We start from the raw sequence: 71,926 nt of genomic DNA, 5'->3' as shown, positions 1-71,926 counted from the left end.
CCCCTCTGAGAAAAACCAAAGTCCGAGGAAGTTGAGAGGGTTGGGGAGGTGAGGAAACTTGGAGGCAGCCCGCACACAGGCAGGGAGACCTGGTAGGAGACAGAGTTCAAGGGAAGCTGTTGTCCCTGAGACTGGGGTGACACTGCTGGGACATCCTGGAGGCAGATCCACATGGACTTTCCTGCGCCAGGGCAGGTGGACCCCGGAGCCAGCCAACCAGTAGGACCAGGAGAGACCGGCAGAGACGGCACAGCCCCAACGCCGTCACCAGGGGTCCTTCTTGAGCCACTCGGAAAGCTTGTCAGAGTGCCCTCAGCCCATTCCTCACACAAGACCACCCCGGCACTTTCAACCAACAGTCAGATCCTAAAAGGGCCGGTAACCAAATGCCAACGTCAGGTTTTGCTACGTTCACCGATGCCACGCGTCCTGGAAAAACCCACAGTCCAAATCCAAACCCTTCCTAGGGCCCCATGTTGGGGAGTCGCATTCCAGGGAGAACCTTCTTTAGAATATTCCCTGACTGGACAAAACGGGCTGCATTAAGGGCACGTCCATGAAACTGTTGGCACTGGGTTTCCTTTTTCAAAACCCACACCACCAAAAATAATCAAAGACGTAAGCATGACCCGAGGCTGGAGCCCAGCTGCTCTCTTCAGGCCTGAGCTGTTGCCAAGTTCACACAAATTCATCAACTGTCAAAGCAGAACTAGACTCTATCTCCACCGCCCCAGGAAGAACCAAGGCTATCATCACACCCCTGATCATAAGATCTCAAATCAGAAACCCTAGCCACATTATCTCCACTCGCATCTATCTGGAAATAACCCCAGCAAGGAACCTAGATTCTAACAGTCCTAGTTCGGGATGACCTTTCCGAGTCATGAATGCCAGGAGATCTCCACAAGATCTCAGACTTGGTACCCCTCTTCTGGGAGGAGGGCATAAGGCAAGGAGGCTGGAAAAAGTGAAAGGCAGAAAGGAAGTAAGATTAATATTGAACCTCATTCTGAGTCACTAGAGCAAATGTCACTAGTAGGAAAAGCACTGACACATACATCCCTGTGACAACTGGGCACAGAGTCTCCCTGGGCCTCGAGGACACTCAGCCTCTGGAGCACCCGGGATTCTCTGCCCCTAAATGCTTGAATCTGTGCCTGTCGCTGTGCCCGGCCTTCCACGGCTGGAGTTTCTCATCTCCTGCAGTACACATGGAGGACACCCAGAATCAGCCTCAGGGGACAGAAATAAGACACTCGTCACAAGTGACAGCACAAACACTGCAATGGAATACTATGCAGCTGTAGAAAGAGAAAGAGACTCTATCTCTGAGACATTGTTGGGGAGACCGATCAAGGTGCAGAATCCATTATTATTCAGCTGTTAAAGAAGAAGAAGAAGAAGAAGAAGAAGAAGAAGGAAATCCTGCCTTTTGTGACAACACAGTCAGACCTTGAGGGCATTATGCTAAATAAATCCGAGAAAAAAACAGATGCTGTTATGATCTACTTAGGCGGGGGATCTAAAAACAAACAAAAATGAAAAACAAGAACTGAGTTCATAGATACAGAGAACAGATCGATGGTTGCCAGAGGTAGGGGGTAAGGGGTGGACAAAAATAGGCCAAGGGGGTCAAAAGGTACAATTTTCCTGTTATAACATAAGTCCTAGGTAGTACCGTATAGCGCGGTCACTGTAGTTCATCACATGGTATTGTAGATTTGAAAGTTGCTAAGAGAGTAGGTCGTAAAAGTTCTCATTACAGCAAACAAATTCTGTAACTACGTGTGGTGATAAGTCATTTTGCAAGCTACATACATATCAAACCATTCTGTTGTACACCTGAAACTAACATAATGTTATATGTCAGTTAGACTTCAATAAAAAAGGAGGGGGAAAATAATAGATAAACATTAAAAAGAAAGAGGGGGAGAATTTGTATGCCTATATGCTTGTATGGGAAAGCCGTCTCTAGAAGAATTCCCAGGGAACCACAAACACTGGCTGGCGAGTCTGGGATAGGGTCGATAGAAGCAAGGGACTTTCCCTGTGTGCGCTTTTGTACCTTTTGGATCTTAAATAACATGAATGTATTATCTTTTAAGACATATTTAGGTTTAAAGGAAGGAAATAGAAATGATCTATACGTAAAGACCTGGAGAAGATATACAAGATCTTCAAATGATTAATAGCTGCTAACAGGGGTCTAGTGTGAGTCAATCTGTGTTTTTTGCTTTTGGTTTGTTTGTTTGTTTTTTTTTTTTTAATAAAAAGGAACATTCGCATATAGACTTGTAAATATGTAGAAAAGGACTAGAGGGTTACACCAGAAAACAGAGGCTCCCTTGGGGAGTCTGGAAAAACAAGTGTTATACTTCCCATTGTGTCTGTCCCCTTCTGTCCTGTTTGATCTTTTTAACTAAACATGGATGACTGTTCTAATAATAGTAATAGTAATAATGCGCTGGTCGAGGCAAAAGGAAAGGTACGTGGATGCAACATGGTCCTGAGTCGGTCCTGGTCCCGCTGTCCCAGCAGCACGATGGTAGCAATGTCACTCAGCAGTGGGCCACCCGGACAGACCTCCAGGACTGCGGAAAAGCTCAAACAAGGAGCCCAGCGCTGGGAAGTTCTCCGTCTTTACGAGCCCATCATGAAAATCCGTGCATGCAAGGCCAACCGGAGGAAAACTGTGAATCCCTGATCGGCTGAATACAGATTTCCATTTTTATTCGTTTTTTTAAGATTTTATTTATTTATTTGAGAGAGAGAGGATGAGAGAGAGAGACCATGAGATGGGGGAGGGTCCGAGGGAGAAGCAGACTTCCCACTGAGCGGGGAGCCTGATTCGGGACTCCATCCTGGGACTCCGGGGTCATGACCTAAGCCAAAGGCAGTCGCTTAACCAGGTGCCCTCACATTTCTCTTTTCACAAGGGCACATGCGTCTTGCAGCTTCATAAACTTAGCCTTGATTGGGAGAGATTTTGAGCGTCAAGAGTGCATGGGGTTAAGGAAACGGGCACCTGCAAGACAAAAGAGGACAATCAGGGCTTCGCCACCCTTGTGATGTGCGCTATGTCCTCCAAGGGGACCCCAAAGGAGCCATGGAGGGGCCTTCTTTGCACAGGGAGTCAGGACTGAGAAGCAGGCCTCCGCGCAGGGAGGCCCAGTCCAGCAGAACGGAGGGTAGAGGGAAAGGAGGCTCCTGCCAAGGAGTTCTTTGTCCACTCCCTTGGATGGGGACAGAAATTTTATGGTCTCCCACCCAGGAGGCAGGCCCAGCTCGAGCCGCAGTCAGTGCCTTCAGACAAGTGGCTCCTGCTCTCAGAACCTCGGTCTCCTTGCCTGTCCAAAGGGGTCTGCGCTGGGACCTTGGCCATGGGCTGGGGGTTAACCCAATGTGGGGCTGAATGTCCTAACAGTGTCTGGCATGTGGTGGGTGCTCAGGAAATCTGCTTGCCTTCTCCACAGAAAAGTGATGGAGCAGAGTTCTGTAGTCTTTGGGAGGTATCCCTCACCTAGTCCTGGAGCCCCTTCCCTTCTGGCAGGAATCACACCCAGAAAGACAAAACTGTGCTCACTGAAAAACACCACCAGCACATCCTCTCACAAGAGAAGCTTTGTTGTCAGTCCTCCAGAGTACTGGCCAGCCCACTGTGAACACCAGGGCTAGTGAAGACTGGCCTCTGCCTCCTTCCAGCTGTGTGACCCCAGGCAAGGCCCTTAACCCGTCTGTGTCTCAGTTTCCTCATCTGTAAGCTGGGACCAAGAACCCCCAAGACAATTAAATGAAGATGATATGGATGGAAGGGGCTTACATTTGCTATTATCAGTCCCTTTGGTTAAAGAACTAGTATCTGGTCCACTTGCTGCCACCTGAGGACGTGGACCGACATCCCAATGGATTAGAGATGAAGGGGTGGTCTTGGGTGGACAGGGGGGACACTGTGAGTGCTGGGCACATGTCACATGGAGGGAGGCCAGGAAGGCCTCTCTGTGACCTCATCCAACACACCATGTGCCCTGTTCAACCTCAGCAGCATTTCAAACACCCCCGAGCCAGCGGGTAAACACTGAAGGATGCTGACATTCTGTTTCCACTTCTGAAGGCCTTTAGACTGTTGCCCTTCCTGTGGTGGAAACATGGCTCTTCGTATCCATATCTCTATCAAAAATTGGAAAATGGAAAGTAAATCAAAGGGCTGTGAGTTTTACTTGATGGAGTTGAAGAATATTCATACAGAGTCGGTCTGCAGACACGTGTCCTGTTCACTCATGTGCGTGACCAGCTGTACCACAACTGCCTCGTACCGTGGTCCAGGGTGTGCACTGCTCATCTCCAGGCACGGCACGGGGCAGGGGGGCATCGGGTCATAATCTGTGACCTGCATGGTCCGACACAGCAGGAGGCTTGGTGTTGGCCAACTCAGGTGGCAGGGCCCTGGCTCCCTTGTCCCCAGCCCTATAGTCACCTCATTCTCCTGTGTACTCTATAGTCCCCCTCTGTGGTGTGCATCTTTCTCTCACGAGAAAGCCCCCAGGACAGGGCCGAGGCTGGGTCTGGGTCATACTCTCCCAGGACCTTGAACTTCCTCAAAGTGCTTTAGATAATGCAGTGAAGATGACCATCAGCGGTAATGACACCCAGGACCTCGGCACTTCCCATAAGCCTCTGAAAAGTGATCTAAGATCCATCTTCCGATCTGCAAAACCCCATGGTTAGCCTCCACAAACAGGAATTCCCTTGTTTAAGGCCGGGTCTCACACCATAGCTGCCATGAACCATTAAAAAAAAAAAAACCTTATCTCTCCTGCCCCATTCCTCTATTTCTGGAAATCTAGCCTCAGTAAGTCATAAAATAAAAGAAAGAGAGGGAAAGAGGGATGAGGGAGAAAAGGAAGGAAGGAAGGAAAGACGAGGAGAGGAAAAGTTACATCTGTGAAAATGTTCGCGTGGCAAAAACACACCAAGATGGTCACAGTGAGTATGCAGTTTTGTGGGGAAAGGTTTTGTTTGCTCGTTCTGTTTTTGTTATTTTGAAAACTTCGCGCAATGTTATCTTAGTTTCATAGTTCAAAGGAAATCAATGGAACCTTAAAACTGGAGGCATCTCAAGGACTCTCGGCTACCCCTGCAGAACCCCATCACCACGCAGCTGGGGGTCCAAAGCAGACCCTGGAGCGAGAATGCGCAGGTTCCTAGCCAGGCCCCCTCCAGTCCCCTGCTGAGGGTCGCTGGCAAGCTCCTTGACCTCTCTTTGGCCCCATTTCCTTATTTTTAAAATGGGCACAATAGTAGTATCTATCTTGTAAGGTTGTTGCAAAGACCAGATGAGTTAGGAAATGTACAAGTGCATAGAACAATACCTAGCTCTTAATAACTCCTTCTAAGTTATTAGTAGTGATAACAGTGGGTTGTGCAATCGTTTCTGACTCACCAGCTCACCCCAAACCCTCACCATTCTCTAGGATCACCTTGCCCCCTCCCACCCTCAAACACATACCAAGCCAAGCTCTGCCCCGAACTGCCCACAGCATTCACCTCCAGCTCCTGGGGACGGGTGAAGGAGGAAAGACTGGGTGCTGAGGGCCACCCGCATAGCCACCCTGCACCCCAGCTGCCTCCTGCCAGACCCTCTGGCCCTCATCCCCTTCAGCTTCCCTAGGCTCTGCCTCCGACGAGCTCTCTGTCCTCAGAGCCATCTCTTCTCATCCTGTCCCCACCTTTATGACCATCGTTCCTCAGTAAAACTCCGATCCAAAGTTAAACAGCAGAAGGACACTCTAATAAATTTCATTTTGTATGCTGACATATTTCAAAATCACAGATCTCATGTCACCCCAGCCCCATGGGCTCCAGGACATGTCTTGAAAAAAAAAAAAAAAAACAACATCTTTTCATCCATATCTGAAATCTACTCTCATTAACCAAATAGTATTTCCCTGATGCTGTCTGACAGTTCAGAGGCAAATTCAGAGGCATCATTCTAAATTTGTAATGTTTCTGTTCATCTTTTTTTTTTTTTTTAAACTTTGTCAGACATCATTGATGGGGACCGGCAGAGGTATTAAAATGTGTGAAGGGGCGCCTGGGTGGCTCAGTCGGTTAAGCGTCTGCCTTCAGCTCAGGTCATGATCCAGGGTCCTGGGATCGAGTCCCACATTCGGCTCCCGGCTCAAGAGGGAGTCTGCTTCTCCTTCTCCCTTTGCCACTCCCCCCTGCTCGTTCTCTCTCTCTCTCTCAAATAAATAAATAAAAATAAAATAAAATAAAACATGCAAAGACCCTGTGGGGCAAGTCTGGGGGGCAGCGACACACCCTACCTTCCCAGGGTGGGGGGAAACTAGAGAGTGATACGGCCATGGCCAACGACTATCACAGGCAGGGTCTTCTGATCCTGCAAAACTACTCCAAGGAGTTTATTTTATGGGTGTTTTTCCTGTCGACCAAAGATGCATCCATGAGGCCAGCGGAGCCCAAGACAGGCACACTTGAAATATCCATCACGCAGAACTGTTCATTCAGTCACGATGGTGACGTGATCTGGAGGCTTTAACCAGTCCCGGGGAAAGTAAACGTGGTCCATGACCCTCAACTGGGTCTGTCTGAGGGGGAAGCACTCAACAAGGGACATGATGGGGTCAAGTGGCAGGACAAGGTGACAGTAGACTGGAGATAAGTACGGTCTCGAGACTAAAACTGTTGTGTTTACGGAAAAGACTATCACCCTTCTTAGGAAATGCACATGGACGTCTCTAAAGACTACTTACGCAACTTATTCTCCAATGGCTTCCAAAAATGTGTATTATATATGAGTAATATACATACTACTGTGTGCTTACGTATACCTAGAGAGGGAGAGAGGGAGAGAAGAGGGGAGAGAAATAATAATGTAAAATGCAAACAACGGATGAGTTGGGGTAAAGGGTATACAGGTGACTTTGATAGTACTCTCAGTCTTAACTTCTTTTGATGTTTGAATTTATTCCCCAGGGGAAAGTTTAAGCACAAAAATAAGAGAACAAGGCAGATAGCTATAACCAATATTCACAATCTCCCACAGAAAGGGAAGAAGGAGGTGCAACAGGCCATGTGGGTCCCCTCTGTTGCTGCTAACAGAAGGATAGGAAGGACCTGAGCGGGCAGGTGTGCCGACTCCCTAGGGAAGTGCTCAGGAGGACAGTAGTGGGGGTGGGAGGCCATCTTCATTCAAAGGACAAGAAAAAGAAATGGGTGTGGGACCTCAGGATTCCTGGGTTTGTTGGGACCATCCTGACTCCAAAGGCTCCCTCCATCACTCTTGGTAGTGCCCTCAGACAGAGCCAGCTGTCTGGGAGTCCCCAGGTGGGACTTGTAAACTGGGAAGCCATAGTTTGGGCCTGTAGCCAGATGGCCCCCTCCAGCTCTATCCTCTCCTCCGCCCTGAACAGGAAGGCAGGGCTGGACTTAGGCGCTCGGGACCTGGAGCCCCTTTCTTCATGGGCTGGGCTGCCACTGAGCTTGGCCACAATGGCTTCACAGCCACCCCCCATCCAACTGCTGACCCCCCCAACCCCCACTCAGGGTGCTCAGGCCTCGCCTGGACAATGTGGCCTGGGAGCATCATGCTGAGCAGAGGCCCCAAATCCCAGACCCTTGTGGGAAGGATATCCTATGCCACCAAGGCCAGGCTCCACTATCACGTCCCACCCAGGGCTGGGGCCTCCTCACTCGTGGTCGGCAGGAAGCCCACAGAGGAGAAGATGTGATTGGCTCTTGCAATCCCTGCCCTACTCAGGCCCTCCAGCAAGGCAGCTTCCTAGAGGAAGGATCAAAACATTTCAGAGGATTTTGGGGAGCAGGAAGCAGAGTGGGGATCCCTTGCCCTGCCAGTCTACACCACTCCCATCAGCTGGGGCCAGAATAAGAAAGAAGCTTCATCTCATGTGCCTACCCTGGTCAGCTGAGTGCTGTCTGGGCTCTGTGATGAGGGTTCCAAGACACAGTCAAAGTGTGAAGGAGAAAGAGTGTTGGCCATGTCTGCATGGTGTGGAATGGGGGACTGGCAGGGTGCAGACCATGAATTTGCCATCCCTGAGGTAAGGTCTTGCCTGCCCCCAACTTGTAAGCATAACCTCCAGGAGAGAGAGATGGGGAGAGGTTAGCAGCAGACTACCCTACTGTTACTCTCCCAGATAACAGTTCTCAAGCACGTCCTCTTGGCCAGGCTCTTTGGATGCTGTCCCCATAACAATCCTAAAAGCAAGGAGAAAATTAGGAAGTGGTGCCTGAGTGGCTCAGTTGGTTAAGGCACTGCCTTCGGCTCAGGTCACGATCCTGGGGTCCTGGGATCAAGCCCCACATTGGGCTCTCTGCTCAGCGGGGAGTTGGCTTCTCCCTTTCACTTTCCCTCTGTGCTCTCTCTCTCTCTCTCAAATAATTAAGTAAAATCTTTAAAAAGAAAGGGAGAGAGAAAAAAGAAAGAAAGAAAGAGAGAGAGAGAAAGAAAGAAGGAAAGAAAGAAAGAGGACAAAAGGAAGGAAGGGAAGAAAGGAAGGGGAAAATTAGGAGGGGTTGGAATCTCACTGATGTCTGACTCTGTGTTGAACTGAGAGGTAGGCATCATAACCCCATTTTACAGCAGAAGCAACTGAGGCTTATTAAGTACTCGCCAAGGTCCCACTGCTAGGAGGTGGAAGAGTGGGAATGGACCCCAAATCTAGCCACTCTTGACACCCCCCTTTTGCTTTTCCCCTATCCACCTTTCCTACCCCAGGGCCTGGCCTCCTGCCACCTTTCCTAAACCTACCCCCTGAGTCCCCTGCAGATGCGGGGGAGGGGGGGGGTCTGCCTGCACAGCTCTGGGTGCTCCTTGGAGGGGCAGCAAGGTGGGCAGGGACTCACCACCCCCGCAGGCAGTGGACGCGGACCTCCCGGCATCCGTTACTTGCCCCCAGCCCGGGCTCTGCCCACCACACAGCCGTGATAGATAGTTTGTGAAATACCCTGAGCTTGCGGTTGACCAGAATTCTGAAATAATTCCATTGAGACCGGAATTCATGCAATGTTCTGTATCCTGATGTGGTAAAGAAGGCAGCCCGTGGGAGGGGCGAGGGGATGTGAAGGCCCAAGGATGGTGAGGCAGCCTCCAGGCCCTGCAGCAGGGGCTCCTGCCACCGCCCCCCCCTCGCCCACGGGCTCCGGAAGGCCCATCTGACAGGAGCGGAACCCTGATAAGCACCACCTGACCAGGAGGCCCCAGACAGAGAGATTAATGCCCAAATTGTCAACAACCTCCCCACGATGCACCCCTACAGGGGGAGCAGGGGCAGATGGGGGCGCGCACTGGGAAAGGAAGGGCAGAGAGGCCTCCAGCAGAGATAGGCAACAGGACAGCTCTGCTTGCCCTACTCCCTCAGCATCAGCCTCACTCCGCAACCTGCAGCACCCAACCCTGGCCACCCTGAGCGGGAAGAGGCCGAGGCGTAGGGCCCAGCGAGCATCACGGCGGCCCAGTCACTCTTAATCTGGCCCCCGGGGCCTGAGCAGACCCTTGCCATGCAGAGTTGCCTCTGGAGCTCTCCCTTGGCCTGGAAGCTTCCCACAGGTGTGATGAGTCTTGAGCCTCCGTGCCCATGACTGGAACCTTGGGGCCTGGGGAGCTCGCCCCAGCCCTGCTGGCCTCATGGCCAATGGGCTAGATGGAGACGTGGGCTTCTTCTTAACGGATGCCTCCTCACTGTGCTGCAAAGCCTCCCTCCACTCCTGCAGGGGGACAGAGACTCCAGGCCCAGGCTCAGCAGGAGGAAGACAGACCCAGGGGTGGCTGTGGGGGGTCACCACAGTTCTGGGTCTCCTTCACACAGCTCAATAGGTTTAGGCCAAGGACATTTCCTCCCCTTGCCTGGAAACCCAAATCCTGAGGGTCCCCTCAGGGGTTTTCCCTCAAGAAAAATGCATCCACTGGAAGGGCTGGTTGCCCGGGACACGGAGATGATGAGAGCCCCACTGTTTAGGGGAACGAAACAAAGTGAAACCTTTCCCCTGAAGGAAAGGATGGTACTCGTCAATCCGTCATGGTGACACCAAGGCCCACCAGCGTTTGCCGCGTGGGTAACTAGGCTTCTACCTTTACATGTTCAATTAAGGCCATTCCTCAAGGTTATCTTTCCGGCTTTGTTTCAGAAGCTCAGAACCACGAGCCTCCCCTGCACCCCAGGCCCCAGCTCTCTCCCACCCCCTCCCTCCCCTGCCCTTCCCAGCAGTGCACATGACTTAGACTGGTTCCTTATGATTCGCATCTGGGGCTCTGTAGACTTAGCCACGCTGCAGGGCTGCCCCACAGCATGTCGACCCGTCCCCGGCCCATGTGTCCCCAGCCAGCCCAAGCCCCATGCCTTGCCCTGGAATGCCTCCCTTGTGTGTCTGAATCCCTCCATGGGCGAGGTGCGCTGGAGGCCACCTGTCCAGGGTTACTGGCACCCACAGCAGACAGGCTGAAGGGGCCACGCTGGGCACGGGAGGAGATTTCTGCCTAAGGAAGAGCAAGGATCCAGAGGATAAAACCCAGGGCTGGCCTAGGAGCTACCAATCTGGAAGAGTGATCCTGGAGGGCCGGGCGGTGGGGGGCTGGCAGGCCACAGACTCAGGGGCCTCGGGCCAGGTGAGGGGTGCTCACAGTGTGTGGATGGCAGTCAGTGCTGAGAGCACCATCGGCTGTGCAGGCTGGGGACACAGAAGCCGCTGCTGTTCTAGCCTGGGGCCAGCAGGTAGCCTGATCATTTTTTCAAGAGACGTAAAACAAAAAAAAATGCCCATTTTTAGAGAATATCTCCTGGTTTTTAAGTTGAAATTTAATTCAGTATTTCATGATGATAATAACATTCCACAGGCAAAGAAAATACAGCTGTAGGCCAGCTGGTACAAAGAAAACGTCTGTCAGCAAAAGGCAGATGCCCCAGGTCCCACATGACATAGGGACCAGTGTCGTGAAAACGCAAAAGCAGCCGGGCAACCTTCTGTGGGCATGTGTTCTGGGCAGAGCCCAGGGCTGGCACTGAGCAGACACCTAAGTCAGATCCTATCCCAGGCCTCAGGGAGGCAGACAGAGTGGTGGGAGTGGTGGACAGAGACAGGTCATCAAGGTGCAGAGAAACGGGATGCACGTTCTCCCACAGGCATGGGGAGTTTTCTGGGAGGTCACGAGCTGCCAGCCAAGTGTTCCTCTGGGAGAGCTGTTGGCAACTGCGGGCATGTAGGAAGGTAGAGGCATCTACTTTTCTCCTCTGATCTGCTTCAATGTTTGCCTCGAGCATGTATTACTTTCACAACTTTTAAAACATGGGACACATGTTGAATGAATCTGTAAGCCAATGCAGGGACACAACGAGGACACTGTAACTCAGATCCGAGGGTGCCCAGCCGGGCAGTGACTGTCCTCATCCAGGAGAGAGGATGGTGCCATTAAGCCCTCCCAGGGGTGATGCTGGCGGCTGGGCTTTGGAGAACGAATAGGCGTTTCTCCCAGGCAGACCAAGGAAACAGGTGGCTATCGGGTTCTCTAGGGAAGGTTTTCTGGACCAGGGCTTGAAGATAGATGGGCTTGGGATGGCGGAAAGGATTAAGGTGTGCCACACGCATGGACATGGACAGAGAAACAACCTGGCGTGTGTCAGGGGTTTGGAGTTGAGCAGGAAGCACAAGGTGGTTCCAGAGCAGGGACAGGAGTCTGAGAAGGTCCCTGTGTCCTCTTAGGACCTGGCCCAAAGCTGGCCTGGAGCTATCTCTCAGAGGTCCAGGAGGTCCTCAGTCCATCACTAGAGGACAAATGACTGCCTCGGGCACCCTGCCCATATGGTGTCTGTGCGGGTTCCCATAGGGAACCTGTGGAGCCAGGGCCTACTCATGGGTAGTTACAAAGACCAGAGCAGTATAGCTTTACTAGCCCCGAACTGGGAGCTGGGCACCAGGTCTGAATCTCACCAGGAACATTCCTCACCACAGTGGGAACTTTGGCTCTCTGTCCCTTAGCTCTGATCTCCTGAACAAAACCTCCAGCTGTGGGGTAATTATGAGGAACCAAGGATAGGAGGACGCCAAGTTCCCACCACAGGTCCTAATAGTCGCTGACATTTATCTGATGCCTACTTTTCGAAGAGCTCTAATGCCATCAATCTGTTTGGTCTGCACAAGCGCCCTGTGTGGCAGTTCCAGTGCTAATCCACAGGACAGATGAAGAAACTGAGGCAGGCAGGGGTCTACACAGCCAGTGAGCGTGGGAGCTGGGATCTGAACCCTGACCAGCTGGCTCCAGCATCCGGGCTGCCACCATACCCTTCATGCCGGTTTCACGTGTCTTCATCATTCCAAAGTTGAATTTGGCCACCCTCAATAGAGCCGCTCTGTGCCAGAGCTGGCAAAAGCAAGCCCCAGCCAGCATGAAACACCAGGATGCCTCGGAGCCTGGAATGGTGTGAATTTCCTGGGCGGGGGCGCCCTCTGCTGGCCAAGGGCTCAGAGTCCCCGCTGGCCTTGGAGGGTCTTCAGAGCAAGGTGAAGTGGGTCCAACTCTGACCTGAACTTGGCTCCCACTCAGCTGCTCCACTTGGCCAAGGGGAAACCAAGGCCCTGAAAATGGAGCAGCAGCTTTGTCCAGGGCCACAGAACAGTCCATGGAAGAACTGCAGGAAGAAGCCAGACTTGTGTCTTGCAGCTGGCCTGCGGGATGAAGTGGGACACCAGCATTCACTGAGCGCCTGCCGTGTTATCTGTGCACCTGTGGTCTCCCGTGGTCTCCCATGACCCCTATTATAGAAAAAATTATTCCTGGCACTCACTAAAGACAGTGGGAAAGACTTTAGGCAGGGGGACAATGCAGCGAGGTCTTGTAGCGGGGGAGTGATGGGCTCAACCCTGAATACAACCAAGAAAGGGGAATTTATGGGGCGGGAGATGTCAGTGGATGGAAATGAGGAAGGGGAAATATCAGGCCAAGGCGGGGGGTGGGGGATTCTTGCTGAAGGCAGGCATGGTGATCGGACATTGCCTGGGCCTTGCTGGGGGTGAGGAGCCTGATCAGACACGCAGGTTGGAGGATTCTAGCTAAAACTGGATGTTGCACAGGCCCTGGGAAGGAGTCTGTGGGGCATGTGACTCTTGATTTCAGAGCTGAGTTCGAGCCCCATGTTGGGTGTAGAGATTACTTAAAAATTAAAAAAAAAAATCTTAAAAAATAAAAATAATAAAATAGAATGTCGCAGAGGAACACAGAAGCCACAGAGTCAGGGCCTAGCTGAGAAGAGACTTTGGAGGAGTTGGTTTGGTCAGGGAGAATCTTCATCATGCCAATGGCAATCCCAGGATGATCTCATTCTACAGAAGAGACCCAAGGCTCAATGCCAGGTTGATTCCAAAGCCACCCTGCAGGCCAGCCTCCCAGGGAACTACATCTTAATGGCCCCTGTGTTCCACAGGGTCCAGTGGAGGGTGGCATAAGGCAAAAGGGATTCTATTTGTCCTCTGAAATAGGAGCTGAATTAGATGGGTGTTTGCCAGCATTCAAGCCCCACCTTCACACCCTGTGCCAGAGGCTCTGGTCTCATAATCTGTGTTCCCACAGTAACAACGGACCCCACCTCACGCCCACTGTGGCTCAGCGCCCAGCCCCTGCCAGTTCATTTGAGCCTAGCAACAACAGCTCTCGGAATTAGAAATTAATATTGCCCCATTTTACGGGAAATCGAGACCAGAGCACTTGAGTACCTTGCCCAGTCCCATTGCTCAGAGTGGTGAGGCTAGCAGCCCACTCCAGGGGCCTGCCAGAAGGCCACCTCCTCCCCTCAACTGGTCTCATAGTCTCACTTGGTTGATTTTGTTTAAGGTTTTATTTGACAAAGAGAAAGAAAGTACAAGCAGGGGGAGCAGCAGGCAGAGGGAGAAGCAGATTTCCTGCTGAGCAAGGAGCCAATGCAGGGCTCGATCCCAGGACCCAGGATCATGACCTGAGCCGAAGGCAGCCACATAACCAACTGAGCCACGCAGGCGCCCCTAGTCTCGCTTATTTTTTTTTAATTATTTTATTTATTTATTTATTTGACAGAGAGAGACACAGCAAGAGAGACAACACAGCAGAGGGAGTGGGAGAGGGAGAAGCAGGCTCCCCGTGTTGCAGAGAACCCAATGCAGGGCTCAATCCCAGGACCCTGGGATCATGACCTGAGCTGAAGGCAGATGCTTAATGACTTAGTCTCACTTAGTTTTTTTTTTGTTTGTTTTTGTTTTTTTAAAGATTTTATTTATTTATTTGACAGAGAGAGATCACAAGTAGACGGAGAGGCAGGCAGAGAGAGAGAGAGAGAGAGAGAGGGAAGCAGGCTCCCTGCTGAGCAGAGAGCCCGATGCGGGACTCGATCCCAGGACCCTGAGATCATGACCTGAGCCAAAGGCAGTGGCTTAACCCACTGAGCCACCCAGGCGCCTGTCTCACTTAGTTTTAATGAAACTTTGTAATCTACCATTTCATTGGCCTAAATAAAAGGTACTGTGAAAAACAAATAGAATGTAAATCAAATGAAGGAATTCCATTCGGCCACACAGAGTGGTGAGTGGCAAGCATGGCGTTTGGAAGCAGCTCTGTCTTTATGAGGAGATTACACATTCGGGGCTGTGAGACCCAGAGCTGCTCCACTGGGGTCTCCCCCCGACCCCTCTGGCCCCCAACGTACCTCCTGAGTCAGCTTGTTCCACCTTGCCCAGGGAACTGCGCTCCCTGGTTTCTCCAACAGTGGGCGTGCTGCTCTCTGGGGACACTGATACCTCAGAGCAGACTGGAGCGCTACCTAGGAGCTACCAGACTCGCCCAGTGGTCATGCGGCCCTGGGAAAGTCCCTGGTCTCTGGCTTTCAGGCCTCATGGTAAATAGAAATGAATCACACCCACCTGCCAGGTTTGCTGTAGGGACTAAACAGAACCCTGAACAAAGTATCAAAACAGGGAGACACCATGTGCACCCCAATGTTGATAACAGCAATGCCACAATAGCCAAACTATGGAGAGAGCCCAGATGTCCATCGACAGATGAATGGATAAAGATGTGGTGTGTGTATGACGGAATATGACTCGGCCATCAGAAAGGATGAATACTCACCATTTACATTGACATGGATGGAACTGGAGGGGATTGTGCTGTGAAATAAGTCAGTCAGAGAAAGACAAGTATCATATGATTTTACCCATCTGTGGAATTTAAGAAACAAAACAGAAGAACATAATAGAAGGGAAGGAAAAATAAAATAAGACAGAAACAGAGAGGGAGACAAACCATAAGAAATTCTTAACTCTAGGAAAAAAAACTGAGCATTGCTGGAGGGGAGGGGCATCTTAGGATGGGAGGGGCATCTTAATACCCATCATTGGGTGATGGGTATTAAGAGGGACACTTGATGGAATGAGCACTGCATGTTATATGCAACTGGTGAATCACTAAACTTTACCTCTGAAATAAACCAAAAAAACCACAGGGTGACACCAATGGTGGGCAGGGTGGACACACACTGGTCTCCTTGCAGAGCCTGTGACCTGCCAGTCCTCCCACCCCAGCTCCTTTGGCCAGTCCTACTCCCTGCAGCCTGCTTTGGGATATTTGGGAAGATGGGACATGTGGGTGTCCATCAGTGGGAATGAGGGGTAGGACATGAGGGAACGGCAGGTGTGGGCACCCAACACTGAGGCTGGAGGGTTGAGGACACACACTGAAATAATCTGGGATAGAACACTGTGGATATACACACAGCAACATGGGCAGACCCCCAAAATTGAGCCAAAGGAGATCAAAGAGAATCAGCATGATCTAGAGCCGGTGGACACACCTGCAGGAAAATACGCCACACCCTTTACAGAGACACAGACACATCTGGGGACTGCACTCCACACAGTGGGGTTGTCCGCAGGGACAGGGGTTGGGAAGAGGGGTCAGGATGAAGATACTGCAAGGACGGTGGTCTTGTGTCCTCGTCTCAGAAAAAGATCCAAGTAGAAAAGATTAATCATAGAACACCTAGCATGGAAGCCAGCCTATCAGGCCCTGTTGAAGGCCTAAGCACGTGTGTCCATGTCTATCAGATGGGAGCCTGTCCTGTGCTGAGTCCCCAGCATGTGACTGTGGGTCCTAGGTAACAGGTGGCAGCGCCCCTAGAATCATAGGACAGCCACGCTAGGACGGGCCTCGAGACCAGCTCCACCAGCACCCGCAATCCACAAGCCCTCAAGGGCCCTCAAATCCTCCCCGTGACACACACAACACAATGAATCACAACAGTTAGGTGTGAAGCACACACATTCTTCGCGCTGGGACAGTTACTTATGTTTCATCCTCATAACACAGGTATCACGGAGCCCTCTGTTTGGGTGGAAACAGAAGTAATTGCAGAACTAAGAACCAGTTCTGGGTAGGTCTGATTCCACCTTTTTCCAGCTGCCCCAGGGCTGCCTCCCACCACCACACACACATAAACAGGAATACACACACACACACAGGAACACACACACACACACACACACACACGTCACAGCCTGACAGAACACCTTCCTGGAGCTGTCTCTTCCCCTCCCATGCCTCGGGGGGTGCACAGACATCCCATCCCAGACGTCACACCCCAAGTCGCCCTCTCTAGCTCTGCCAAGTTCAAACAGGTCCTCCTCAGGACCCAGTGTCCATCCCTAACAACATACCCACCCCACCCCCATGTTCCAGGAATCCCTCACCTGGGTTTCCAGGAGCCCACCTGGTCTCCTCTGCCCAGCTCCCGGCTCTGAGCAACCTGTTCCAGGGATGGGGCTCAGAAGCAGGAAATCCTGGGCTTTCTGCAAGAGCTCTGGGAGCCGGTGGGTGACAGGCGGTGGCTTCATGTTCCTGCCACACTCCCTCCCTGCGCGCACAGAACGACCTTTCCTGCAGGCCTTGTGCTGCACAAAACCCAGGGCCTGCCCTGGCTTCAGCCTGGTGGACCGGGTGTTAAGGCCTGGGGGCTTCTGTGACAGGCCCTAAGGGGCATGGGTCAGAACCAGAGGCGTGGGGCCGAGACTGAGGACACAGACGGGTGCCCTCCGGAGAGAAGCCCATGTGAGCCGGGACAGAGGAGGGGTGGCATAGCTGTGTGATGGGATGAGACGCTTGAGGGCCCCACGCATAAGGCCTGAGGGTGCAAACAAGTTTCTGCTTATGAGGGGGCCCGTGGAGTGGCCTTTCTGGCCTGAAGGAGGTAGTCTGAGGGTGAGAAGACAAAGCCCAGAGGGCAAGAACGCCAGCTCTGGGCACAGAATGCCAGGCCTGCCTGCTGTGTGCCTTCTCTGCCCCCCATGAGGGTACACAAGAGACAGAGACAGACAGAAAGCCTCCAGCCCGCTCGTGCAGGTCATGTGGGCGCAGGAAAGATCTGCTCCGCTCACAGCGCCTCCAGAGCTCCGTGACAAGGCAAACAAGGAACCAAGCCCGGCACTGGGAAGAAGCCAGAAGAGGGTTGGAGGGGGTGCGGGGTGGGTAGCCCTGTGCCTTCCTCAACTAAGGCTCCTCCCTGCCTGACAGGCCCCAGCACCCTCAAGTGTCCATGCTAGAATGGCCCTTGGACATCTGTCATTGTGCAAGAAGACGTGAATCCCAGAGGGGAAAGGGACTTGCCTGAGATGGCCCAGGGGCTGGCTGCAGATCTGGGACCTGGCCTCCACACCCAGGGCCTCAACCCAGTGCCCTTGGGGACCCCCGTGTGCACCCAAACCATGAGTAATGGGCACTTATAAAGGCACTTTGTAAACAGCTTAGCTCTTCAGACGAAAGGCTTATGCTACTCATTCTAGTATACATAGAGGAAAGAGACTCCGTTCCTTGAGCCACTGCTGCAAAAGGGTGTCACTGTACCGTGTCACTTGGTCCTTCCAGACCTCCCATCAGTCGAGCAAGGTGAGGCTGGCGAACAAGCCGAGTCTCAAGCGAGTCACAGGCAGCTGTCAGGAGCCTGGCCTGGGTAGCGACCCCACCCTGATGCAAAGGGCAGAGGAAGACGAGGGTCTGTGCCTCCAGGAGAGGGAGCCAGCAGCTGAGGGTGTGGGCTGCTTTGGGGGTTAGGGGTGCCATGTCAGGAGGGGCTGCAGTCCCCAGAGCCAGGCCGGGACAAAATGGGGTGGGCGGAGAGAGACAGCGGGGCTTACGCATTCACTAGGCCTTGCAGCCCACCTGTGCCGTACCACCCCCAGAGCTCCCGGCTTCCTCAGGTCCCCAGTTCGGCTGTCTCCTCCCCAGGAACCCTCCAAGCCCTTCAGACTGAATCCGTTTATCACATTCCTAGCATCCATCACTACGTGCAAACATTCATTTTCTAAGTCTCCTTCTAAAAGCCACACACGACTGTGCCCTGCTTACTGTCCCCAGTGCCTTTTAGGCGGTGTCGGACACATAGTAAAGATGTTTGTTAAGTGAATCATAGGCAATGACGTGGTGCCTTTTCTACTCTGCTCAGAGGGAGCTCCCAGTCTAGGGAGGCAAGCAGTCCACTGCACCTCAGAGTGCCTCCACTGCCAAATTCCCAGGGGGAGTAAGGAAGGCCGCCCAGGAGGCGAAGTTTGAAAGGGCCTCTGCCTGTTCCTCAGAAGTGCTGGTGAGAGGCACGGCCAAGCGCTCCAAGATCTCCCTGGTCTCTCCCTTCAGCCCTCAGTCCCATCCAGTCCTGCTCTCCAGGCTCCCTCTCTCCTGGGTCTGTAACCTTTCCCTCCCTGTGACCTCATTCCTCCCCCTCAGCATTTAAATGGGCTCTTGTCTTATGGGCTCTTGTCTTTCTCATCTTCACATGACTCTTTCTGGATTTCATCTCCTGCATGGAAGTCAAAACTGGGGGCTAGAATCTGGGTTCCTCCTCTCCATCACCTCCCACATGCCAGTCCTTCAGGCCCTGTTATTACTCCTCTTAACTATGTCCCCGTTCTGTCTGCTTCTTCCGGGGCCCGGTGCTACTACTGTTTTGTTCACTTCTGCCTCCCCTGCATTTCCTTCTGGGCCTGTCACAGAAAACACAGAACCGGTGACCTGATGGAGGCTGGGAATTTAGACGGCTGGGTCGGAGGCATGATGGAAGGATCAGCTATAGTAGGGGAGAGGCTCTGGGTTGGGTCTAGCCCAGTCTGAAGGTCCCCTCTTCCCTCCCAGTCATCTCCCAAGCCTGTCTGGACAGGTGACAGACAAGTCCCCAGATCCCAGGCCAAAGTCCCAGAGTCTAGCCCAGCTTCAAAATGGCACCAGGGCCTGGTTCAAGGCAGCAGGCCTGTGTGGAGGCCATGGGCCCTGGGGTACGCTTGGGGGCGTTTCCTGTCTGGGCCTACGGCCCCCAACCGCTGGCAGCGCGGTTTCCGGCAGGGCTGCGGCCGGGGCCTGCACTATCAGCTCGGCACCAGACGCCCGGTCAGGATACTTGTGGTGAAACTGTGAGGGTGCACTTGGTCCTTTGGGGTTTTCTCCTGTGTCAGCCTCCAAGACAAATGAAGGAGAGAAAGTGACATCCAGTCCTTCTTCAGCCATGTTTACCCCCTTCTGAGCCAGGGGCCAGGCTGTGGGCAGCAGCTGCCCGGGGCTGGGGGCCCGCCACCCAACCACCTATGTCTGTAAGGGCCAGCTCAAAACTGCAGCAGTGGAGGAGGCCAGGGCCAGGCCACTGTGGTCAAGAATCTTGGCTAGGACTGGACAAAGGGGATTGGCCTGGGGTCTGAACAAGGGTGGGAAGCTCCTGGTGAGCACTCCTCTTCACCTGCTAAGAGGGCCTCGGAGTGGGCAGGCTGGGCCTGAGACCAAATGAGAGCTATCAGTGTCTGAGGCATCTCACCCTACATGGGAGTCGGGGGGTACCACGCCTGAACCAGAGCTCCACCCTCAGGACCCCACCTCACTGCACTCTGGGACTTACCAGGAGGAAACTGAAGCCCTGTCTGACACGGAAATCAAGGACCAGAGAGACAGAGCGCTGTCCATGGACTAAGATGCTATGCCCCAGTGGTAGGAATACGAGGAGCAGGGGGAAGCAGAGTGTGGGGATACCTGCCCTGTGGTCCCCAGTTCTGATGCTGGGAGAGCCATGGGCTCTGGCCAGCCCAGCTGGCCCCCAAACCCTACAGGACATCTAGGGGCCCAAGTCCTCATTGCCCTTTGGCAGCAGCACAGCCCGCCTTGCCCACCGACCCCAGACCCGGTTCTAGCCCAGGCCAGGGCTGTGGTTCCCAACTCAGACCCCTAGATGGCGCCACAGCCAGAGTGTTGGCATTAGAGAATGTCAGAGTGGCCCTGCCCTTAGAGTGGCTGCAGCTCCGCACATGCGCGGCTCTTCTAGCCCAGCTGGCCCTCTGCGCCTGTGCATTCGGCCTTACTTCCTGGCGCCCGCAGTGACGTGTCCACAAGTTTCACAGCGATACCAGGGCGCAAGCGCAGCTAACTCCCCAGGCCTGCGAGCAGCCCACCAGCCCAGAAGAGGGAGCCTGGCAACACAAACTCTAGGTTCCTGCCAAGTTTTTTCCTGCTCCAAAACTGAGAAAACATTTAACCAAATGCAAAAGTGTGGGGAAGGCTGAGGAAGAAACTGGCCAAACGGTCTGAGATGGTATATACCCAGGTAACCAGGTCCCTGCCCTGAGCCACGCAGCTGCCCCTGGGCTTCCTGAGAGAAGCAGGGCCAGCGCTGGGAGGCAAAGGAGAGGGGTGGCCACTGCAGGGCTGCTGGGCGAGCAACAGGCAATTCCAAAGGAGTGAGGGGAGGCCCAGCTCAGCACCCCCTAAGGGCACCAGAGGCTGGGTACGTGTGGAGCCAGGCCAACAGCCATCCCACGAGGCCAGAACACCCCGAGGACACACCCACAGGTTTCATAGGGACACCACGGCACAGGCACAAGCACAGCAACCTTCCCAGGCCTCTCACTGCCAGAAGCACTGATTGGCAAAATGGAAAAAGATTAAGGGATGTAAAAGAACCAACAGTTAATGCTTAATGAGCACCCGCCCTATGACCCTTCACATCTGTGACTCATGTGATCCAGCCTATGAAGCAGATAACTGAGCCCTGCTCCCTTTCACAAACGAGGAAACGGCGTCCCCAAAGACTCATCTGAGGTCACAGTGAGTGGCCTTTCTATGCAGTCCGTCTGACTGCGTGCCCAAGTCTTGAGCCAACTTTCTCCTCCATATCCAAGTCCTCTCCTTCCTTTGGACCCTGGATCTTCCCACTGCCTAAGAAACCTCACCCTGCCCACCTTTTCTTATGTTCAGCCTCGTTTTCCACCAAACCCAACCCACTGGCATTGAATACACTCGAAGTCTCCCCTCTACCAGCGTTCACAGCTGCACGCCCTGTGGCGCCCCCCAGCCTTCTCTCTCATGGCCTGTCTCTGATGCACACCTCCCACACTGGTAGGAAGCCTCCCTTGGGTCCCACTCCCTTTTCCACTGCTCCACCCACACCGTGCTCAAGCCCCTGAAGGACCACTTCGGTTACCTGCTCCCAGCACAGGCTGACCTTGCCCAGACTTCCTCTTGCAGGACAACTCCGCAGCAGGTGCTGCTGCTCCTCCTAAAATCCCCTCTTCCCTGAGTCCCCAGGACCCCACACACCCCTGCTCTCTTACTTCAGGGGCTGCTCCACAACCTGTGTGCAGGGGACGGGGTGCTCCAAGTGGCCACTGCACTCTGGATACCCATACTACCCTCACCTGCCACAACCTCGACCATTTCCACAGCCATTCCACAGCGTGTCAAACGACACCCACGTTTATCATTTCCACACCATGCCCCTTCTTTGAACTCCAAACCTGAATATCCAACTGCCCCGACATTCCCATTTGGAAATCACCAGCACAGCCACCTCACTGTGTCTGAAACAGAACCCATCATCACCAGCCTCAAAACTGGTTGGTCTTTATAGAGCTCTTCACAGACCTCTCCATAATGGATGGTAAACCATCCCTCAACCCCACCCGCCAGTATGTCACACACAGTGTGTCACATGCCAATCTAAGTATCTAGTGGACACCATAAGGGGACCTTATCGATGGGACAAAACCCCTGCCCCATCACAGCTAGTTCCTGTAATTACACACATCCCAACTGCGTTATGATGTGGAGACAGAGTGCAACAAGATGGCCTGACTCACCTGAAGGGTGAGCAGGAATTACCTTAAGTGAAACAAGGCATGGACCTCAGGGAGAAAGTAGAGGGGGAGAAAGCACGGCACTCATTTCGCACTCCATTCCCCCACCTAAATCTCAGCTGCGTCCATGTGGGCACATGGCCATCCTTGCCCAAAGTTTTCTCCCATCCCTGTTTATGGCCTTCAGCAGTTTGCTTTCAGCCAAAATACCAATCTAAGCATGTCTCACACAGTGATCAGTCTCGCCTTGATTTTAGGATAAAGCCAAAAGCCTTGTCAGACCTACAAAACCTGATCTCATTGGGGCTCTTCCCACCTCTGACCTCTGCCCTACACTCTCACCTCACTCTCTGGATTCCCTCCTGGTCCTCTATGTAACTCCTACAGAGCCCAACTCCAAAGACTTCTTTCGGGAAACTCGATACTCTCAAACAAATACTGTCAGGAGAACCCTGTCCCTTTTCCTCATGGGCCTGTCACAATTTGTGATTATGAATTTGTATCTGATCGTCTATCTGTCCTCCATAAGAACTAGTGCTCTTTTTCATCCGTCATTGTATCCTTAAAGCCTAACACAGCATGGGATGCAGAACAGATAAAAAATGGAAGAACAAAGCCCTTGCTCCACTTGCTCCTCTCCTCTGTTCGGCGACCTGACGTAGCCCACTTTAACTCAGTGGCCTCAGTGTCCTAACGTGTAAAACAGAGGCAATGCCTGCTATGCAAACTTGCTCTAAGAAGCAAATCCACTATTTAATTAATAAAAAGCACTTGATAAAAGTAGACCTCCAAGTTTTTATGTGATTGTTACCAGAACAAACAAATGTTCAGTCCCCGCTTTATTTTCATTTGGCCGCACATGTTTTTAAAAAACAAAAAACAAAAAACAAACATACACTCGTAAAATACCCAAACATCAGGAACCAGAAAGGCAAAAAACAAGGGGCTTAAGGACTGAAAGGATATCATAGGCTTCTTCAGAGCAAAACAAAACCAATCACCTACTGAAAATCTCTTTGTTCAAAACACAAAGATATTTTGTTTTTAATGGGATTTTTTTTTTTTAAACGAACCCTTTAAAGACAAAAACGAAGCTTCTTGTGTTGCCTATGGCGGGCCCTGGCTTCACTTCCTTGAAGGCCTTTTGTAAAACACAGATGCCAGCATTCAGTGGCCTTGATGGTAGCCCTCCCCCCTTCGCCCCCAACCTGGCATCTGAAAGTGCAGCGCCCTGGGCCCACCCCGAAGGTAACGGTCAGGGGCTACAGAGCATCAAGGATGTGGTCGATCTTGGTGACCAACTCCTGCCGCTTTCCAGAGATGAGCTTCTCGTTCTCAATGTACGTGTCTTTCTTGAGCTTGCCAGCCACCAGCCGCTCGGCTTCCACCGCAGACTTCAGCACCAGCTCCTTGACCTGCGCGTCCAACTTCTGCATCTCGCTCACCTGGCCGAGGCAAGAGCAGGGCAGAGCTTCAGAGCAGTCCCCGGCCCACACTCAGCAGGGCCCACCACCTCCCCTGCCTACAGACCCCGGAGCTCCCAGAGCAGAGGCGCCGGCAGTGGAGGGAGACAGGCCTGGCTTCAGATGCCAGCTCCACTCTCTGTACCGTTAAGCTCTGACCTCAGGCCTCAGCTGTACGGGAGGACCGTGGGGATCAAATGAGAACATATGGGCAATCCCCCAGCATGGTGTCTGGCACAGTAGGTCCTCGAGGTACACTTATCTTCTTCCCTTGGGCTGGCCAAATTAGGTCCAGGGACTCAGCTGGGCAGGATTGATGGCGGGGCTGTGGCAGAGACACTAAATGACGCCCGTTATCACCAGCTGGGTGTAAAGCTGAGGACTTCACAGTCAGAATCATTCAACATTCAACAATTACGGAGTGAGCCACAGTGCTAAGCACAAGTCTAGGCTCTGGAAAACTGCAGTCAAGACAGATGAGGCATCTGGCCCTCATACAGCCACCAGGGAATACTCGAGCATGTAAAGAGTTCCAGAAAGAGGCAGGTGCTACACAAAACACAGTGGTAAGGAGAGGGAGTACTGGGAGTGGCGTGTGTAGAGGAGGATCATCAGGACCTCTGAGGGGTACCTCTGAGGAGGAAGGGATCCCCTCTTCCTTTATAGGTAACTCACAAAGCAGGTCCCAGGCAGGGTTCTTAGCACTTTACATGCACCAACTCACTTCCCACTCACAACATAGTGAGGTAAGTACTGACACACGAAGAAACGGGAGGCACAGAAGTCAGGTAACTTGCCCATATTGACAAAGTCTGAATCAAATGCCTGATTCAAAGTCTAGGTTCTTCTCAGCACACACGAGTAACCTGGAGCCTCACCCAGGCTGGCCTCCGGGAGAGCCAGCCGTCGTTCTCAATAGCAGCCACATGGACAGACAGTGACGTGGAGGCTAACAGAGCTTCCCAAAGCCAGCCTGTAACCGAAACCCCCAAATTTCTTGTTCCACTTTAAGGGTTGGCACCATGGGACAAAAGCCAGCAGTGAGCAAGAGCTGCCCGGCATGTGCACCCAGAGCAGCCCCGTGGTGCTCTAGAAGTGGAGGACAATCCCTGAAGGCATGACAAGGGAGGCCAAAGACCCAAGTGACTCCGGGATGGCGAACACTTACTTTGTCGCACAGGTCAGAACCCTCTGTCTTCAGCCTGGACTGTAGCAATGCAATCTCACTGGTCAAGGCCTTGTGCTCTGTCTCCAGGCTCTTCTTGCCACTGTTGAGGGTGGACACATCCCGTGACTGCTTGTACCTATTGACAGTCTCGTCAAAGTGACGATAGAGACCTATTCTCTTGTTGACCAGGGTCAAGACCTGCTCCGTGATGCAAGCCACCTTCATCCTGGCCTCTGCAGCTGGATCCTGTCGGGGAGACATCATGAGTGACAACATCCAGGCCTGAGCCTGCTCTAAGCTTTACCTCCTAAAGAGTACCCACCACTGGCTGTGCAAACAAGAAAAGCGATCTTAGAATGTGAGAGAATCCAACCTTTGCTGACACTAAATCTGGACCAATTCAGCGAAGGGCAGGACTGGACATGAAGATGAAACTTTACTTCAAAGTCCAGCAGGGCAGAGAGGGGATGAGAGAAGGAATATGAATGCTTAGAATACACCATGAAAGGGACAGGTGAAGTGCTAAGGGAAGAGAAATCTTCCTTGTGCAGGTCAGGGAAACCTTCCAGGATGTTTATTATTTCTCTCCCCTTAAAACCTTCAAGAGTTTCCCAGGGCCTAAAGGAAAAGCCTGAGCTCCTTATCCTGCCATTCATGGCCCTTCAGATGAGGCCCTACATACTTTCCGGAATTCTCTCTCATCATGTGTCTACTTCAGAAGTTCTAACTTGGCAGCTCAAAGGCCGAATCTAGTCTGCAAATAGTTGATTTGACCCACAACTGTTTTTTCTCAATAAATTATCAAAGCTGTAAAACAGGGAGACATATACGTAAGAAACTGTATAAACTGACCCATTCGTTCAACAGAATACTCTGCAGCTATGCAAAAATAAATAAATAAATAAATAAGTAAGTAATGAGGAAGAGCTCTATGAACTGATATGGGTAATTCTCACAAACTGTTTAGTTAGAAAAAGGGACAAGACATTATACTTGTGCTACCTTTTGTGCAAGAAAGAAGGAGAAATAAGAATTAAAGGATCTCCTTATTTCTGCAAAATCAACCAGGAAGGATATCCGGAGATGGATGAAATTGGTTATTGACAGTAATCAAGTAATCAAGATTAAACAGTACCAGAGGAAGAAACTGCAATAAAATTCAAACAGAAACAAATGAACCTAACTATATTGCAAATGCGTTAACACAGGAAAACTCCGCCAGTTACCTTGGAACCCAGTACTCTGACAAGACATTCTCAGTCTCAAGACAAAAAGAACTGCTAACAAAATCCTGGGACTCTACCTGATAGGTCTGGTGTTTCTGCGGGCACGAGGGCAGCAATTCTGAAACTATTTTGTGTGTTTACGGAATTTAACAAATGAATAAATACACTGATTCTGGAATCCAGGAGAGAAGTGAAAACTGTGGAATGAGGGAGAACGGTTAAGAATCCTGTAGCATCAGACTGATGTGAGTCAGCGGTGTTAACTGCTCCTATAAATACCATACCTCTCTCTCCTGACTCTGATGCTGAAAGGCCCAGACGCAGTGACACCCCAAAAGCAATGATCACACCTGGCTCCCAGATCATGCTCTCTAGGTACCATTTCCATACTGAACGGAACCAGGACTGCCTGGAGAAAGTACAGAATATACCTGAAACATGCTGCTGTGCCCAATGATAAGGAAGTGCTTGAAAAAATGATGAGACATGACAAAAACAGAAAAATCTGGGATAATCTGAGCATCAAAATAAGTAGCACCAGTGGACAGTTGCTCACAGAGCAAGGTAAGAAGCCAGGAGTCCCAACAAGTAACAACCAGCCAACCAGTCAACGAGGAAGAAAAGCTTCTCCTTCCAGCACAGGGCCAACCAAAGGAATCAGTTTTCCAACCACCACACTAACAGCAGATTCGGACAAGAATTAATATTAAATGCTAGAACTAATCAGTGAATGTATAGGAGAGTATTTATATAGCCTCAAACAGACCATACATTAATTGCAAACAAAAAGACTATAACTTTAACATGAAGAAATTAGGCAGACATCGACTTAGTCAAGTAAGGAGAGTTACATCCCAGCACTGGGACCAGCTGACGTCAGGTACCCCTGATGGGATGCCCCGCAGACACGGAACCACTTTATAGCATTCTTGCCAAAAATGCATTATCTCCATTTAATCAGAGAGAAACATAGGATACTCCTAAGTTAAGGGATACTCGACAAAACCCGTCTCTACACATCAGATATGTCAAGGTCATTAAAGACAAAGAAAGGTTGAGGGGCTGTCCCATATTAAAACAAACAAGACAACGAAATGGGATGCATGATCCTCAGCTGGATTCTGAGGGAAGAAAAACAATTGCTAAAAATGATACGGTCACTAGGACAGTCCACCAAACCTGAACACAGCCTGCATGCTGGTTAACAGAGTTACACCAACATAACATTTCCTAAATTAGATCACTCTACTGTGGTTATGTTAAGAGAAGATTCTTGGGGACCTGGGTGGCTCAGTGGGTTGGGCCTCTGCCTTTGGCTCAGGACGTGATCTCAGGGTCCTGGGATCGAGCCCCGCATCGGGCTCTCTGCTCAGCAGAGAGCCTGCTTCCCCTCTCTCTCTGCCTGCCTCTCTGCATACTTGTGATCTCTGTCTGTCAAATAAATAAATAAAATCTTTTTAAAAAAAAGAGAAGTGCCCATAGGCTACATGCATGCTTTAGTACTCAAGGGAGTGGAGTATATAAATGTCTCCAAGTTACTCTCAAATGGCCCAGAAAAAATTATATATCAAGAGAGACCAAATGTTAAGTGCTAGGTCTAGGCACAAAGTATATGATCGTTATTTTCACTATTCTTGCAAAGTTTCCAGAAATGTGGAATTATTTTATTTATTTCTTTTTTTAAAGGTTTTATTTATTTGACAGAGAGATAGAGAGTACAAGTAGGCAGAGCAGCAGGCAGAGGAATAGGGAGAAGCAGGCTCTCCGCTGAGCAGGAGCCCAATGTGGGGCTCGATCCCAGGACCCTGGGATCATGACCTGAGCTGAAGGCAGCCGCTTAACCAACTGAGCCACCCAGGCACCCCCAGAAATGTGGAATTATTTTAAAGAAAAATTTAAAAAAAAAAAATTTAAAAAAAAGCAGGGGCACCTGGCTGGCTCAGTCAGTGGAGCACATGACTCTTAATCTCAGGGTCATGAGTTCAGGCCCCACATTGGGTGTGGAGCCTACTCAAAATAAAATTTAAAAAATAAACAAAAGCAGCATTTATAACTTAAAAAGTGGAACTATTTCATAGTAAAACCTCCACTCAGCCCTTCTGTATGAGGGGGCTTGCTAGCAGCTGTCTCACAGGGCTACCTATGGAACCAGCCAGATCAACATCTTTGCTGCATGTACCCTACCGCTCCCTGTAGGTTCCACAGAAGCCCTCCCTGCTGTTGCACAAACTCTTCCTTCTAGCTGAACGCCCTTCCCTACTTTCTCTGCCTGTCACCCTCCTCAGGGGAACCCCACCATGAAACCCAGGCTGCCCTATTTCCACAGTACTCACACCAGCGCCAACCTGCCTCACAACCCCGCATGCTCTGTGACCACAGCAACAAGAACAAGGTCTCTCTCTTTACATGAGGTAAGGATCAGCAGAGGCCACAGGCAGGGGATTGGCTTCCTGGCAACATGGTTCTGCCTTGGGCTTGCTGAGAGGACCCCAATGTTCAGTCAAGTTAACAAAACACATTATCAAAGACATAAAACGACAAACAAATGTGGGGAAAGCGCCAAGGGGTACCTTTGTGATGGAAAAGTCCAGCCTGACGTAGATGATGACAGTGAAGAACAAAATGTAGAAAGCAGCCACCACCAGCAATGGCTCCTGCAGCATGAGCACCTTGTTGAATGTGTAGTGGACCTAGGGGAGGGAACAAACAAGGAGGACCAGCTTCCACAGGTCTGCAAGGACTCAGACACCCGGGGGCAACAGAGGGGCCTCAGCAGGCCCACTGTCATGCAGGCTGCACCACACACCCCCAGAGGTGACTGTGCTCAAAGCCCTACAGCCCAAGGAGGGAAAGATAAAGAAAGCCAAGTCCCTGGCTCCCAGGACCCTGTACTCTGCAGAGGAAGACACAAAAGGCAGAGGAGTGAAGCCACTCACCACTATGTCCTGAATGTGCTGTTCCACCAGATTTTTCTTATAGGCAACAATCACAGGGCGGCCAAACGTGTCCAGGTAAGTGTAGTGCAGCTCATCTGGGGCCCGACTGATTTCATAAGGACTGTCAACTTGGATGTTCCTGGACGCAGGTAGGAATGAAATACAGCCTAAGACAAACTGCACTGACCACCGAGGTTTATTGGCGGTTGGAGAATTCTAAGGCTCAGCGGGCCTTTCAGGATCACTGAGTTCATACTCCACTCCACTCCCCTCCTGGCACCAAGGACCACCAGACCTCCTGAGACAGCTGACCCGCTGCCAGAGCACCCCGACTAGTAGACCGCTCTCCCGCTGAGGTAACGACCGTCTCCCTGCATCTTGTCCTTGCTAGTGCTCGCCAGTTCCGGCCGACCCCTGGACTCACACAGCCCACAAAGCCCTCTGCACACTCCACCCGACAAGACTCTCTTGGGTACCTGAAGGAGCACCTGAGAAGTCTACTCCAGAAGTTCTTTCTCCTACCATGACTGAGAACTTCTATAAGGTATAGTGGGACATGTCTTGTTTTCATCTACCTAGATCCACTCTCCCTCCTCTAGGTTCTCACACCCTAGTTTTGCTAGAACTCCCCATCCCCTATGGAATATCCTCCACAGGAGGAAAAAATCTGGTAACCAATCTTTCTGGTGACCAGAGTGGGCATGTGACCCAAGAGAGGCAAGCAGAAGCTCCCCTCTGAAGTGAACCTAGAGCGAAGTGACACAAAGACACACACAGGTGTTTATCATTCATGCCAAGGGCAGGTCACCCATGAACAACTGTCAGTTTCCACCAAATGGACTCCCAGAGATGCTCTGGCTCTGCAACGTACGCCAACAATTTTTTTCTTTTAATTTATTTATTTATTTATTTATTTATTTATTTGACAGAGAGAGAGAGAGAGAGAGAGAGAGCGAGCGAGTGATCATAAGTAGTCAGAGGCAGGTGGCGGGGGGAGGGGAGCAGGCTCCCTGCTGAGCAGAGAGCCCAATGCGGGGCTCGATCCCAGGACGCTGAGATCATGACCTGAGCCGAAGGTAGGATTAACCCGCTGAGCCACCTAGGTGCCCCTACGCCACCAATTTATAAGAAGCACCTTACCCTTCCGAATGCACTTCTTGCTGCTTACAGTGGCCAAAGAGAGCACTACTGTCTCTGTAAGCATGGAATCCTAATACACCATCCCCCCTTTCTGAACCTGGTCTGACCAGAGAGCATTACTGTCTGTAAGCATGGAACCCTAATACACCAGCAGGACCACCCCTCACCCCCCCACCCTCCTCTGCTTCCTGAACCTGGTCTGACCAGCCCAGGATAAAACAGAGCCACTGTTGCTCTTCTTTTTTGTACAAACACAGCACAAGGGCTACCTGGCTGTCCTGAACCCGCATTCTGTCCTGCTGCAGGTCGTCCCATCCCCTTTGGACGCCTCATCTGTCACGCAGAGGCACTGGGCACTGTGGTTCATAAATCAACCCAGTACCCTCATCTGAGTCTAACGTTTCTGTTTCAACTCCAGTCAGAAAGTCCCTGCAGACCTCTCAGTCAAAGCTAGGTGCGAGTACCTCCTCAGCACCCCAGAACACAAGCTTCCCCTTCACTACCAGAGAAACAGGAAGCAGAGGAAAGGAACAGTTACACTCACTTGGCCCCTTCGGGCAAGATGATCTTCACTGTCAGAGAATCTATCACTTGCTCATCGAACACATGGTCCACGAACCTCATCTTCAGTGCATACTGGTCACCTGGAGAAAGACAAACACATGCAAGAATATGAAAATCAGAGAAAATGACTCAGGAGCTAGAGGCAAGCACAGGGTATGGACACGCTCATCTCACACAGAGCAGAATTAAGAGGTGCCATTAAAGTTAATAGACTAGGGGCGGCTGGGTGGCTCAGTGGTTTGGGCTTCTGACATCAGCTCGGGTCATGATCTCGGGGTCCTGGGATCGAGTCCCGCACTGGGCTCTCTGCTCAGCGGGGAGCCTACTTTCCCCTTTCTCTCTGCCTCTCTGACTACTTCTGATTTCTCTGTCAAATAGATGGATGAAATCTTTAAAAAAAAAATCTGTTAAAGTTAATGGACTAGGAGATTCTGGGAGACAGAGGTGGTGCTGGCAGCATACTTATGGGTCTTCCCCAATTTTTACACAAAGACAGAGCAACTAGACAGTGAAACCAAAAACCCATGGAACATTTTTTACAACAAAACTAGGTAAGACAAAGATCTCCATGAACCCCAAAATACAAATGGGGCGTTATAAAACACCAACACACAACCGGCCCATTACTAGTGTCTGTAAAGGAGAAAGCAGAGGGAGCCAACAGGGCAAGTGATAGACCTGAGGAGAGAAGAGCCCCAAAGAGGCCACCACTTTGACTAGAGAAGGAGGCAGGCTGTAGAAAGTGACTGCAGCTCCAGAGTCCTCCCCCAACCCCACATGGTGGGCGAGCAAATATGCCCATGGACTTGTGAATCTAGAGCAGTCTAGTCCCTGAGAACTTGGGAAAGCCAGCAGAGCTCCCCTCCCAGGACAGCACCCTAAGCAGAGGAAGAACTGCTGGAGGAAAATAAAAATGGAACCTAACAGGGACAACAGAGCTACAGGAAACGGACAGGGCAGGCTCCACAAGCAAGCTGCCGTATTTAATCAACAGGGAAACTGGGCAGTTACAACACCTCCTCCTAAAAATTCACATTAAACATGAATAACAGGATGCCTGGGTTGCTTGGTTGGTTGAGTGACTCTGTTTGGCTCAGGTCATTATTCTAGAGCCTCAAGATTGAGTCCTCCATCAGGCTCCCCACTTCTCCCTCTGACCCTCCCCATCCCAGGTTCACTCTCTCTCTAATAAATAAATAAAACTTAGAAAAAAAAAAAAAAAAAAAACAAGAGTAACAGAGAGGTGCCTGGCTGGCTCAGTTCATTGAGCATGCAACTCTTGACCTCAGGGTTATAAGTTTGGCTCACTTAAAAAAAAATTTTTTTTAATTTAAAAAACAAAACAAAACTGAGCAACAGAAAAAAGGTACCCCTCACTCTTAGAGTAAGTTATATTTTCAAAAGCTACAAAAAAAAGAGAACATCTCGGGGTGCCTGGGTGGCTCAGTTGTTAAGCATCTGCCTTTAGCTCCTGGGATCAAGCCCCGCATCTGGCTCCCTGCCCAGCGGGAAGCCTGCTTCTCTCTCTTCTACTCCCCCTGCTTGTCTCTCGCTTTCTCTGTCAAATAAATAAATTTAAAAAAAGAGAGAGAGAGAGAGAACATCTCAAGAGAAAATGAAAACATGCCAGAAATTCATGCCACAAAACTGATTAAAACTGTTCCTATGGGACACCTGGGTGGCTCAGTTAATTAAGCATCCAACTCTTGGTTTCAGATCAGGTCATGTTCTCAGGGTCATAAGACTGATCCCCACGTTGGGGTCCATGCTGAGCATGGAGCCTGCTTTGAAGTCTCTCTCTCCCTCTGCACCCCCCACATGCACTCTCCCTAAAAAAAAAAAAAAAAAAAAAAAAAAAAAAAAAACTGTTCCCAGTATTTCAAAATAAACTAAAGGTACTATAGAAATGACACAAGTCATTAAAGAGCACTACAAACCAGAATTACAGAAATGCAGAGAAGTGACAGAATGCAGGAAAAATTTCAGGAAATAAATTTTAGAAATAAAGTGTTTTAGAAATGAAGGATAAGCTAAAAGGAATAAGAATAAATAAACACAACAGGGAATGTCTTATAATAAACAAAAAGCAAAAAGAAGCAAAGTTTTCAATGAAGAAAAGACTCAAGAGAAACTACCAAATAATTGAAAACAGGCCAAGACTCAACATAGAAATAATAGGCGCCTCAAATGAGAAAACTTACAAAAAGGTTTCAAAAGTTGAAAAAACAATGCAGACCCAAGAACAGTAACACGGCAACAACTGCCAAAACATGTTCCACTAAAAGTATTAGATTTTAAAGAATCTCTTTCAATATTTATATAAAAAGACTTAAAGGGGGAGGTGACTTATAAAGGGGAAAAATTAGATCATCATCAGACCTTGACAATGACATTTTATACCAAAAAAGGAACATATGTCAAGGAAAGACATATGAGCCAGTAATGAGCCATTCCTCAAAATGGCTTATATGCACAAAAGGCACAACCTGTCATCAACTACCGATGTGTGAGAACTCATTCCCATAAGCCCTGCCTAAGAGAATGAGCTTCAGATCATCAAAATGACTACAGCTGTCAATGTGAACACTGACATGGTGAGCATCAACTACAGCTACTATAGAGGTAAGACTAGAGTTACAAGCAGGGAGGCCCGGAGCACCTGGGTGGCTCAGTCGGTTAGGCGTCTGCCTTTGGCTCAGGCCGTGATCTCAGGATCCTGGGATGGAGCCCCAAGTCAGGCTCCCTGCTCCTCAGGCAGTCTGCTTCTCTTCTCCCTTCTCTCTAACTCTGCCCCTGCTCATACTCACTGGCTCTCACTCTAAATAAATAAATAAAATCTTTAAAAAAAAAAGTGGGGGGAGCACACTGTGTAATAGCTATTTGTTCTGACAACAGATATACAGTATATGCACAGCACACCTAAACAATGGGGTAGAATAGGGAGAGGATATGCCAAAAAATAAACAAATTCTTTTCAGTAATCACACTGGAAGTGGTAGTATGATCATTTTTATTCTGAAACTTCTGTGTATTAGGTGTGGGATAAGACAACTAACTAATTGTGTAATGCTCTAATTGTCACCTTCTCTATCCTTCAGAACAAGGACTCTCGATATGGAATTAGATACAAATATCACACTATTAAGTAACTATATAAGTTCATAATTTTCTTACACACAAATATAATACACACCTACCTCTGTTAACTGAAAAGGCCTAGATACTGACCAAACTAAGAACAGTATGCATTCCTAGTTCTCAGACTATGGTCTTAAAACATTTTTTTCCACAAGAAGATACTAGGGCTTTGATGAGAAATGGCTGATTCCATGTCTGGGACAGAAAATATACAAACTGGGGGAGGCTGGTGGCTCTGTTGGTTAAGCATCTGCCTTCGGCTCAGGTCATGATCTCAGGGTCCTGGGATCGAGCCCCATGCCAGGCTCCGTGCTCAGTGGGGAACCTGCTTCTCCCTTTCTCTCTGCCTGCTGCTCCCTCTGCTTGTGTGTGCTCTCAAATAAATAAAATTTAAAAAGAAAAAAAGGAAAAGAAAGATAAGATACAAGCTGGGCCAATAATGTCTTTCCTAAGACAGCAAGGAAGGTAACAGCTTTCAATTTGCAAGAAATACAGAAGACACAGGAATACACTGAATGGCACTTTGAGTAAGAAGTCAGCAAAATCCAGATTGTACACTACCCAATGGCTCACGTTCTTCAATAGATAAACTATTTTTTTTTAAAAATCAGATGGAGGAGAGAACGATTAACAGAAACTCATAAGACATCAAATTTTTTGAAAAGGGCAAAACTAGAGACTCCAGAAACACACACTTGGGTGATAAAACCGAACAAAGTCAAGAAAGCAGTTACTGAAAGTTGGGATAGTAACCACTATTGTGGGGAAGGAAGAGGTACATGGAGAACCTTTAGGCTGGCTGGCTCAGTTCAATTTCTTGGCCTGAGTAAGTGGTGGTTACGAGGTGTTCTAATTGTCATTTACTGAGCTATACATTTTTCTGTGTGGTTTTCTCTAATTTTGTATTTCAAAGGTTTTAAGAAGACTTGAAAATATGGCAAAATGATAATATTATATATTATATTATTGATATATATTATGTTGTATAGCATATATAACATACGTTGTATATAGTATATATTATATAACTTAACTGTTATATAATTAAGAAGTGTTAAGAAGAGGACTTTTACTGGACTGTTCGAACTGACTACCAAATGCATGTATTACTTTTTTTTTTTTTTTTTTTAAAGATTTTATTTATTTGACAGAGAGAGATCACAAGTAGACAGAGGCAGGCAGAGAGAGAGGGAGGGAAGCAGACTCCCTGCTGAGCAGAGAGCCCGATGCGGGACTCGATCCCAGGACCCTGAGATCATGACCTGAGCCGAAGGCAGCGGCTTAACCCACTGAGCCACCCAGGCGCCCGCATGTATTACTTTTATAATAGTAATCTGTCCCCACCCATGAAAAGTTGTTCCTGATATCCCAGCCTTCCAAAAAATAAAATACTCTCTTCCCATCAAAATGACTGGCAATTGTTAAAACACACACACACACACACACACACACACACACACACACAGAACCACCACTAGAAACAAAAAATGCAGGAAATGAAAGAAAGTAATAGTCTCTCCCCTTTCCACTCCCTAACTACTGAAGACTGACCCAAATTGTAGAGGTACTCATAGCTTGGGAGGTTGTAGCCAACAATGTAATGGGTCTTCCACCCGCCGAATAGAGGGAAGCGAGGCCGGATTTCCATCTCTACAGAGTCGTCCAAAATAAGGAGGTGGCTGGTGGAAACGTTGCCAATCTCATCCCGGTAGTAAACGTCCTGGGCAGCAGCAGGGAGGATGGTCTGCAAGAGAGGGAAAAAGCCTTCTAAAGCCCCCAGAAACTTACTCACGGGAGATGATCCTAAAGACAGAAAAGACCTCCTGCACCAAGAACCTCCCCATAGCACTATTTAATTGGAAGAGTCCCCAAACTGGGACAACCTAAAAAGAGGTCTATCTAGCCTCCCCCAAGGCTTCAAAATTTCCAGATATTACATCTATTTCTCAATCATGGTAAGTAAATAGCTAATTCTCTTAAACAATAAATAATGAAGACAATCATACCTACCTTTATGAACACTGAAGGATTAATAAAAAGATAAAGATAAAAATAATCTCTAAGTTACTCTGGAGGGAGAAAAACTAAAAATGGGAGAAATTCCATTAAATTGCTAGGTAGCAGGGTTACGGAGGGGTTTCTCCACCTCATATTCTTTACTATAACTCCAAATCTGTAAGAGTATTTTCATAATCAGGAAGAAATAACTCATTATGAAGAAATAATTCATAATGAGCCCTTCTGTAGTACGAAGTACAGATGACCCCTGGACGACACGGGTTTTAACTGCACAGGTCCACTTACACATAGATCTTTTTCAGCAGATAGAATAAATACTATAATGGGGGCACCTGGGTGGCTGGCTCAGTGGGTTAAGGCCTCTGCCTTCAGCTCAGGTCATGATCTCAGGTCCCGGGATCGAGTCCCACATCGGGTTCTCTGCTCAGCGGGGAGCCTGCTTCCCCCTCTCTCTCTGCCTGCCTCTCTGCCTACTTGTGATCTCTCTCTCTCTCTCTCTCTCTGCCAAATAAATAAATAAAATCTTAAAAAAAAAATACTATAATGTATTTTCTCTTATGATTTTAACATTTTTTCTCTAACTTATTTTGCTCTAAAAATACAGTACAGGGGTGCCTGGGTGGCTCAGTGGGTTAAGCCGCTGCCTTCGGCTCAGGTCATGATCTCAGGGTCCTGGGATCGAGTCCCACATCGGGCTCTCTGCTCAGCAGGGAGCCTGCTTCCCTTCCTCTCTCTCTGCCTGCCTTTCTGCCTACTTGTGATCTCTCTCTGTCAAATAAATAAATAAAATCTTTAAAAAAACAAAAAACAAAAACAAAAAAAAAGAAATAAAGAAAGAAATAAAATTTGGGGAAAAAAAAAGTTATATCCAGATTTTCAACTGTGCAGGAGGCCAGTGCCCCAAACTCTGTTTTTCAAGGAGGTTTTCAACTGAACATGTTTTCAGTTTTTGATTATACCTGAAAATACAAGATTTCATTTATTAAGACTAAAAATATATAAAACGTCATATACAATATGATCAAGTATCTTTTAAAAAGAGTACTATAAAAGAAAGAGGAAATATTAAAATATGAGCAATGCTAATTCTAAGTGGTGGTATAGTTTTTCCTTTCTTTATTATTCAAATATTCTTTTAAAAACAGGGCCTATGGGGCGCCTGAGTGGCTTAGTCATTAATCACCTGCCTTCGGCTCACGTCATGATCCCAGGGTCCTGGGATCAAGCCCGCATTGGGCTCTCCGTTCAGCGGGAAGCCCGCTTCTCCCTCTCCTACTCCATCCCCCCCTCACTGTGTGTCTGTCAAATAAATAAATAAAATTTTAAAAAAAAAAAAAAAAAAAAAAAGAACAAAAACCAAACAACAACAACAAAAAAAACACCATGGCCTACTTTGGGGCACCTGGTTGGCTCAGGTGGTATAGCACATGACTCTCGATCTCAGCGTTGTGAGTTCAAGCCCCATGATTAAGAGAGATTACTTAAAAATAAAATCTTTTTAAAAATGGCCTCCTTATACAAATGGGGTCATTTTTTTTTTTTAGACTCTTTCTGTTGGTTCTAACCTTGTGAACTGAACTACTTGAACACCAATCGATCCTAAACAATGGTCCATATTTAGATACTTTCAAAAAGCCAAAGGGCAAATGTGATAAAAGGGTACTTTCTCCCGATGTCCATGTTGCACACCCTGTACCTTAAATGAGCGGATGGAGGCTATTCCACTATCTGGTTGTCTCTGGTAATCATAGCGTGAAAAAGGTCCCTTCAGCACAGCCCCCGTGTGCTTCAAGTCCACATTTTCTTCCACAGCGATGTTACCCCAGTGAGAGACCTCGATGACCCGGGTCATGCTGGTGATAGTCAGGAAAGGGCTGTTGTTCTCATAATGTACTTTAAAAGTATCCTGGAGAAAAAGGAGAAAAGTTGTTCCAAGTCTAGGTGACAGATGAATCAACACTAGTTTCAAATAAACTGGAGACAATCCATACATCAGCAAGAGAATGGCTCCATTATGGTGTATCTACTGCACACTAGATTCTAAAATAATGCTTACTGGAACTTTTTAATGGCATATGGAAATAAATATTCATGATGTATTACTAAATGGAAAAACAGGCTATACAAAATTGTTTTAGGTTCCAACATAAGTATCGTTTATACTTTAAAAACAAAAACTTCTACATGCCACTTATCTTATAGCCACCATAGGCGTAAAAGAACAAAAAGAACTTGAAATGAAATACAGGAGAAACCCAACACGGTAGGAAACAGAGTTCTTAGATTGTCTCTACTTTATCCTTGTAGTTTTTATTTTCAAAATTTCTACAATGAGGTTTTCAAACTGCCTTTTGAATAATTTTTGCAGTTTTGCAAGAAAACGAAATCTTAACCTATAATAAAGAAAAATTCTGACAAGGTATATACATGATCTCGTAAAGACATAACGTCTACCCAATGAGCTAGCAAATAACCTCAAAAATGAGGATGATTCATGACACTACTGGATTTTTTTAACATGGAGAAGACTTACCCAGGGAAGTTCCCAGAAGAGAGACCTGTTTAGCTAAGTGTATGGAGCTAACATAAATATAGGTGTCAGTCACTCTTGATGAGCGCCAAACAAATGCATGGTCATTTAATCCTCAAAACAACAGAATGAAGTACTACTCATCTCGTTTTACAAATTAAAAACACTGAGGCCCAGCAGTTCTAACACATTCAAGGTCATATATAAATTGAAGTGGTAATATTAGTTCTTCACGTCTTCAATTTTTTTTTTTTTTAAAGATCTTACTTATTTATTTGAGAGAGAGAGAGAGAGATCACAAGTAGGCAGAGAGGCAGGCAAAGAAAGGGGGAAGCAGGCTCGATCCCAGGACCCTGAGATCATGACCTGAGCCAAAGGCAGAGACTTTAACCCACTGAGCCACCCAGGTGCCCCGGGTGTCTTCAACTTTTTAGCTCCGGCTGTGCACTCCTCCGCAGTAAATACTGCCTCCCAGGGAGGCCTCACAGAATTAAAGGAGATACCTTTGGAAATTCCTTCACCTTGCCAATTTCACCACTTAAATTAGTATTAAATCTTTCTAGTCACTAGTAATCTAAATGCCCTTTTATGAATACACACATGGAACCTTAAATATGGGATCTTAAAGGACAGAAGGATCAGGAAAACACCCTTCTTTCCCAAAAGTCCAAGAAAAAGGGCATTTTATTAATTCTCATGGCTCCTGCCACTTTATTCACTCATCCTATGAATAGATTCTTAAAAGTACAACTTCATCCATAATCATATTTGATAGTATAATGCCAACATGGATAGGGGTGTGAGCAAACTAGCAGTTTCTGACTGCTGGTGCCAAAATAAATTAGCTAAATCTTTTTAAAAACCACTTGGCAATATACATCAAAACATTTTTAATTATTTTATTATTTTTTTAATATTTTATTTATTTATTTGACAGACAGAGATCACAAGTAGGCAGAGAGGCAGGCAGAGAGGGAGGAGGAAACAGGCTCCCTGCTGAGCAGAGAGCCTGATGCGGGGCCTGATCCCAGGACCCTGGGATCATGACCTGAGCTGAAGGCAGAGGCTTTAACCCACTGAGCCACCCAGGCATCCCAGATTTTTAATTATTTTAAAAGATTCATTTGAGAGTGAGGGCGCTTGCATGGATGGACAGACAGAGGGAGAGAGAATTCTAAGCTGACTAGCAGCTGAGCGCATAGCCCAAGGCAGGGCTCAAGGCGGGGCTTGATCTCATGACTCTGAGACCATGACCTGAGCCAAAACCAAGAATCTGATGCTCAAACAACTGAGCCACCCAGGTGACCCCTCATCAAGAAATTTTTAAAGGTTCATATGCCTTGATTTGAAAACTTTTACTTCAGAAAATCTCTCTTATGGCCAAGAGACACATGAAAAGATGCTCATCATCACTTATCATCAAGAAAATGCAAATCAAAACCGCAATGAGATAATAACTCACACCTGTCAGAACAGCTAAAATCAATAACACAAGAAACAGCAGGTGTTGGTGAGGATGTGGAGAAAAAGGAACCCTCAATGCACTGGGAATGCAAATTGGTGCAGCCACTGTGGAAAACAGCACAGAGGTTCCTCAAGAACTTAAAAATACAACTACTTTATGATCCAGCAATGGCGCTTCTGGGTATTTACACAAAAAACACAAAAACACTAATTCAAAGAGATACATGCACCCTTATGTTTACAGCAGCATTATTTACACTAGCCAAGATACGGAACAAGCGCAAGTGCCCATTGACTGATGAATGGATAAAGATGTGGTATACACACATGCACACAAACACAATGGAATATTATTCCGCCACTAAAATCTTCATACTTGCAGTAACACGGATGGAGCTAGACAGTATAATAATAAGCGAAATCAGTCAGACAAAAACAAATTCCATATGATTTCACTCATATACAGAATCTAAGAAACAAACGGAATACGTGTGTGTGTGTGTGTGTGTGTGTGTGTGTGTGTATATAAAGAGAAACATTAAGAAACACTCAACTACAGAGAATAAACAGAACAAACTGATGGCTACTAGAGGGAGGTGGGTGGGGGGATGGGTGACATAGGTGATGAGGATTAAGGAGGGCACTTACTGTGATGAGCACTGGGTGACATATGGAAGTGTTGAAAATCACTATATTGTACACCTGAAACTAGTATTACACCATATGTTAACTAACTGGAATTAAAGTCTAAACTTAATTTAAAAAAAAGAAAAAGAAAAAGAAAATCCACCCTGAGACTATATAAAAAGTTATATGTGAAGAGAAGACCACTACAGTGTTATAGGTAAAAAGCTGTCGAACATAGGAAACTTAGCAAATAAGTTATAAGACATCAAATTACAGGATCTTAAGTGGCTATTAAAAATGGTTTACAGGGGGGGCGCCTGGGTGGCTCAGTGGGTTAAAGCCTCTGCCTTCGGCTCAGGTCATGATCTCAGGGTCCTGGGATTGAGCCCCGCATCGGGCTCTCTGCTCAGCAGGGAGCCTGCTTCCCTTCCTCTCTCTCTGCCTGCCTCTCTGCCTACTTGTGATCTCTGTCTGTCAAATAAATAAAATCTTTAAAAAAAAGGTTTACAGGGGACGCCTGGGTGGCTCAGTGGGTTGAGCCGCTGCCTTCAGCTCAGGTCGTGATCCCAGGGTCCTGGGATCGAGTCCCGCATCGGGCTCCTTGCTCAGTGGGGAGCCTGCTTCTCTCTCTGCCTCTGCCTGCTTGTGTTCTCCCGTGCGTGCTCTCTCTCTCTCTGATAAATAAAATCTTTAAAAAAAAAAAATGGTTTACAGGAGGGGCGCCTGGGTGGCTCAGTGGGTTGAAGCCTCTGCCTTCGGCTCGGGTCATGATCTCAGGGTCCTGGGATCGGGCCCCACATCGGGCTCTCTGCTCCGCGGGGAGCCTGCTTCCTCCTCTCTCTGCCTACTTGTGATCTCTGTCTGTCAAATAAATAAATACAATCTTAAAAAAAAAAAAAAAAATGGTTTACAGGGGTGCCTGGGTGGCTCAGTGGATTAAGCCTCTGCCTTCTGCTCGGGTCATGATCTCAGGATCCTGGGATGGAGCCCTGCATTGGGCTCTCTGCTCAGCAGGGAGCCTGTTTCCCCCTCTCCCTGCCTACCTCTCTGCCTGCTTGTGATCTTTCTCTCTGTCAAATAAATAAATAAAATCTTTAAAAACTGGCTTACAAAAGTAATTTAAAATGTTTAGAAATGTTTGTCTAAGCGGCAAAAGCCATCATGTAATATTTTATACATGATATGATTTCCACACTAAAAAGCCCCTATGCTTAGAAAGAAATGACTCACGTACTATTATGTCAAAAGTGGATGTCAACTGGCATCAAATTTTCCTCTGTATTTGCCAAATAGTCTCTCATGAGCATTTTATTAATTTAAAATGGACAAAGTCCAAAATCCAAAATATTCAAAATTTAGAAACCTACATAAGAGACAAACAAATCCCTGCCCCCAACATAAACTGAATCACTCAGTTTTAAATAAGGAAAAAAATAAATATGCAGTTAGAAGAAACACAACTCATGAGACACCTGGGTGGCTCAGTTAGTTAAGCGGCTGCCTTCGGCTCAGGTCATGATCCCAAGGTCCTGGGATGGAGTCCCACATCGGGCTCCTTGCTCAGCGGGGAGCCTGCTTTTCCCTCTGCCTGCGTCTCTCCCTGCTTGTGCTGTCTCTCTCTCGCTGACAAATAAATAAATAAAATCTTTAAGAGAAAAAAAAAAAAAGAAACACAACTCAGACCAGCCAGTCCCTCAGCTCCACAGAAGCATGCGCCCCAAAAGCTCTCCACACCACAAGGTGACTACATCAGGAATCGAAGAGAGCCACTCTCACTTCCCCCAGCAAAAACCCGTGAGTCCACAGTACACACAGGGTGCTATTTTTTGAGAAAGGGGGAATATAAATTTACTATAATCTGCGTATATTTATAGAAAAAAATTAGAAAGATAAACCAAAAGCTAATATAAATGGTCACCAAGAACAGACAGAAGGGAGAAGTGGAAGCAACAGTTCTGTGAATATACCTTGTTACATAATTTTGGCTGTTTTTCATTTCAAAAAATCATATCAATTAAAAAAAGATTCTTGGGTGCCTGGGTGGCTCAGTTGGTTAAGCAACTGCCTTCAGCTCAGGTCATGATCCCGAAGTCCTGGGATCAAGTCCCACATCGGACTCCCAGCTCCATGGGGAGTCTGCTTCTCCTTCTGACATCCCCTCTCATGCTCTCTCACTCTGTCTCTCTCTCAAATAAATAAATAAAATCTTAAAAAAAAAAAAGATTCTTAAACAGCAGAAAACGACCCGTAATGAACAGATGTGAAACTAACATCTGAGAGACTGAGAAAACAGAAACAATTATTTCAAGTGGCACTGGAAGTATTTTGACTGTACATCCTCAGTGACATACGTTCTAAACACAGAAATGCATGCACAGGTCTTAAATATCCATGTATTTCGGAGATGATAATCAAGTACGTAGGCTGAAAAGGCATGATTCCTAAGATTTGCTTTAAAATATTACAGCAGAGGAAAAAAAAAAAGAGTGCTGGTAAGTGTAGTAATATTCTGATACCCACAGATCGAAGTGATAGGTGTATGGGAAGTTACTGCACCATTCTCTATACGTGTTTGAACTTTTCCATAACAACAGTCTTTTTAAAGCCTTGATTGCTCCCTCTCTGTTTAAGGCCCAACTCCTAGGCTCAACGAGGCAGCCCGCTTTATTACCCCAGCAGCCACCCCAATCAGCACAGCACCTGGTCTCCCATCTTGGGGCCTCCACCCACAATGCCTTGTTCCCTCCTCCCCCAACCCTGACTTCAACCCTCCAAATGCTACTTTTTTATTATTCTTTTTTAATGTGAGTATATTTGCTAGAATTGTGCTACATACAACTTGCCCATCTTCCCTGGAAGCTAATTTATTTGTAATCTAGTAATTTCGTTTCACTAATTGTCCTCGTCTATAGCTAGAGAATAAAAAAAAATTTTTTTAACTACGTTTTTAACTCTGATTCAATGAAATGAATGATCTTATTTAATACACTATCTACAGAGCCTAGGAAATAAAGATGGTGGGTCAGTAAGTTGTCCTTCCCTTCCCTAATCCCCTTCTCCTCCCCCGCCCTTGCATTTGATGCCTCTGTAGCTCTGCAGTGGCAGCATCCTTCAACCTAGTCTTTACCGGTTATAAAGCTACGTATTTTGCCACTTCCTACCTACCTCAATACTTTTGTTTCTCAGTGTACAGAGAAGTTGGGAAAGGGGGGAAGATGACTGCTGTTTGTGGGGCTCCCTCAGAGACCTCAGCAATCTCTAGTTATCACTGTCACTGGCTACTGTCAGGCTTCCACAGGTCCTAAATGCTGATGCAGTCATTCAACTCAGCTCATGTGTCATTGCTTCAAAAATCCAAGTCATGAAGTTTATGAGGTTCAGGAACTGCCATGTTTTTCCTTATTCGAGCCCTTCTTAAAAATCTTCCTACACCTCCCAGCCTCTAACTGTACTCCCAAATTGAGAACAGTGACCCCCATGGCATCATTTCACAACAGGTGAAAATCTCTGGGATGATCTTAAAAACGACTTTGGATTTACATCCATCCACTAGCGGTCACTCCAGAAGACGTTCTCTCAAGTCGGCAGGGACAGACTGGACTCCACACGCACCTACCTGACTATAAGCAGGGATGTCTCTGAAAGGTCCATAATCCAGGAGGTCCTCGGAACGCGTGGGGTTCCCCAACTTGGTGTAGCTCTCTACATTTCTGGAAGCAAGCTTCACACGCATCGTCTGTGTCTTCGTTGGATAGGGAGAGTAGAAATAATGGTTCCCCTCAAACACGACAAACTGTTTCTCTGACTGGGTGATCTGGGTTGGATATGGCTGAAGCACGTGGGTATAGACTGTTTCCACGATGACTGAAACCTTGGCCCCAGGATCAAGAGCAACTGGGAGCTTGACTGTGAAGAATCTCCCACTAGAGGAAGAACAAGGCAAGAAAATTAAGAAATGAAGGGAACCAAAAACAGAAGTAGCAGCTCGAAGTCATGGCAACATTTTGTACCCAAGACAAATGCAGTTACCTTTAAGAGATCACCTTTAACCCATTAATTTAAGCCTTTTAAGACAAATGTCTAGGAATACATTTCACAGTTGTTTATAATAACAAGAATACAGTGGTGCCTGGGTGGCCCAGCTGGCTGAGTGTCAGACTCTTGGTTTCAGGTCAGGTCATGATCTCAGGGTCCTTAGACAGAGCCTTGTGTCAGGCTCTGTGCTCAGCAGGGAGTCTGCTTGAGAGTCTCTCTTCCCCTCCCTCTGCCCTCCCCATCCCTGCTCACTGGCCCGAACTCACTCTCTCTATAGCAAATAAATCTTTAAAAAAAAGGAAAAGAAATATCAATTCTCATTGGAAGTCAGAAGCAGCAGCTAATGAAGGCTTCTGACTGATGAAAGGCTAGGCAGTCAACACAGAACTGACTATACTGGGGTCTAAGGAGCACATTTTTTTTTCATGGATCAGAACAAAGATATATACATTGTCATGTTAAGGTTGCAGGATAAACGACTTGTTTAATGTTGCCATTAAGCTTTATACAGGCAGGTCAATAAATTTAACATTATCCCATTTATACACTTACGTAAAATCATGTATAAATGGGCATATGCATAAAGAAAACAATAGTATGTCATATTCTCCGTTTCAAAAAATTCACAACTAATGAGAAAAAAATTCTTTTAACTTTGCCAAACAAACCAAATCAAACAAAAAAAACTCTGCCAAACAGGGAGACCTGCTTTCTGAATCATGTGGGAACTGAGAGCTGTAAGGCTCAAAGGTTTGCTGGTCAGGAATCAAATATTTTATTTCTTTTTATGATAAACTACAGCATAAGCTAATGCTGTCTGCCTCAGCAAATAGGACTTTTTAACCTTGGCACTGCTCACATTCGCGAGTGGCTACTTTTGTGCTGGGAGAAGGGACCTGTCCTGGGCATTGCAGCAGGTTCAGGAGCATCCCTGGCCTCAACCCACGAGATGCCAGCAGCACCCCTCAGCTGTCACTAAAAACGTCTCCAGACATTGCCAGATGTCCTGGGCGGGGCAGGACACAACTGCTCCCTCCTCTAGTTTAGAAGCACTGAGAATAGGGGCGCCTGGGTGGCTCAGTCCTTAAGCGTCTGCCTTCGGCTCAGGTCATGATCCCAAGGTCCTGGGATCAAGCTCTGCATCAGGCTCCCTTGCTCCACGGGAAGCCTGCTTCTCCCTCTCCTGTTCCCACCCACCGCTTGTGTTCCCTCTCTCACTGTGTTTCTGTCAAATGAATAAATAAAATCTTTAAAAAAAAAAAAAAAAAGAATCACTGAGGCTAAAAACATTTCTTCCTCCCACATCACTCACTGAACAAATAGTTCAATGCCTAATAAATACCATGCAAAATACTGATAACTGCTGAAGCTGGGTGATGAGATATATGGGGATTCTTTATTTGGTTCTTCCTGCTTTTTATGCGTTTTAGAAAATATCCTTAACAAAGTGTTTTATAGTAACTAGTAAGTGCCAGGCCCCATGCTAGGTGCTGAGGCTAAAGCAGAGAACAAGTCCAACCCCAGCCTTCAGAGAGCTCAGCCTTGCTCCCTCCCAGAGTCTCACATTCAATGCCCTGAAGGCTCAAGAGGAGATAAGGGGAGTAGAGTTGTCTGCTGTTTGGAAAGAGGATGGTAGCCAACAACAGATGGGAGGCTATCTACTGAGGCAAACAGCTTGCAGTTCTCACATACCATACTGGTTCTCCATCCACTGTTTGGGGATCCCTATCCTCACATACATTAGCAGACCTGACCTGGTACGGAAAGTAGCTATCTTCCTGTAAAACAAACTGCCACTGTGAGGGGCAATTTTTAGCATTAGTAATCAGAAAAGACGTAACTGGGTCCAGAATACATTACAGCCTGTTGCTTACTTACCACACACTATATTAATTGAAATAGCCTCTAGAACACCAGGTACTTCCTCAGCAACTCTCCTACCTTATGATTCCAACCAATAGGATAACCTATAACAAGAAGGGGCACGATATATAAATATTCTGATTGTTTGGTTGCTTACCTTTTACCCTTAATTTTGGTTTCTCGTACTTCCAAATTGTTCTCCTCCTCATCTTCTCCCTTCACCTATAACAGGACAAAAGAGGCTATTCTTTTTATTATGTCTTTTAGCCTCTAAATTTGAGTCAACGGTTAACCAACTGCCTTAGAATAACCATAGTAAAGTATTCAAACTACAAGAACACTTTAAAGACAACTCTGGTAACAATCTTTTTCCATATGAAACATAAAAACATAGTCAAAGACTTATTTTTGTACTAAGTTGTACAGTAAACTCTATAAATACATATTTTCCTGAATGACCAAACACACACATATAAATAAAAATTACACTTATACTTTACATTTCCCAATACAAAGGTGACATTTTTCGTCTCCATTTACATTCAAACACACATTTGCATAGAAAATAAATATTTTTTACTACAGTAGTAAAAAAGTCTCACATGTGGCCCAAAATGGTTCTACTTGCATGTAAGCTAACAGTGGGTAAGTCCAACAGCTACTGCTTGTCACACTCCCTCATGCTCATCCTTCACTGCAAAAGGAGGTGTAACCAGAAAAAGAATGTTAACTCCAGCAGTATCTCTGCTGAGAAAGAGCAGACACCCTGAATGAGACAGTGGAGCAGACTCTAAGGAAAACCTAATACACACTGTTGATCTCTTTGCCAGGCCAAACTCTAGTAGGACTGAAGCACTTATTCCCAATAGGGCACAAAGAACTGTAATGTGGAAGAAGCTGTTTTTAATATTTTAAAATGCCTAAAAGTGGGTGCCTGGCTGGTTCAGTCATTGAAACATGTGACCCTTCTGCGGAAGTTTGAGCCCCACATTGGGCATAGAAAATACTTAAAAATAAAATCCTTAAAAAGTGTTTAAGGGTACCTGGGTGGCTCAGTCAGTTAAGCATCCAAGCCTTGGTTTCTCTTGGTTTTGGCTCAGGTCATAATCTCAGGATCATGGGACTAAGTCCCACCATTGGGCCCCCGCACTCGGCAAGGAGTCTACTTGTCTCTCTCCCTCTGCTCCCCACCCCTGCTTGCACTCCCTCCTTCCCTACGTCTCTCTCTCTCCCAAATAAAAAAAATTCTTTTTAAAAAAAATTTTAGGGGTGCCTGGGTGGCTCGGTTGTTAAGCATCAGCCTTCGGCTCAGATCATGATCCCAGAACCCTGGGATCGAGCCCCACATTGGGCTCCCTGCTCCGGGGGAAGCCTCCTTCCCCCTCTCCTACTCACCCTGCTTGTGTTTCCTCTCTCGCTGTCTCTCTGTCAAATAAATCAATAAAATCTTTCAAAAAAAATTTGTTAAGGGTCATTTGGGTGGCCCAGTGGGTTAAGCCTCTGCCTTCGCACAGGTCATGATCTCAGGGTCCTGGGATCGAGCCCCGCATCGGGCTCTCTGCTCAGCAGGAAGCCTGCTGCCCCTCTCCCTCTGCCTGCCTCTCTGCCTACTTGTGATCTCTCTGTCAAATAAATAAATAAAATCTAAAAAAAAAGAGAAAGAGAATTTTTTTATTTATTTCAAAGAGAGCAACAGTGAGAGAGGGAGCACAACCAGCACGAGTGGGAAAAGCAGGGTTCCCGCCAAGCAGGGAGCCTGATACCGGACTTGATCCCAGGACCCTGGAATCATGACCTGAGCCAAGGCAGACACTTAACAACTGAGCCACCCAAGCACCCCTAAATAAAAATCTTACCCAAAAAAAAAAAAAAAATTTTTTTAAGACATCACCATTGTCCCTTCTAACCAGTTCCTAAAATTCTACATGGAAGGCTGAAGAGAAATCCATTGAAAAAACTTGGGAAACCTGGGTGACTCAGTGGGTTAGGGCCTCTGCCTTCGGCTCAGGTCATGATCTCAAGGTCCTGGGATCGAGCCCCGCGTCGGGCTCTCTGCTCAGCGGGGAGCCTGCTTTCCTTTCTCTCTCTCTGCCTGCCTCTCTGCCTACTTGTGATCTCTGTCTGTCAAATGACTAAATTAAAAAAAAAAAAATCTTAAAAAAAAACAGAAAACTTCTAGCAACCTTATCAAGGCCTCCTATCAAGGTCTCCAAGTCAATTGTTGATTTGGACACACCCTCTTTGCTAAGTCTAATATCCAGTTACAATTCCCATTGAGACAGGGGTGTAAAGGAGTACATATATCCATTTATAGTGGGGCTATAAAATTAACAAATGATTTTGAACAAATCTGGTGATGTGGCTGCAGGTCTTACATCTCAACACAACCATACCTCAGAGCCACCTACGCCAGAAGACGCAATGGGGTCAGTGAAAGAGCACACAAAGTCTGAAACTAACCTAAGTCCCAATTCACTCACCGCTCTAAGAGCTAACATGGGGTTTACACAACTTAACTCCTCGACTGCACTCCTCACCTGCAGTAAGCCTACACCTCAAAGGGCCATCATGAGTGTTAAAGAGAATGTACTTAAAACACCTACCACAACACTCTACACAAAGTAGATTGTGAATGGGACCTGTCTGCAGTAATCTGCCTTTCTCCAGTATGATGGCAGATAGCTTCTGCGGCTGTCTTGTTAAACTGTGGCAACTTCAATACATCATACTAGTTTTTTGTTTTGTTTTTTAAGATTTATTTGACACGGAGAAAGACAGAGAGAGCACAAGCAAGGGAACAGCAGCCAGGAGAGAGAGAAGCAGGCTCTCTGCTTGACCAGGACTCTGGGATCATGACCTGAGCCAAAGGCAGGTGCTTAACCAACTAAGCCACCCAGGTACCCCCCAGAACTAGTTTTTATAAAAGAATGGGATTTAACATCAAGACAATCAAAGGTGGCAGCATACATTTAAATGAAGTTTTGTTGGGTTTTTAAGATTTTATTTATTTATCTGACAGAAATCACAAGTAGGCAGAGAGGCAGGCAGAGAAAGAGAGGAGGAAGCAGGCTCCCTCCAGAGGAGAGAGCCCAATGTGGGGGCTCAATCCCAGGCAGAGGCTTTAACCCACTGAGCCACCCAGGCACCCCTCAAATGAAGTTTTGATCCATCTTTTAACAAACCTTTGAGTAAAACTGTGCATTCCATCACAGACAAGGTACAAAAAGAGGAATCCCTTCAGAAGTATGAATCTCTATAAACCCAGCTTTATAGCTCCAGATTCAGTCAAAGAGCAAGATGTACTTAGAAGAAATACAACACTGTAATGACTATTCTCTCAACAGATAATTGGGTAATCACTTAATGAACATTACTTAATGAAAATAGTAATAAAAAGCAAACCTATGAATATGTAGGCCAACATTTTCTTTCCTTGAGAGTTGTAAAAGCGTTCACTGAAATGCTGGGGAAGTACATAAAGCAAACTTCCAAGCCATATACTGCTGAAATGCAAAAATGAGAACCGGTAGGGGGAAGGGAGTGATTCCGGCCTGACCTTTCTGTACAGTTTAAAAGAGGTTTTATTACCGACATGACTTCTTTAACTTTGAGAGGAACAAAATTTTAAAAGCGTCATTAGCAACTTTACGTACGACAGTAGCATCGGTTTTAAATTACAAACTGGAAAATACACATCGTTACATTTCTGATTTTATTGGATGACGGCTAGAAAGAAGCACCAACTATGGGCCAGACACTGAATTAAGGGAATGTAGATACTCATTTGGGCTCATTTCTTCGTCCTCCGGTTGGGCTCCTGCATCAAGTCGTGGGAAATCAAAGTTCGGTGCACCCCGGCGCCCCGATAGGCCCTTCGCAGAGGCGGCCACTCCGCTGTTCTCCTCGGGCAGGGCGGGTAACGGAGGATCCTCCGCACGAGGCCAGCGCGGGTACTGCCCGCCCGCCCAGAAGGGGTCCCCTCGGGGGAGCCGGGGGCAGTGATTCGACGGCGGCCCACGTGGGCGGCGGCCTGGCTCCAGCAGGCTTACGCTGACGTGTCCGCCGAGGCTGCCGGGCCGGCACGCGCCGACCCCCGCCGCTCGCCCGCACTCACCTGCACGCCGAGGTGCGCCAGCCGGCCCTCGAGCTCGGGCTCCAGAGCCAGGAGGAAGGAGGATGCGCGGGACGTGGAGCCGCCGCCCGGATGCGCCAGGACCACCTCGGCCGTCACCTTGGCCAGGTGGCTGCTGAGGTCCACCGTGCGCTTCACGTCCTCGTTGACCAGCAGCGGTGCCTCCGGGGAGGCGCTGCTCGGCGCCGGGCTCAAGGCCCCGAGCAGCAAGAGCAGGAGCAGGCGGGCGGTGGGCGCCTCCATGACCGGGACGAGCTGAGCCGCAAGCCGCGCCGAGCGCTGCCGCCGCCCCGCCTCCGGCCACTGTGCAGCCGCTCATTGGGCCCGAGCTGGCGCCACAAGATGGCGGCGCCCACAGAGGAAGGACCCCCATCTCCAGGGCAACGGGCTGCCCGCGGGGCGCCCGACTATACGCTCTTTTACCCTTGCCAATCGGCCCACCTGCGGGTAACAATGACTTTCTATTGCTTGAGACAGTAAAATATACTTCAATCGGAGAAAATAAAAGCCTAGGCAAAAGTTTAAGCAAAAAAAGCCTATCTGCACAGTCTCAAAGTATCTCCCCTAAAATATTTAGTAATTAGAAAAAAAGAAATAATAAGTTTACCATGGAGAATCCTAGCAACCACTACCTTAACCAAACGATTAAGGTTAAGTTCACGAATTATAAGACATAACAACATCATGTACCCACTGATCTGATACACCCAGAGGCCACCTCACTTCTGTGGTATTGTCACAAAATTGCTAAAAATGCACAGTATAACGTCAACGCAACCACAAGAAACATCAGACAAACCAGAGGCACCTTGACTTCACCGTGAGAACCGTTTCAGACTTCTGTCCTCCAGAACTGTAGAGATAATGAATTTGTATCGTTTTAAGCCACTAAGTTTGTGGTAAATTGTTACAGCAGCAATAAGAAACTATTACAGGGCGCCTGGGTGGCTCAGTGGATTAAGCCTCTGCCTACAGCTCAGGTCATGATCTCAGGGTCCTTCGATTGAGGCCCGCATTGGGCTCTCTGCTCAGCAGGAGGCCTGCTTCCCCCCTCTCTCTGCCTACCTCTCTGCCTACTTGTGATCTCCCTCTCTCTGTCAAATAAATAAAACTTAAAAAAAAAAAAAAGAAAGAAACTATTACAGAAGGTAATCTCTCTGAGTACAGGAAGTTGACTGTTCATCCCAGAATCCCAAGGTATCAACAAACATTGATTGAATGAATATATGGGCTTTTCATTATAAATATTATTATACCTGTTTTATAGATGATTAAACTCAAATAGCAAATCCAGTAAATATCAGGTTGTTTAGAAACCTGGACGGACTCTGAGCTGGAGCTTTTTCTACTACCCCCACACCCTTGAATAAATTCCCAGATTCATATAGACATTAGGAGACATTAGAGAACAATCTAAACCTTACTTCAGAGACATGATATACAGGTCCAGAGAGGGTATCTTATCCAAAGTCACACCTATCAAAGAGCAGATCTCAAATTAGGAAGCTGATCTTGTTACACCCCATCAAAAATGGCATAATGGATAGTGTTAAACATTTTAACACAGTCATTATTAAAATACAATACAGGGAAGTTGCTTTGGCAGCTGTCTGTTGCAAATCTAGGGGGACCCACGAGGTTCCAAATGATGAACCAATTTGATTGCTTTCCACCAAGTGACAATTAGAGCCACGATACCCCTGGATCATCCTGGAATTTCAGAACTCCCATTTTCCCTGGTTAAGTTCTGCCTTGGTCACAGTTTCTTTTTCTCTCCCTCTCTCTCATTCCTCTTGCCAAAAACCACTTAGTGAACTTAAAGCAGATCCTCTAGCCACAGTCAAGGCTTCAGGGACCGAAGCCCAGCTGACAGCTCACTCGAGTGGCTACTGGCAGGAGGTGTTGGGAAGAGAAAGCAACCAAGACAGAAGCCAGAGGGTCTTCTGCAATTGTGTTGACGCACAATGAGCAAACCTTTTAGAATTTTTAAAAGTAAGGGAGCTTTATTCAAGCCCAAGTTAGGACAGCTGCCCAGGAAACATGCTCTTCACAGAAAAAAATGTTCCAGAGAATGAACAGTTTTCATAGGGTTATATACTTTTTTGATCTTGTAAAAGATTAAAAGATTATAGATTAGCATAGAGGCAAGAATCACAAGTTTTAACATCAAGGAATGCAGGGAGTAGGAGCACTGATCCATATATTAAGGACCAGATGGTTTTCCTTTAGGCTACTCAGGTACACAATGTACGCTTGGTGGGACATAAATCAGGCCTTTGGTTTAAACGAAATTTATATAGTCATGCTGACTTAGAAAGAAATCTAAGATGGCTTCCCTTATATATCAGGCCTTTAGAGAGTTTTTTTCTCTCATCAAATGAAATCTCAGAAATGACATACCATCATTTCTGCCATATTCTGTTGGTGGCAGTCCAACCCCAGGACAATGTTGAGTACCAGGAGGCAGAGATAGTTGGGGGCCATTTTGGAGGTGGGCGACCACAAAGAGTATACAGTGGCGGGGCGCCTGGGTGGCTCAGTGGGTTAAGCCTCTGCCTTAGGCTCAGGTCATGATCACAGGGTCCTGGAATCGAGTCCCGCATCAGGCTCTCTATTCAGTGGGGAGCCTGCTTCCCCTCTCTCTCTCTGCCTGCCTCTCTACTTGTGATCTCTCTGTCAAATAAATAAATAAAATCTTTAAAAAAAAAAACAGAGTATACAGTGGCAAGTCAGTCTTCATCTACTGTTCTTTAAAAACCTAGTCACACTCCCAGGAGGCAACTACTCCTCCCATTTCTTTGGTCTCCTTGCAAAGACAGTCACAAAAGGGGGGTATGAAGTGCATCTGTCCCCTAACAATGTCAATACTGAGTGAACAGTATTTTTTTTAATTTTAGGAAATACTGCCCCCAAATTAAGGAGTTGATCCCATTTACAATAGCACCCAAAACCATAGATACCTAGGAATAAACCTAACCAAAGAGGCAAAGAATCTGTACTCAGAAAACTATAAAGAACTCATGAAATTGAGTAAGAAATTAAGGAAGACACAAAGAAATGGAAAAATGTTCTATGCTCACGGATTGGAAGAACAAACATTGTGAAAATGTCTATGCTACATAAAGCAATCTACACATTTAATGCAATCCCTGTCAAAATACCATCAATTTTTTTCGAAGAAATGGAACAAATAATCCTAAATTTTACATGGAACCAGAAAAGACCCCGAATAGTCAAAGGAATTTTGAAAAAGAAAAACAAAGTTGGCAGCATCACAACTGCAGACTTTAAGCTCTATTACAAAGCTATAATCATCAAGACAGTATGGTACTGGCACAAAAACAGACACATAGATCAATGAAACAGAATAGAGAGCCCAGAAATGGACCTTCAACTCTATGGTAACTAATCTTTGACAAAGCAGGAAAGAATGTCCAGTGGAAAAAAGACAGTCTCTTCAATAAATGGTGCTGGGAAAATTGGACAGCCACATGCAGAAGAATGAAACTAGACCATTTCCTTACACCACACGCAAAAATAGACTCCAAATGGATGAAAGACCTCAATGTGAGACAGGAATCCATCAAAATCCTAGAGGAGAACACAGGCAACCCCTTTGACCTCAGCAGCAGCAACTTCTTCCTAGAAATATCACCAAAAGCAAGGGAAGCAAGGGCAAAAATGAACTATTGGGACTTCATCAAGATCAAAAGCTTTTGCACAGCAAAGGAAACAGTCAACAAAACCAAAAGACAACTGACAGAATGGGAGAAGATATTTGCAAATGACATATCAGATAAAGGGCTAGTATCCAAAATCAATAAAGAACTTATCAAACTCAACACCCAAGGAACAAATAGTACAATGAAGAAATGGGCAGAAGACATGAACAGACATTTCTGCAAAGAAGACATCCGAATGCACAATAGACACATGAAAAAGTGTTCAACATCACTTGGAATCAGGTAAATACAAATCAAAACCACAGTGAGATACCACCCCACACCAGTCAGAATGGCTAAAATTAACGAGTCAGGAAATGACAGACGCTGGCAAGGATGCAGAGAAAGGGGAACCCTCCTACACTGTTGGTGGGAATGTAAGCTGGTGCAGCCATTCTGGAAAAACAGTATGGAGGTTCCTCAAAAAGTTGAAAATAGAGCTACCCTACGACCCAGCAATCACACTATTTACCCTAAAGATACAAATGTAGTTATCCGAAGAGGCACGTGCACCCAAATGTTTATAGCAGCAATGTCCACAATAGCCAAACTATGGAAAGAGCCTAGATGTTCATCAACAGATGAATGGATAAAGATGTGGTATATATATACAATGGAATACTATGCAGCCATCAAAAAACCCTGAAATCTTGCCATTTGCAACGACATGGATGGAACTAGAGGGTATTATGCTGAGCAAAATAAGTCAATCAGAAAAAGACAATTATCATATGATCTCTCTGATATGAAGACTTTGAGAGGCAGGGTGGAGGGTTTGGGGGTTAGGGAAGGGAAAAACTGAAAAAAATGTGATCAGGAGGGAGACAAACCATCAGAGACTGTTAATCTCACGAAACAAACTGAGGGTTTCTGGGGGGTGGGGAGTAGGGTTATGGTGGCTGGGTTATGGACATTGGGGAAGGTATGTGCTATGGCGAATGCTGTGAAATGTGTTAGCCTGATGATTCACAGGCCTGTACCCCTGGAGCAAATAATACATTATATATTAATTTAAAAAAAAGAGGGGTGCCTGGGTGGCTCAGTGGGTTACGCCTCTACCTTTGGCTCAGGTCATGATCTCAGGGTCCCAGGATCGAGCCCTGTATGGGGCTCTCTGCTCAGCAAGGAACCTGCTTCTCCCCCCGCTCCTCTGCCTACTTGTGATCTCTGTCAAATAAATAAATATAATCTTTAAAAAAATAAAAAATTTTTAAAAAGGAAAGAAAGAAAATACTGCCCCCAAAATGCTCTGTAAACATTGAGGCCACTGACATTCTCTTCACTCATTCATTCATTCATTCATTCACTCCCTCAAGAAGCATTTGTTGAGCTTTGGGTACCACTGCCACCCAACCCATCTGAACGTAGCAGAGAACATAGTGTTGCTTAGGAAAAATAAGGGATGTTGGGCAGATAATGAGCAGTCTGTGCCACATAACTCCACAATTCTTTTAAGGAATTTTCTTTAGTTCCAGTTGGGGAAATAGTCAAAGTGCACCAAACACCACTGGTGTCAGAGAGGGAACAAGACCCAGTGTTACACCAGGCTCTCTCTACCAAAAACTTGAATCTTTAATGCAGCAACTACACCTGATACCTGCTGAAATAATTCATCTCCACCGGCCATCCTGAAGAGTTGGCCTCAATCTTTCTCTAGTCCCAAACTTCTCAATGTTGGCTGCTTCTGCTCCTCCATTAACTTTTTATCATCCAGAGGAGAAGGGAGCTGGAAATAGAAATAAAGATGTGAGGGGCGCCTAGGTGGCTCAGTGGGTTAAAGCCTCTGCCTTTGGCTCAGGTCATGATGCCAGAGTCCTGGGATGGAGCCCCGCATCATCGGGCTCTCTGCTCAGCAGGGAGCCTGCTTCCCCCCCTCTCTCTACCTGCCTCTCTGCCTACTTGTGATCTCTGTCAAATAAATAAATAAAATCTTAAAAAAAAAAAAAAGAGAGAGAGAGAGAAAGAAAGAAAGATGTGATATACAAATAAATATATTTATATAACTTGCATACTTGTGTTTGTGGCCTGTACATCGAAATTTTGATGGCTTTACCCATACTATTCCTTCTAACTAAAAGCCCCAAACTCTTTCACTGTTCCCTTTGTTTACTTCTGGAAGTAGATTTCAAATCATCTGAGAGGGGCACCTCAGCGGGTCATTTGGTAAAGCATTTGCCTTTGCCTAAGGTCACAATCTCAGAACCCTGAGATGGGCCCCACATGGGGCTCCTCGCTCAATGGGGAGTTTGCTTGTCTCTGTGCCCCTTCCCTCTGCTAGTGCACTCTCTCTTTCTCTTTCTCTCTCTCTCACTCAAATAAATAAAATCTTTAAAAATAAATAAAATTAAATAATCTGAGAACAATTCATGAATCTTTCCTATACACACACATTAATCCCTCTTACCTCTGTGTCCCCTAGGTAGGTGGTCTGTATACCTGCCTTTCTTTAAAGGAAAAGGAAACACCAAGCTGTAATTCATCCTTCCACATGAAGACTCCCAGAGTGCCTGGGGTGTTGCAGACGCTCAGTAAAAAAGTACAGAAAAGTGTTTCCATTCAGTCAAGTGACTCTGAGAAATACCACTCTGCACATTAGCAGAATGGTGAACTTTCCCTAGTATTCCCCTGTTTTGGAAAGACAGAACTGTCCAGACATCATAGAAAACAAAATCTAACACTGAACCTATCATACCCACAGAAGAATGTACAAAACAATTTCTTTCTTTAGACCCCAAATTCCTGTTGTCATTTGTATTAGTCAAAACTCTTTTAGTAGCAAGAGATAGAAACCCCATTCAAACTGAGCACAGCATAGTAGTATGCAGTACAGAGTGCTGTAAAAAATTCTCAAACAATGGGTTAAAAAAGAAGAATGTTTATTTCTCCTGTAATAATCCTATGGAACCCAGGAACACAGCTTCCTTCAATAAGATTACTCATCCATCCTTACCACATGGCTTCCATTTCATGAGCCAAGATGGCTGTCCCTGCCTCCTCACAGTATCTACATTCTAGCTAAGGGGAAGAGAAGAGGGGGAGGAGGAAAGCATGTTCCTTTCCTATAGAACAAGAGTCTGAAAAGTATGGCCTGCAGGCCAACCACCTGTTTCTGTAAATGAAGTTTTACTGGAACACAGTCACACCCATTCATTCACATATGATTTATGACCACTTTCACACCACAAAGCAAGGTTGTGTAGTTGCAGCAGAGACTGGATGACCCACAGGGCCTAAACCACTTATCATGGGGATAGTCATAAAAAATGATGCCCGCTCGCATTCTATTATTATACAAGATGTTCACACAAGGAAAAGCTGGGTGAAGGTGAGAGGGGCAAACTAGCAGTCCTGCAGACAGTCTGAGATCAGACAGGGACACTCTCTACTATTTTCCCAACTCTCTGCAAATCCCAAACTCAAATTAAAAATGAAAGGTTTTTCGGGGCACCTGGCTGGCTCAGTTGGAAGAACATGTGACTCCTGATGTCAGGGTTGTGAGTTTGAGACCCACATTGGGTATAGAGATTACTTAAAAATAAAATCTTAGGGGTGCCTGGGTGGCTCAGTGGGTTAAAGCCTCTGCCTTCGGCTCGGGTCATGGTCTCAGGGTCTTGGGATTAAGCTCCATATCAGGCTCTCTGTTCTGTGGGGAGCCTGCTTCCCCCACTCTCTGCCTGCCTCTCTGCCTACCTGTGATCTCTGTCTGTCAAATAAATAAATAAAATCTTTAAAAAAATAAAAATAAAAGCAAAATCTTAAAACAAACAAATAAAAGATTTTTCAAAAGATGTTATTAAATGAAACACAGAGTTGGAGGTCACTGGGACACATATAACAGACAGAGGATCTATACCCAAAATATATACAAAAATACAAATTAATGAGAAAAAGACAACACTGTAGAAAAACAGACAGAAGAATTTCACCAGGCACTTTCAGAAGAATTATTCAAATGTCAATAAGGATGAAAAGCATGCAACATAATTAATAATTAGGGAAATGCATATTAAAAACACAAGAAGATGCCACTATACACTCACCAATTGGCAAAACTTTCAGTCTCACAATACCAACTGTTGGTGAATATGTGGATCAAGGGGAACTCTCATTCCCTGCTATCATCTGGTATAACCACTTAAGAATAACAGTTTGGGGCACCTGGGTGGCTCAGTGTGTTAAAGCCTCTGCCTTTGGCTTGGGTCATGATCCCTGGGTCCTGGGATCGAGCCCCTCATTGAGCTCTCTGCTCGGTGGGGGGCCTTCTTCCCCCTCTCTCTCTGCCTGCCTCTCTGCCTACTTGTGATCTCTGTCTGTCAAATAAATAAATAAAATCTTAAAAAAAAAAAAAAAAAGAATAACAGTTTGGGGCACCTGGGTGGCTCAGTTGGTTAAGCAACTGCCTTCAGCTCAGTTCATGATCCCGGAGTACCAGGATCGAGTCCCGCTTCCGGCTCCCAGCTCCACGGGGAGTGCATCAGGCTCCCAGCTCCATGGGGAGTCTGCTTCTCCTCTCTCATGCTCTCTCTCACTGTCTCTTTCTCAAATAAATAAATAAAATCTTAAAAAAAAAAGAAGAATGACAGTTTGGTATCATCTACCAAAGATGCGCATACCAAGTGGTCTAGCAATTCCACCTCCAGATATACATGCTAGAGAAATGTGAGCACATGTGCCCCGGATACATAGACGAAAATGTTCATAGAGCTTTGTTCATAATGACAGAAATTGAAAACATCCTATGTGGTCATCTATCAAGAGTTGAAAAGTAAAGTATTTGCAAGTAAAGTATTTGCAAATACTACATGGACGAAACAACATCAGGAGGAATGGCAAAGTAAGGACCGTTAAAATCCCTTTTCTTCATAAATACAATGAGGACTCTGGAAAAAATAGTCAAAATCAATGTTTTGAAATTGAGGAATGAGATGTCCCACCTTCTTGGAATCTAGAAGGCCACCTACACATGTAGGATCTTATAAAAACACCTAAGGAGACTCTAAGCTCTCACTTCTGGCTGCTCATGAGGCTTTGTGGAAACAGTAAGTGAAGGTTAAGGGGAACTTACAAACTGCCTTCATGAGCACTGAAGGTGTGCCTGACATGCACATGGAGCCTCTCCACAAAGGTTGGGAGGTGTAATCATTTCACGTGTTTAATGAAATCTCTGTTTAATCATTAGCTAACCACTACGCTAACTGATCAGAAACTTCACTGGCCACAGGGCACCTATGTGGCTCAGTCACTGGGTGTCTGCCTTCCAGTCGGGTCATGATCCCTGGGTCCTGAGAACAAGCCCTGCATCAGGCTCCCTGCTGGGTGGGAAGCCTGCTTCTCCCCCTCCCACTCCCCCTACCTATGTTCTCTCTCCTGCTATGTCTCTCTCTTCAAATAAATAAGATCTTTTTAAAAAGAGAGAGAGAGAAAGAAACTTCACTGGCCACACATGACAAAAAACACAGACTTCACAGATTTCATTCATGAGAGTCACCAAACAAACAAACAAACTGCAACTACAACAACAAAGAGCAAAACCAAGTCCTGGGAGGAAGGGATCTGAACTCCAGAGTTGTCACATTAGATTTCTTCTAATGTCCAGTTTTCCAGAAACATTATGAGGCAGGCAAAGAAATAAAGTATGATCCGTACTTGGGGGCATAATAAAGAGAAACTGTAGCTAAGGGAATCAAACATTGGACTTACTAGACATAGACTGTGAATCAGTTATTTTAAATATGTTGAAAAAATTAAAGCAAAGTATTAGAACAGGACAAATTCAAAGCAATCCACACCTAGACACATCATAATCAAGTAGACAAAAGGTAAACACAAAAAGAGAATCTTGAAAGCAGCAAGAGAGAGATGACCTACCATGTACAAGGACTCCTTGTTAAGCTAAACAGAAGACTTCTCATCAGAAACCATGGAGGCCAGGATGCAGTGGGACTCCCTCAAAAGGCTAAAAAGAAAAACACTGTCAACCAGAAATTCATATGAACAAAATAGCCTTCAAAAATGAAAACCTTGGGTGTAGGACTGACTCCCATCATGACATGAGGAGCTCCACTGACCTCTGTGGTAAAACTGGTGAAGACTATAAAAACACAACTATTTAAAGCCTCTGGATATGGCCACAAAGGCAAAGGACAAATGAAAAAAATACCTATTCAACAAAATCTATGAAAACTCAATAGGGAAAGCAAGAGTCTGAGGTAGTCAAACCAAGACTGCTACCTCCCACCACCATCAGCAAGGCAGAGACCCAACACCATGCCACTGCAGCCAGCCAAGAACAAAGGGCACCCTCTCCGTCCAGCTCCCAGTCAGAGGGTTTTCCTTCAGGAGGGGTAGGGCAGCATTTCTCAGTTTGCACCTAGCTACCTGGTGTTCATTCTAAGACCTGGAGGGGACATTACTATTTTCCTTACAGAAATAAGAAAGGATTATAAAGGAATAATATAACTTTCTACACGAACGAATTATATAACCTAGATAAAATAAATTCCTGGAAAGACACAAATTACCAAAACTGACTCAAGATGACATAGACAATCCAGGGAATCCAGGAGTGCTTCAGTGGTTCAGCTGATTGAGCCTCCAACTCTTGGTATCATCTCAGGTCAAATTATCAGGGTCATGAGATGGAGCCCCACATCAGGCTCTGCACTGGGTCTGCATGGAGGCTGCTTAAGATTCTCACCCTTCCTCTTCTCTCCCCCTCACTGGTGCACACACGCTCGCTCTCTCTCTCTAAAACAAATAAATAAAAACTTAAAAAAAAAGATGAAATAGGGACGCCTGGGTGGCTCAGTTGGTTGGGCAGCTGCCTTCGGCTCAGGTCATGGTCCCAGCATCCTGGGATCGAGTCCCACGTCGGGCTCCTTGCTCATCAGGGAGCCTGCTTCTCCCTCTGCCTCTGCCTGCCATTCTGTCTGCCTGTGCTTGCTCTCTCTCCCTCTCTCTCTCTGACAAATAATTAAATAATTAAAAAAAAAGATGAAATAGACAATCTGAATAGACCTATATAAGTTTTTAATTTGTGACTTGAAAAACTACCCATAATGAAAAGCCCAGGGGAGAAGGCTTCACTGGTGAATTCTACCAAACACTAAGGAAGAATTAATACCAATTTTTCACAAACTCATCTCAAAAATGGAAGAGGAACACGTTGCAACCCATTTTATGAGTCCAGTATTACCTTAACAACAAAACTAGACAATACATTACAAGAGAAGAAAACTACAGACCGGGGCGCCTGGGTGGCTCAGTGGGTTGGGGCTGCTGCCTTCGGCTCGGGTCATGATCCCAGGATCCTGGGATCGAGCCCCACGTCGGGCTCTCTGCTCAGCGGGGAGCCTGCTTCCCTTCCTCTCTCTCTCTCTGCCTGCCTCTCTGCCTGCTTGTGATCTCTGTCTGTCAAGTGGATAAATAAAATCTTAAAAAAAAAAAAAAGAAAACTACAGACCAATATATTTTATGAATATGGATGAAAGTGTTCTCAGCAACATATTAGCAAACAAAGGCAACCAACATATAAAAAGAATTATACACCATGATCAAATGGGTTTTTACCCAATAATGAAAGTTTGGCATGGAGCACTATATCAAAAAAGTGTACATCAGGGGTGCCTGGGTGGCTCAGTGGGTTGAGCCGCTGCCTTAGGCTCAGGGTCATGGTCTCAGGGTCCTGGGATCAAGTCCCGCATTGGGCTCTCTGCTCAGCAGGGAGCCTGCTTCCCTCTCTCACTCTCTCTCTCTCTGCCTGCCTGTCTACTTGTGATCTCTCTCTGTCGAATAAATAAATTAAAAAATCTTTAAAAAAAAAGTGTACATCAAAAAAAAAATGATGTACTGTATGGTGACTAACATAACATATAAAAAATAATAAAAAATAAAAATAAAAACATAGGAAGCAAAAATAAATAAATGTTGATAATCTAAAAAAGGAACAAAAGTTTCGGGACGCCTGGGTAGCTCGGTTGGTTGGGCCACTGCCTTCGGCTCGGGTCGTGATCCCGGGGTCCTGGGATTGAGTCTCGCATCAGGCTCCTTGCTCGGCAGGGAGCCTGCTTCTCTCCCTGCCTCTGCCTGCCTCTGCCTGCCTCTGCCTGCCTCTCTGCCTGCTTGTGTGTACTCTCTCTCTCTGGCAAATAAACAATAAAAAAAAAATCTTAAAAAAAAAAAAAAAGAATGAAAGTTTGGTTTAATATCCAAAAATCAAAGAATGAAATAATAGAATAAAAATGAGAGAGGGGCACCTGGGTGGCTCAGTGGGTTAAGCCTCTGACTTTGGCTCAGGTCATGATCTCAGGGTCCTGGGATGGAGCCCCGCATCGGGCTCTCTGCTCGGCAGGAAGCCTGCTTCCCCCCCTCTCTCTGCCTGCCTCTCTGCCTACTTTTGATCTCTCTCTGTCAAAAAATAAATAAAATCTTAAAAATGGCACATGGAGACCATGCCGTTCTCCATCACCACCACAATCAAGGTCATGCCCTCTAACTCATTCAGTGCCACTTTGCAGAGCAGCCCATTCTCCTTGGTTGGTATCCTGACTGCCAACTACATGTTTCTTATAAGAAGCCAGAGCCTGATGATCATCTCCTTCTTGCCCATGACCAGTGCATCTCCAACAGCACAGCAGCAGCAGACAGTGCCTTCAGCTACTTCTTCATGGCCTATGTGATCATCCTATTGACCACCTTATTTCCTGGTCCTGTCCAGGCTAAATTTCTGCCACTACCACAAGCAGGTGGACCAGAGCAGCAAGTGGACCACACATAGGCAGAGAAGATGAGATATTCAGCCCTCAGCCTACAGCCTACCTCCAAGATCCCTCAGCCCATTCTCAGAAACATCACAGTCCTTGTTCCCATCCATCTGCTTTGCCATCCCTGGTACAGATGAAGTGTCCCCACCAGGTCCACCAAGGTTAGGCCCAGTGTTGAGGGCACCTGCACTAGAGATAATTATTTTATTCCTGTGTCCTATTCCTTGACTTTTTTTCCTTAAGATTTTATTTATTTATTTGACAGAAACAGAAATAGCAACAGAGATAGTGAGAGAGAGCGTGAGTGGGGAGGAGAGGGAGATGCAGGCTCCCTCCTGAGCAGAGAGGCCGACTTCAGGCTCAGGTCCAGGACCCTGAGATCATGACCTGAGCTGAAGGCAAATGCTTAACTGACTGAGCCTCCTATATGCCCCCTATTCCTTGACTTTTCACATCTCTGACTGACTGGGCCACAACCTCATGGCTATGTGCAACTGGCCAGGGAGGGCCAGCTTAGTGCTGGCTGGACTGGTGTTCCTTTCACGGGCCTTGCTGTGTACACTGTGATTGTGATGCATACCTACCTGGGACCTTCCAGCACACGGGGTGAAAGAGCACAAGGGGGAGTTTCTGGGATGTTGGCAACTTTCTCTTTCTTAACTTAGGTAGTGGTCACATAGACATTCATCTTACAGTAATTTACTAAATTGGACATTTATGTTTTATGCACTTTTATATGATTCACAGTAAGAAAAATTTTTTGCATTAAAAAAAGTCTGCATGACATATGCATGATGCATACATTGCTGTATGAGTATGGCACACCTTACCCATACAAACTTCAGGTCTGCCTGTGCATGAACTACTTACGATATGCACTAGATTAACACTGGTTTGTTGAAGCTGCAATAGAAGAGTATTCTGTTATTTGCAGCCACATTCATCGTAATTATATGTGATCAATATGACCTTGGCATTCATTGTGTAACAGCACTGCTTTATTCTTTTTAAGAGCTGCATAGGAGCACCTAGGTGGCCCAGTCAGTTAAGTATAAGATTCTTGATTTTGGCTCAAGTCATGACCTTAGGGTCAAGGGATTGAGCCACACATCAGGCTCCGCGTGCTCAGTGGAGAGTCTGCTTGACATTCCCTCCCTCCCACCCTCTCCCTCTGCCCCTCTCCACCCTGCACACTCTGTCTCTCCCTGTCTCTCTAAAAAAATTTTTTTAAAGAGCTATTAGTACTATGTCACATAAATATGTCATATTTTTTAAAGATTTTACTTGTTAGAGAGAGAGAGAGAGTGCAAGCACAGGCAGACAGAGTGGTAGGCAGAGGGAGAGGGAGAAGCAGGCTCCCTGCCGAGCAAGGAGCCCGATGTGGGACTCGATCCCAGGATGCTGGGATCATGACCTGAGCAGAAGGCAGCCGCTTAACCAACTGAGTCATCCAGGCGTCCCTGCTATTTTTAAAAGATTTTATTTATTTGAGAGAGAGTTTGTTCACGAGTGGAGGGAGGGGCAGAGGAAGACGGAGAAGCAGACTCCCCCCTGAGCAACGTGGGGCTTGATTATAGGATCCTGAGATCATGACCTGAGCCCAAGACAAATGCTTAAAGGACTGTGCCACCCAGGCTCCCCAATGTGTTATATTTTTTAAACCAGACCAGTTCCCTACTGATTAACAATTAGATTGTTTCCAGGCTTTCACTATTCAAACAATGCTGCATTGTTACCTGTCCACGTGTCCGTGCACATTTGGAACACACCTGTAAAATAATTTCCTAAGCCTTTAAGAGGTTGATCAAATGATTCGTTGAAAGAATTAATTCTATGTTAACAGACATTGCGTGCTTGGCTTCTAAAGAGGGTGTAAAAATGTAGATTCCCTCCACCAATAGGTATCACAGTGCCCGGTTACCCCAGCCTTGCCAATACAGGGTCCCATTAAAAACCGCACCAAACGACAGTGTAGGACACCAAAATTCTCTCAAAACAATCTGGCTAAGTGGCTGGGATAGGGATTCCTACTACTCCAGTTTTATAGGGGTAATTAAACACTGCGAAGGATAAGGGACCTACTTTTTCAACTTCAGCCTCCTAGGGCTGGATTAACACCCTCTAAGAGTAGACAAGGTAACAACTAAACGAGTCATAACGATTATTACTACTACCATCCTGACTTCCATTCCGCAAATTGGAAGACTTTTTTTTTTTCCCACTTCTGGAGCAGACAAAACAAAAATATTGTTCTATCCTCTCTCGCCTATTCTTTCTGGTACAGTCCCTCTCTACCTCCCACCCTCTTCTCCTCCCTCCCAGACAAGCTTGTCCTTAGAAGCCTCACTCTTCTGTCACAAGGCTACAAGAACTATGATAATGGGTCCCTGTCTCGTTACCGTCTTTTTATCACATACGCCAAGGTCCTGTTACCAGAGAGTACTTAGAGCAGTTAAGATCAGTCCCACCCCAATCTACCCCGGCATTGCTACCAGCTACTTCTCCAACTCGGTCAAATTACTTTTGCTTTTTCTCACTGTCCTCATATGCAAAATGGTAATGCTGATACTACCTTCCTCACAGAGTTGTTGTGTAAGTGAAGATAGCAAGTGGTTGTTGATACTATGTTATTTCTGCTGTCAATGGAGAAGAACCTGATATAAATTAAACACCCCTGAGTCTCGACACTCACTCTTCACAACAATCCCACAGATTAGATACTGTTACCCCATTTTGCAGACACAGAGCGGGGACTGCCTAATCCTGTCTCTGTCAGGGCCTGGCAGATTGAGCAAGGGGGACGAGTGTTTCCTCGTCTGGAAAAAGTATGTCTCTCACACGGTCGTGGTGTATTAAAACAACACACAAGAACTCTGAACGAACGTCGGTACTTCCTCCCCGAACTCCCCACACCACGCCACGCCACGCCACGTCAACGTCACGTCACGTCACGTCACGGCAGCCCCCACCCCCCCCCCCCCCCCCCCCCCCCCCCCCCCGGCCGATCGCCCAACGCGCACGCTCAGACTCCACGCCACCCTCGCCCCAGCTCGGCGTAGACGGCGGGGCTAGGCGACGTCAAGGCCCCGCCTGAGCAGACCCGGAAACAGAATCCCCAACAGGTCAAATCTGGAGTCACTGCTAGGGCACCAGCGCCAGGGGGCGCGAGAGTCGCCTATGTTGGCTCGTGCCTTCGCTGTCACGTCAGCGGGCCAGTCCGGAAATGGAGTAGCTCGCCGTACAAGATGGCTGCTTCCTTTGTAGTTGTACGGAACACAGAGTTTTTCCCGTTTCTGGAAACGCGGTGATCTGAGAGCAAGGATTGCAGCGCAGGATTCTCGTAGAAGATGGCTGCCGCGGAGTTTCAAGGTTATCTGTCTTGACGGGGTAAGCGACCCAAGGTCCAGGATGGCGGCTCCCATTGCAGACGCGGAGACTGCCGGAAAAATGGACGCGTGCGTGCGTGCGTGGGGCAGGATGGGGTTCGGCCCCGCCCCCGCCGCAGGTCGGGAGGGCCTTGCACGCTTGGTCTTTGTGTGCCCGTGGAGTGTGCGGGGCAGGGTCCCTTCCGTGGCCTTGTCGCTCACACTTTTCTTGGGAGTCAGTTTGGGCTTAATGATCTCTCGTTGTTTCGCGTTAAGGGACTTTTTCCTCCCAACGGCTAAGAAAGGTGGGCAGAATGGGGATTCCTAGTAACCTCAAACTGACTCGGGTAGACAAAGAGAACTTTTTCCTCTCAAGTCGTGAAACCAGAGAGTAATCGGGTGAAATTAAATAGAGCCCATTTTTTTCCGAAGGAGTAACTTGCTATTGCTAGAGAGAGCAAAACAGCAGTTTACAAATTCTAAGGTATATTACGTGAAAAAAAGCAAAGCCCAGAACAATGTGTATGGTTATAACGTTGTATTTTGTTTTGTTTCGTTTTGAGATCCATATGAGTAGTCCTGGGGCTCCTGGATGGCTCAGTAGGTGGAGGGTGAGAGTCTTGATCTGAGAATCGTGAGTTCAAGCCCTACCTTGGGTGTGGAGATTACTCAAAAATAAAATCTGGATTTCACAGACCTGTACCTCTGGGCAAATAATACATTGTATGTTAATAAAAATAATTAACCAAAATGAAATCTTGGAAAACAAAACAAGAAGCACCCACATGGGTAGAGAGACAAACGAGCTTCTGAATATGCCACCCCAAAAGTGTGCCTGCCACTTTGACACGTGGATTGTTTTGAGCTGAAATCAGTCCAGACCTAGCAGACTCTGGAAAAAATTTTACCTCTCCCTCAACTGCCTGAAAGAATTTAAATAGGGGGGGCGCCTGGGTGGCTCAGTGGGTTAAGCCACTGCCTTTGGCTCGGGTCATGATCTCAGGGTCCTGGGATCGAGTCCCACATCGGGCTCTCTGCTCAGCGGGGAGCCTGCTTCCCTCTCTCTCTCTGCCTGCCTCTCTGTCTACTTGTGATCTCTGTCTGTCAAATAAATAAATAAAATCTTTAAAAAAAAAAAAAAATTTTAAATAGGGGGACCTGGCCCAGAAAGAGAATTATTACCAGGGTTAGCTTTTCATCTCAAGGACTTACTTGCATGGCAGGGCAAATATCTGCTTTTATCTTCCTTTGAATTGCCCTTCTCCCCTTTGAAATCCCAAGCCCTTATCCCATTCCTTAGCTCAGAAATGGCATATAAGCCTCAATTGCCTGAGTGTTTTTGGGTTTCACCTTTTTATGGGGCTTCTGTATATGCAAAATTGACTTTTTTACCCCTATTTATGTGTTTTATGTTGATTTAATTATTAGAGAACCTAGGAGGATGGAAGGAAAATTTTTCTGCCCTTGACACTTGCCTAGACATAAAATTTCTCCACAGAGAAACTGGTAATAGTAATTGCCTGGTCTAACAAAAGCAATAGATATGAAAAGGTGAAGAACAGGGATAGGAAGAAAAATAAGTTCATAATTATTTAAATATATGATTTAATCACACGAAGTTCCTTTATAAGGTCATCATATTATTAAAGGACAATAGCAAAAAATGTGGCATTTTTCAGCTGTAACCGTGAATTTAATGAAGATCCATGAGATTCAATTTATAGGGATAAAATTTTCAAGGTCAACACTATAGTACTTCTGTATGGTGACTAACATAACATAATTTTTAAAAATGCTATAGTACTTGCTGCAACAGCTCTATTCTATATCCATGTGACTACGTGAGCCCTCTTGAAAGCTAGTTAGGTGGAGGCGGGGAGGTTGTTGCTTTTTTGATTTGGGGTTTTTTTTATTGTTTGTTTGGAGGTCTTTTGTTTTTGTCTGTTTTTTGAGAAGAGGAGGGGGAATAAGAGGTGTGGCCTGGCAAACAGAAGACACTCAAAACCTATTTGTTGAATGAATGAATGAATGAATGCCTTTCTACTATAGACGTATATTCTTAGTGGCATCTTCTGGTATATCTTTCTGTTTTTAGGGTTGGTATGGGAAACAATGGCAGCACTGAACTAGCATTCAGACCAAGTTCTGCCTTAAAAATCATCCAGAAATGTGTTTCCAATGCTCAAAAAAATAAAGTAGAAGCAGTTCCAGAATTGGCATTGATCTTGGGATCATCTGTTTTAATGTGAAAGAAGTATCAGTCCTCTGTCCTGAAATAATTGACCATTTCCTGAGCCTTTGCCAGTGTGCCTCTGGACAAATGGGCACCTTTACACATACTACTCGGGGATATTAGAGGTATTAAATATGGTAATGTAATCAGAGTTTCACCAAGTTCCCAACCTGTACTAAATGCTCAATAAATATTAGCAATTACTGGGGTACATGGGTGGCTCAGTGGGTTAAGCCTCTGCCTTCCACTCAGGTCATGATCTCGAAGTCCTGGGATCGAGTCCCACATTGGGCTCTCTGCTCGGTGGGGAGCCTGCTTCCCCCTCTCTCTTTGCCTGCCTCTCTGCCTACTTGTGATCTCTCTCTCTCTGTCAAATAAATAAATAAAATCTTTAAAAAGTATATTAGCAGTTACTATTTCATGGCAACCCCTAGTTGCTTACAGTGCATTTTTGCCTCTGAGAACTTATAGGGGCTTTAAAAATATCCCAGTTCTGTAGGGATTTTATTATTATTATCATTATAGAGGCCATGGTATGATGGTATGATATGATGGAAAGAATTTAGCTCCTTATTGTGCATGTTTGAATAAGTTACTTAACCTTTCAGGACTTTGGTCTCCTCTTGAGTAAGACACGAATCACAAAACCTTTCTCATAGAGTCCCTGTGAAAATAATAGAAACAATATGTAAAGGGCTCTAGGCAGGGCATACTATGCACTCAATAAGTAGTCTCTAATTCTGTCATATTTCAACGTCAGCATTAAGGAACTAATACTGCATTCAGGGGCAGGAGAATTTCTCTGGTCAAGAGACAGGAGCAGGCAGCCACAGGGTGGCGGTTACCACAGGAAGCTACAAGGAGAAGTTGGAGGGATGGCAGGTCCACAAGCTTCAGTGCCTCAGGCTTCCTGCCTCCATTGGAAAAATTGCAAGGCCTCCACCCCAAGCAGATATGGTCTCCCGGTCGTTTGCTGAGATGCCCCCTTGCCAACAGTCACCTGCACTGTTCCCGCTCACGGTCACCACTTTGGAGCATTCACAGTGTCTCCAAGAAGCCCCAGCCACTGTTCCTGAGGCTCCTTCCTCATACTTCTGGGTTTGCTATGAAGTGCCTACTGCACATGTTTGATTATTATAGAATTTTTAACTGTGGAAACATACACATGAAATTGACCATCTTAACTGTTTTTAAGTGTGCAGTTCAGAGCAAGAATGGGTACAACAGCAGTGAAGGATCGTGGGCTCACTGTTGGTTGAATCCTTTTCACAAGGTCAACGTTACACTCCAGAACCAAATTAGAAACTTAGAATAGTAGCTGCTCAAGGTTTGAAAGATATTTAACAGTCATCAAATCCAATTTCCCAGTGCTCTGGACATCTTGCCCACCACCCGAGTACCCAGTTTCTGCCTGCATTGCTCAAGGAGCAGGATGCTGTCTAACGCAGAGGGCCTGTTCCATTGTTAGAGATCTCTGGCTAAGAGAAAGTACTCATTCATTTGGAGCCAAATCTGATTGCTTGCTCTGTTCCTCAGAGATGCAAAGAACGTGTTTATGCCCAGCCCATGACAGGCAATGAGGGACTTTGCAGTATCTACCAATATCTACTCTTATGACTTGTGTTTTCCCCACCCAGATCTTTTGTCCAAGCTCCCGACCTACCTATCCCATGCTCTCCTGGTTCTCCACGTGTGGCTATCCCAGAGGTAAATCTTGGACTCAGCATTTCCAAAGCATGACAGTTCTCTCCTCCTTCCTTATCCAGAACCTGAGCCCAGACACAGTGCACATGGCTATTTGTCTCTGGTACAAGTAACAAACAAATGAGGGCTTGCTTTCTCTCTTTTGTATAAAAAGTTAAGATTTAGGCAAATGCAGCTACCCCTTGGTGCCAGTAGGACCCAGACTCCTGTGTTTTGACAGGAAACCCATAGTACCTTAGCCAAATAGAGATTTCCTTTTTCTCATGGATTGAGAAGTTCTGAGAAGTACAGTCAACCCATGAAAGCCTCAGAGGCTGCAGCTACCTTTAGAGTTTTGGTCAGTTTCCCTTATCCTGTGTCTTTGATCTTCAGAGGTTTGTCTCCTCCGTCACAGTCCCAACCATGTTTTGGCCAAGGTGTTGAATGGGAAGGGAAAGTGGCAACAACATTTTTTTTTTTTTTAAAGATTTTATTTATTTATTTATTTATTTATTTGTCAGAGAGAGAGAGCATGCACAAGTAGGGGGAGCAGCAGGCAGAGGGAGAAGCAGACTCCCTGATGTGGGACTCAATCCCAGGACCCTGGGATCATGACCTGAGCCAAAGGCAGACGCTTAACTGACTGAGCCACCCAGGCTCCCAGTTGGTCTTTCTTTTATGAACTCTTCAGGAAGCTTCACTCAGCAACTGCCACTTCCACCTCAGTGCCTAGAACCTTGTCACCCGGCCACCTCTAGCTGCACGGAATGCTAGAAAATATGGTTCTTTAACTGGCCATGTTGCTCTGAACAAATCAGGGTTTAAGAACAAAAAAGAGAGTGTAGATGTGAACAATAAAAAATGCCTGTCACAGTAAAGCTTCATTGAGGAACGTGAATCATGCTTCCTAACTGCAGGATTTCTCAGCGCCTTGAAAATTCCAGGGAGAGAGAATGTATTCATCCACAGAAAAAGCTCTTTTTGCCATGGTTGTGTCTCAGGAATACCGTTTTACCGCACATGTTTCAAGAAGCACAGAACAGGCACAATCATTCTCTCTAATACTTTCAGAGAAAAATTTTATCTGAATCCGCAGTGGATTTGTTAAGGTGTTTATGTTACTGTAATGTAATAAGAATGACAGATTTAATGACTTTCATGAAAATTGCATATTATTCTTTCCATTTCCCAATCCAAAAAGCTTCTTTCTCTTTTTTCTCTTTCACAGTACTTCTTTTTCTTCCCTAAATTCTTTCCACTGAATCTTCACCCTTAACATTTTTTAATATGTTATTTATTTACTTATTGAGAGAGAGTAAGAATGAGAGAGTGAGAGAGCACAAGATGGGAGAGTGGCAGAGGGAGTGACAGAGGGAGAGGGAGAGATCCTAGGACCCTGGGATCATGATCTGAATCAAAGGCAGACACCTAACCAAGTGAACCATCCAAGCGCCCCCCAACTTAACATTTTTTTTAAAGATTTTTTATTTCTTTATTTGACAGACAAAGATCACAAGTAGGCAGAGAGAGAGGAGGAAGCAGGCTCCCTGCTGAGCAGAGAGCCCGATGTGGGGCTTGATCCCAGGACCCTGGGATCATGACCTGAGCCGAAGGCAGAGGCTTTAACCCACTGAGCCACCCAGGCGCCCCGCCACTTAACATTTATAAGTATTTTCTTCTAGTGTTTTTTTGCATGCATGGGTA

The 71,926-nt window shown here is 46.7% G+C and overlaps 1 protein-coding gene across 1 annotated transcript; it reads right to left on the bottom strand.

The window, feature by feature from the left end:
* Positions 1-23,217: 23,217 nt before the first annotated feature.
* LOC111159106 (ribophorin I) lies at positions 23,218-50,778 on the bottom strand. Its single transcript, XM_022521511.1, has 10 exons — positions 50,440-50,778; positions 46,483-46,547; positions 44,044-44,350; positions 37,503-37,712; positions 35,339-35,531; positions 30,630-30,729; positions 28,946-29,084; positions 28,580-28,699; positions 24,784-25,029; positions 23,218-23,597 (listed from the first exon to the last, which is right to left on the bottom strand). The coding sequence occupies exons 1-10, from the start codon at positions 50,698-50,700 to the stop codon at positions 23,415-23,417; spliced, it is 1,824 nt and encodes a 607-aa protein (XP_022377219.1). The 5' UTR covers positions 50,701-50,778; the 3' UTR covers positions 23,218-23,414.
* Between the last annotated feature and the right edge of the window lie 21,148 nt (positions 50,779-71,926).

The sequence above is a fragment of the Enhydra lutris genome, unplaced genomic scaffold (assembly GCF_002288905.1).
Source record: "Enhydra lutris kenyoni isolate GAN:26980312 unplaced genomic scaffold, ASM228890v2 scaffoldscaffold66, whole genome shotgun sequence".
In the NCBI taxonomy this organism is placed as follows: domain Eukaryota; kingdom Metazoa; phylum Chordata; class Mammalia; order Carnivora; family Mustelidae; genus Enhydra; species Enhydra lutris.
Note: the sequence above shows the minus strand (reverse complement) of the source record. Positions and strands in the feature narration are given on the sequence as shown.

Bases quoted from the DNA above. Each gene is read 5' to 3' on its own strand.
- LOC111159106 (XM_022521511.1), bottom strand. From the start codon at position 50,700: ATGGAGGCGCCCACCGCCCGCCTGCTCCTGCTCTTGCTGCTCGGGGCC. The intron at 46,548-50,439 runs GTGAGTGCGGGC...GTCCTGTTATAG, and splicing joins TGGCGCACCTCGGCGTGCAG to GTGAAGGGAGAAGATGAGGA. The intron at 44,351-46,482 runs GTAAGCAACCAA...TTCTTCCTCTAG, and splicing joins ACCAAAATTAAGGGTAAAAG to TGGGAGATTCTTCACAGTCA.